This window comes from Topomyia yanbarensis, chromosome 2, assembly GCF_030247195.1.
Source record: "Topomyia yanbarensis strain Yona2022 chromosome 2, ASM3024719v1, whole genome shotgun sequence".
Taxonomy (NCBI): domain Eukaryota; kingdom Metazoa; phylum Arthropoda; class Insecta; order Diptera; family Culicidae; genus Topomyia; species Topomyia yanbarensis.
In genome coordinates this window covers 116,850,366-116,922,454 of record NC_080671.1, presented here as the reverse complement: position 1 = coordinate 116,922,454, position 72,089 = coordinate 116,850,366, and the positions used below count along the sequence as shown (strand labels likewise).

At 37.9% G+C, this 72,089-nt stretch overlaps 2 protein-coding genes across 5 annotated transcripts in view; one reads left to right on the top strand and one right to left on the bottom strand.

The window, feature by feature from the left end:
- The window catches only part of LOC131679293 (MLX-interacting protein), a 178,574-nt gene extending 147,358 nt beyond the window's left edge, over window positions 1-31,216 (top strand). For 2 of the 4 annotated variants that reach the window (XM_058959996.1, XM_058959997.1), the window contains 10 exons: window positions 24,689-24,818; window positions 24,888-25,061; window positions 25,117-25,606; window positions 25,661-26,682; window positions 26,757-27,361; window positions 27,433-27,560; window positions 29,741-29,864; window positions 29,924-30,053; window positions 30,113-30,302; window positions 30,693-31,216. In XM_058959996.1, the coding sequence (XP_058815979.1) occupies window positions 24,689-24,818; window positions 24,888-25,061; window positions 25,117-25,606; window positions 25,661-26,682; window positions 26,757-27,361; window positions 27,433-27,560; window positions 29,741-29,864; window positions 29,924-30,053; window positions 30,113-30,302; window positions 30,693-30,753 (3,054 nt within the window). In that variant the 3' untranslated portion in view covers window positions 30,754-31,216. Of the gene's footprint in view, window positions 1-24,688; window positions 24,819-24,887; window positions 25,062-25,116; window positions 25,607-25,660; window positions 26,683-26,756; window positions 27,362-27,432; window positions 27,561-29,740; window positions 29,865-29,923; window positions 30,054-30,112; window positions 30,554-30,619 lie in introns of all 4 variants that reach the window. The other 2 variants (XR_009303825.1, XR_009303824.1) reach the window with 2 other exon arrangements.
- Window positions 31,217-36,770: 5,554 nt separating this feature from the next.
- LOC131679689 (uncharacterized) lies at window positions 36,771-65,339 on the bottom strand. Its single transcript, XM_058960426.1, has 4 exons — window positions 64,997-65,339; window positions 64,606-64,741; window positions 38,213-38,394; window positions 36,771-36,808 (listed from the first exon to the last, which is right to left on the bottom strand). The coding sequence occupies exons 1-4, from the start codon at window positions 65,337-65,339 to the stop codon at window positions 36,771-36,773; spliced, it is 699 nt and encodes a 232-aa protein (XP_058816409.1).
- Between the last annotated feature and the right edge of the window lie 6,750 nt (window positions 65,340-72,089).

The window sequence follows — 72,089 nt, the reverse complement described above, 5'->3', positions numbered from 1 at the left end:
CGACACTTGCTTTTACTAGAGGCCGTATTTATTACTGCGCACTCCACGAGTGTTACGGAACGATGAAGATTGTTAGTAAAAATACGGATTCGAAATTGTTCTGGAATTCGCACGCGATTCAAGATTTTAGGCGTCTATGGGCGCCCGGCCACCAGAAGACTGATTAGGTGCATAAAATACCTAATGACGAGACAATGTTTAAATTATATCGTATTTAAATATTAGTTTTACACAAGACAAACTAGCAAAAGAAAAAGCATCAAAAAATTTCGAACAGAAAAAATAAGAGCAGAAAGCAAACTGGGCCTACAACTAAAAATATCGATTATTTTCGCCACAAGGGTATGAAAAAAATTGAACGATGCAAAATTAGCTAAACTGAAAACCTTACTTTATTATTATCCCAACTACTAGAAAGTGAACCACTTAGTTTTATCCCTTCCCTAGGTTTATGGGTTTGACGGTATTGCAAACATCAACAAGCATATTTCGTGCTTCAGTTTCAATAAACCTCTGATATACAATTGCTTTAAGATGGTTATTGCATAACGCCTCGATAGTAGTGCATCAAGGAGACCGAGAGGACTTATGGGCCTTTTTATGCTTTGCACCAGTCCAAACTAACGATCAACCATTAAAGAAATGTAAAAGAAAAAGCCTATCAGTGTTAGTGTGGTAATAATTGTAGCTTTTCGTACTAATGTACAATTGTACTGTGCTAATCATATGTTTACCTGAGTCTGAGTATTTGTGACAGCTGGGTCAGGGAATGGATGCACTACTGACGTATATGATAGAATAGTGGGTAATTTTTTGTTTCTTGTGCAATTTTTGCCTTTTTTCTAATTCGTTGGTCAATTTTTCCGTGTTCAAATTGAATCATCCACTCCTGGTCAGCTTAGTATTACAAAATCCTAATAGAATGCAATGGTCAATGGTAAATAAATCTAGAGAAAATTTTCAATAGGACGTAACTAACATTGAGAGCCTCTCTTTGTTTACTTTCTCGTTTGTTTATTACGACGTCATTACAACACTTTGCACTAATTTTCCAGTACATATCGAAAGCCGACGGGTTTTACTAGGATATTATGCAACGAGTAGAGTAGTAAATGTTGAAATGGCCAAGTAATGAACAGAAGAGAAAGACCCCAAAGAGAATCTCTCATTGTTACTTACGTCCTATTAAAAATTTTCTCTAGAAATATCATTTGCTGGAATTTAGGCAATTTCAAGTAGTTTGACTGTATGTTATATGCATTCTTTTCTTTAGTTTACTTTTGTTGTACATCTGTTGCATTTCGACCACTCATGTATACCAAAAATAATATCGGTCGATTTATACGGTTCTACTTAATATTTTTGCATCTTTTTATCTTAGTTCGGCATGTTATTTTTCCTTTTTTACTATATATTAAGTTAGATTCATACTACCACTCGCCAGTACAATCAATTGCATATTCTCTCATACACGCTCACAATCTCTTTCATTCCAACCGTACAAATGCTCATGTCCTTCGCGATCATACTAACCTGGTTAAAAGCGTGAACATACAATTGCAATCATCTACAAATATTTACGCCCGCAATCTCGCAAGCATAAAAATACCTCGGTAATTAAGTGAACGTTTAGCACTTATAAATTTACAAGCGCAGTCTCATCGTTCGCTGGATCATGAATTGGTCACCTCCGGAACTCCCTACCCAGCAACCTAGTAGTCTAGACGCATGCCATCAGTGCACAGTGGTAATAAATAAAATAATGCTCATATCCGTTAGACAACACGCTCCATGATAATATGACCGGAAATTCTAGTGATATTGGGGGAATCTCTTCTAGTATCTAAACCGTAAACTGAAAATTAAGCATGCACGGTCTGTGCGATCATTCATGAACACAAACAAATATGCGAATGGTTATAAAATCAAAATTTTCCCACGCGAAGTAACATACACGCTAGCAGATGCGACAAACATGTTAACATACGAACGCTTGAGCTTCGCCCGCAATCTTACAAACATGAAAACATCCCGGTGATTGAGTGAAGGTTTTAGCACTCATAAGCGCGATCCCAAGCGCGGACCTACAAACACATGTGTTCACGCGATCATAAGTCGGTCACGTCCGAAAGTTCCTCACCCTCGGTCCTAGTAGCAGATGCCTTCCGTTGGACCAATCGAAAATGTTGACGCTCGTACTCACTAAACAACACGTTCCATGGTGACAGGACCGGAAACTTTAGTTATATGGGGAATCTCATTTTCTTCTTGCACTCAGCACGTTAACATGCAAACGCTCAAGGCCTTTGCGATCGCCCACGCACACCAAAACCCGCTGTCTCGCAAACATGAAAACACCCCGGTGATTAAGTGAATGTTTCAGCACTAACCTTACTACTTTCGGTCTTAGCCTTCAGTTATACTACACTAAAAATTAAGTATAATATTCACGGTCCGCGCGCGATCATTCAAGAACGCGAATGGCCGCTCGGTTAAAAAATCGCATTTATGCACATAAAGTTACTTTCGCAATCATCGACGCACACCTGCACACGCAAGATAACACCCCGCGAACTAAGTGAACGTTTACAGCACTTATAAATTTACGAACGCGGTCTCAAGAGTAAACCTACAAACGCCCGTTATCGCGCGATCATGAATCGGTTACGTCCGGAAGTCCCTACTCTCGGACCTAGCAGTAATTTTTTGTTGGCCCAGCCTACTGCTGGACCAATAAAAAATAACGCTCATATCCACTAGACAACACCATGGTGACATGACCGGGAACTCTAATGTTATGGAAGAACTGATTCTCTTCTAGCATCTGAACCATACACCGAGAATAAAGTATCAGATTTACGGTCCGCGCGCAATCATCCTAGACCACACGCGAATATGCGAATGGAATTTATACACGCGAAGTTACATACATGCTAGCACATGCGACATACAAACACCCACGCGATCGACCACGTTAACGTACAAACGCTCGAGCTGTTCGCAATGATACACGCGATCGCGAAGTCCCGCACATTTCTGAACCTTACAATAGATATCACATTCAGAATTGGCGATTGGCACTAAGCAAGAGACCTTAGCTCTACAGCTCCAGTAGAACAACTCTCGAAAGTATATACTTTCAGTAGTAAGACAAAAGCTGATTTGATTACCACATCGTCGATCTTCATATTAGTTCCTTGGTTGAAGTTATTAACGATAACTCGTACCTTATTTGATCGAACCCGTGTTAACTGAGTCACGGCCGAATGCTAGGCTGTCATGTTTCGCAAAATTTATAATACATTATTTTTATCTAGTTCTGGAAATACACCAACCAAGGCCCAGCTGAAATAAGGCGATATATTTTTATTCCAGGTGTGTTATGAGTATCAAGAGCTTTTCCTTTCATTTATTTTGGAACTTTCGTAATTTCAAATTATTATGAGGGTAGGACGTTATGCAATCGAAAATATGTACTTATCTTAAGAGAACTTGCAGACTAACATTAACATCGAAAGAAAACTAAACTGTAACTAAAACACCACAAGATTTGGGAAACTATTCAAAATCAAGTAGTTAGAAAATAAATAATACAGTAAAGTGATGATAATTAGTAGTGTTGTTTAAAAAAAGTATTATTATAAAGGATGTCCCACATCAAATGGCATCACGGAAAAAACACTGTTAAAAATAGCCCACTGAGTATTTTCCTTCGAAAATTTTGGTAGAAGAAGTTTAGAGTGTATTGTTTACACTGTATTTTTATCAGTTTTTTCGAAAGTTGGAAAAATTGCGTTACCTGAAAAGCAACGTCGCGAATTGATTTTGCGCAAGCAGCTGGAAAATCCTCAACTCTCTCATCGGGACATCGGAAAACATCTCGGAATAGTGAGTCAACACAAACTCTGAGCATCGAATGGAAGGAATGAAGTAATGCGGTCAGAATGGATGTTCTATTAGTCATCAGGATCACAAGCGTGTGGTGAAAGCGTTTAAGCAGAATCCAAGGATCAGGGATATGGCCAAAAAGTTGAATTTCTCCAAGTCTTTTATTCAGAGAGCCAAGGACCAGGAGGATCTGCATACGTACAAAGAGCAGACGGCTCCAAACGTAACGAACGGCAAAAGACGGTGGGAAAGTCACGGGCCCGGAAACTGTACACCCAGATGCTGATGAAGCCTCATTGTCTCATCATGGACGATGAGACTAACGTCAAGGCGAACTTTCTGCGCCATACGTGACTACGCAAATGAGGACCTACCTCAAGAAGTTTCTACCGATGCGTCTGCTTTCTCTGTTGAAGCAAACGAGGGCCCTCGATTTTCTGGTGATGCAAATTGATGTCCGTCACCCTTTAACGTGCTTGTACTAATATTTTTAATATGCTATGTTTTTACATATTCCGACGTAAAATCTTTTGGAAAATGCCGTGTCAAATAAAGGATCTGGAGAAAAAGTTTCCAACTCATGCAAAACTCCTTCAAAATAAAGCATTATCACAGACTAACAAACATAACATTATGAGTATATTCCTTAAACAATATCGATCCGCCAATTTTTCCAAAACACTCGTTCTGCCTTTTATTCACAGTCCCAAACACTCATTTGCAAGGGGAGCGAGCCATTTGGCATAAGCTCATTCGGCATACTAAACATTTAACATAACAGACATCTGGCAATTTTGAAATGTGACTACAGTACAGGTCATTTGGCATAACGGACGTTTGGCATAACGGTCATTTGGCATAACGGACATTTAACACACTTTTGAAAATGATCTTACTGAAGGTAATTTGGCATAGTTATTTGTATCTTCAGGGAATGGTCATACGACTCGTTCCCGTCGTACGCAAATTCTCCAGAACATAAAAAATCCTGCCCTTTGAAATTTTTCCATACCTTTCCGCCAGTGAATTGTCGCTTTTTAAACAGCGATTCAATAACTAAAATCATTGGATTATTATCCTTCTTTATACCATAAGCTGTTCTTTTGAAATTATGTAAGTAAAATTACTAGCCATCATTTACTCTCCTTATCTAACCATACCATACGTTGCTTTCATACTGTTAGTGAAAGATCCCTGAGCTCTGATAAACAGTTTACGAACCTTGTGTGTCATTCTTCCCAGAATAAAAACAATGGTCGTTAAGCCAAGCAGTGGTGCCAATAACCAAGCGGCATTTGTGGTCGCATACAGGAAACCTAACAATCCTCTTCCAAAGTATCCTTGAACTAGTAAACTTTCGTGTAGATGAAATCCTTGCATTGTTCCCTCCGATAAAACCGTTATCGACTGTACAAGCATATGTGCTCCGATGTAGTTACTAAATGACGTCGAAATACTACGTATTTCATCCTGGCACATAAAAATGATCGTTATATCTCGATAATCTTTTTCCTCTTTGTCAGTTTTGTCTGTAGATTTGTTGAAAGTTTTCAATTTAGAAACTAGGCACTCACTTTTATCTTTCATCACTATAGCAACGGTAGCTAATAGTACCAAATATATTCCACTGGAAATGGCAATAAAAGTAAACACACACATAGTTCGAACAAGATTCCAATTCCCAACAGAGAAGCTTATGAACAACACTAAACCTACGTTGATGCACCCATAGTAGGTCAAGAGGATACACAGCATCCGTTTGCGTAAATCGTTTACCAATTTCACATTGGATCAGCAAAGTAACTGTAACCGCATCGTTTCGTCCAACCGAATAATCTGATTCAAAAGTTTAGCGAGCTTGCTAGAATTCATTGCATTTGCCCATATTGTAACGAAATTTTGCAAAGGATAGGCACAACAATCGATTAAATAAAATATAAGCGCTGTTTTACTACGGTCACCAATGAGCGATAGTCCATCGTCCGCAGCACATCTTACAAGCCAAAAGTTAAGCGCAATCAATAATATTAAATTAAGTAACACGACATAAATCTGTCTGGTCGAACGAAATAGACCACTCTGGGGCTCGAACTTGATCGTGGTCAGGGCAAACATATTTGTTTTTGTAATCATACAAGAAAACAGTTGTCGTAGTTCCATCTCACACAATTCCGCAACTTCAAATAACTGCATTAAAAATTGTGGGTGTGTCGTTGTGAAATTATGAAGTCGACAATTTGACAGATGCACATAAAACTTAAAGTTGCTAGATAGATAAATAATTATTAAGTCGGTACTCAGGATAATTGATTTTTATTGTTAGGTGAAGTCTTATTCGAAAATGTCGCGGATATTTATCACTGTCATCCTCCTATACATAACTAATGCCAATCAAGCGCTATAAAATCCATTTTTTATCCGTTCGTAGCCCATTTTATGAATGGTACAAGACCTAGCAAGATAGTAATCGGAATTTTATGTTAAACTAACCTGGTGAGCATTAGAATTCACGATTAGTGGTTAGATTTCCGTGTAGGCAGCTCACCTGGGTTCGATTCCGAACCCCGCACGTAGAATCAGAAATTTTTCCAAAATAAAAAGAGAGAATTCACAATTCCAGAAATACCACGAAAGTGACATAGGATCTCTGTTCGTGAAGTGGCAGAAAAGTTGTAAATTTTGAATTATAATGTCGAAATTGTCGAAAGAATAGTTATTAGCACGGCAAACAAGAACAAGCGAGATGATACAATAAATACATACAACAACTTGCTAGAGACGATACTTAGCTATCATTACGGTATATCTTTCACTAGCTGATACCAAAGAAAAGGTTAGAAAACGACTGCGCAAAAGTATCTAAACACATTACGAACAACAATGTAGTACTAAACAATGTGAAGAGTATCAATAAAAATGTCGAGAACAGGCAGGTAATATAGATTTCCGCGAAAAAACTTTTTTTTATTGTAAAGGTTTTAGTCTCTTTTCGGGTTAGAGAAATCTCTTTTTGAGAAAATCTCTAACCCTATGTGCGGGGTTGGGAATAGAACCCAGGTGAGCTGCGTACAAGGCAATCGATTTGCCAACTACGCTATGCCGGCCTTCTTTCCATAAGCTTGTTAACCTTTACAGTACCAAGTTAAAATTTTTCTGAAAATTTTGTTTAAATTTTGCTCTCATTTCGTCAATTTTTGACCGAATTGGATGGAACCGGCTTTAAAAGATCTGGAATTTAGTTCAGTTTCTATATACCGAGTAGCGTTCTAATCCGTGGACCGGTTCCGGAGTTAATCCGAATTCCCTTGGGGTATATCCGGCATCCCAGTGGGGTGACGGACGAGTTTTGAAGAAACATTCCATAAATTTAAGTAATTGTGTTTTGAAATGTGCTACATATGACTATTTTCCATTGATCCTTCACAATAGACATGAATTGGACCAATCTTGGCCACCGGAGAACTGTTCCGGGAGAACCTAAGAAAATGTATATATTTTTCTATCATTCCAGCGATTTGGGTTCATAGCTTTATACGAAATGCGAAGTTCTTCCAATCATACGGTTCTACAGCTCCCTCAAGGCCATTCCGGCACCGATTCCGTACGGATGTACATTTGGCGCCATTTTGAAAACCAAGATGGCGGCTTCCGGTTGCCACAAAACAGTGAAAACCACAATCAATATGGGTGTTATTTGAAAGAGAACGGTCAGCAAAAGCCGGAAATTGATAATTGACGCCATTTTGAAAAGCAAAATGGCGATTTCCGGTTACCACAAAACAGTGAAAAGCATCATCAATATGGGTGTCATTCGAAAGGGAGTGGTCAATAGAAGACAGATATTGATTTTTGACGCCATTTTCAAAACCAAGATGGCGGTTTCCGGTTACCACAACAGCAAAAAGTATTGTCAATATGAGTGTCATTCGAAAGGGGGGGGGGGTATCAATAGAAGACAGAAATTGATTTTTTCGCCATTTTCTAAGCAAAGATAGCGACTTCCGGTTTCCACAAAGCAGTGAAAACCACCGTCAATAATGGTGTCATTGTAAAGCGGGTGGTCAGCAAAAGACGAAAATTTGTTGTCCCTAGCGACGATGGCGAATTATCGCCGGATCTATTCGCTCCCCGCGAGAGATCCCAGAAGTCGCCGCAGTGTACTTCCCAGGGAGCACCTTTGGCTACCCTGCTTCGCTCTCCTTGACGTTTAGATGTGAAGGAGAGCTAGGCTCATTCGGCTGATCCCTCACAGCGAGAGCGGAAAGGCGTCTTCTGGGTCCTTTATACTTAGCCTGGGAAGCGAGGTGCTCCTTGGCGCTTAGCTTCCTTTTCCGGCGACCCGACACCAAAACACTTGAGTACCCAAACCACGGGTCGGCACTTTTCGAACGGGATTGTCACCGTCGCAAACTGTCCCGAAAAAAACAAAAAAAACTCGGGGCGTCTGTTCGATGCCGTGGTCCGTCACTATCTAAAAACCTCGATGGCCGCCTTCTCCACGACACGAAAAAACAAACACCAACACCAAAAAAAACCGTACCGCCGCATAGCTATGTGTAGCATATCCAGCACACTTATTGCAGGAAGAGGAGAGCGGTTGCCTGTCCAAGCCCTATGTTTCTTGTATACAAACATAAAACAAAAATTAGTACACCTATCTGATTACACAAAACCGTTCGACGATTGTAAGGACGTGACCCCTATCGGCCTACCCCTGAGTCGATTCCTAGTCCCACCAGGAGTACTTGCTCTAAATTTGAAGCAAATCGGACAAGTCTAGCTACCGGACCAACGTACCTGAAGTTTGTATGGGATTTTTCGACAATTTATATGGAGAAAACCCACTAGCTCGCATTTTCACCGCTAGGTGGCACAGTATGCATCGAATTATCACTGTAAGTGAAAATAAGAAATATAATTTAATTGTGTACAATTTTGTCGAAAACTGCTAGTCAATTCGGCTTTGTTAAAAGAAGTTATTAAACTTTTAGCGAAGTGGTGTCTGAGTCAGTTTTGCATGGGGCCTAGCAGTGCATCAGAATATATTGGCTCAAATGGCACGTTTCCCGTACATAGTCGGGGATTTGTGCCTTAGTGTATCGGTACTAGGTTCTAACAAACTAAACATTTTTGTGGAATAATGAATAGTATGTTCGGAAGAATTGAAATACATAATACGAGTTATGTCTTGGTTAGAAAATTTTAGTGCCACCTGTGACCGCATAGATGGCGCCAACACTAACTTTTCAACGGAGAGAGATAGAAATTAGGTGTCTTCTACAAATATTTACTATAGAATCCATTCGAAAAATGGTTTTTGAAGAAAATTGTTCAAGGAGCTTAACTTTTCGCGGCAGTGATGCCAACTATGCGATTTTTTCAGTTAAATATTAAAAGTTATTTTTCTCTTATTACAAATATTTTAATTTTGAAGATTCTAATGCCATCATGTTCTGTAGATATTTTTACATAAAAAACACTTATAATCTCAATATAATTTGAGCGCATCCTGAGATGCACTGTTTTGAAGAGAAGAACTCGAATTCTCTCATATAAAAATCCATTTTTATTGGCCAAAATTGAGAAAATCTTCAAACACTCATAAAAATTGACCCAGATCTGCTAAAAAGAAACCAAAAACGTAGTTTTTCATAATTTCTCGTCTACTTCACGATAAATTATGTGTGAACTCAGAATACTCAAGTTGGTTTTTTATTGTTGTAAGCCTGCGATTTTATATGGGAAATAGCGTTTTTTTTTTTGCTTCAAAATATCGCTGATTTGCTATTTTGCTGAAAAAATCGGATAGTTGGCAGCACTGCCGCCTATAACTAATATTTTTTCTAAACTCCTTGAACAATTTTCTTCAAAACCCATCTTACGGTTTGGTTCTAGAGTAAATAGAACCGGAAATATGTTCAAAAGGAAATCAAGGTTTTTGACGATTTGCCAAAACGGGGGGGAGGTGCTCCCATGGCCCAAGGGGTGATTGAATAGACACAAAAATTTGGGTTTTTATATATTGGCCCTAGATGAACAATTCCTCCAAATTTGATTCAAATCCGTGAAGGTCGATTACACGTGCCTTGATTACTGCGCGTGGAATGACCCTTACTAGAATACATGGGAATTGAGAGGGACCATCAAGCCATCTGATTGAAACGATTTGGACAGGAAGAGTGGAGTAGCCAGATTCTTGTTGCTAACATTTCGCAGGATTTTCTCCCCACCTATTGAGGCTACTTTTTATAACAATGGCTTGCATTGTAATTGGCTTATATGGCCTTGTTATTGGAAGCAAAAGCTTCCGTAGTACATGTAAGCGTAGTCACTTTCCGACCACGCAATTCCTTTTGGGCCCTTCGTACAGTAGCATGCTGAGTATGGTCAGAGAGTAATGCTTGAACACGTCATGCTTGTCGTGTAAAGATTGCTCAGTGCTATGGAGAGTGTTCCTGTTACAAAGGTGGTAGTACCACCGCCACCACTACATCTACTGACCACCCCCTTTCAAATGACACCCATACTTCGTATGGTTTTCACTGTTGTTTGTAGTAACCGGAAGCCACCATATTGGTTTTCGAAAATGGCGTCAAAAATCACTTTATGACTACCCCTTTCTGATACCTATACTTATGATAGTTTTCGCTGTTTTGCAGTAACAGGAAACCGCAAACTTGGTTTTCAAAACTGCATAAATAATCAATTTCGTACTTCTTCTCACCAATCCCTTTCAAATGACACCTATAATGATGGTAGTTTTCACTGTTTTTTGGAAACCGGCAGCCGCCGTCTTGGTTTTCAAAATGGCGTCAATCATAAATTTCTGTCTCGTGCTGACACACCCCTTTCAATTGACACCATATTGATGACGGTTTTCACTTTTTCTTTGGAACAGGAACCCGCCATTATGGTTTTCGAATTGGCGTCAAAAACCAATTACTGGCTTTTGCTGATCGCTGGCGCTTTACAATGACTCTATTATTGGTGGTGGTTTGCACTGCACTGTGATAACCGGAAACCGCCATCTTGGTTTTGAAAATGGCGTCAAAAATCAATTTCTGTCTTCGATTAACCACTCCCTTTCGAATCACTCCCATATTGATCATGCTTTTCACTGTTTTGTGGTAATCGGAAATCGCCATTTTGCTTTTCAAAATGGCGTCAATTATCAATTTCCGGCTTTTGCTGACCGTTCTCTTTCAAATAACACCCATATTTATTGTGGTTTTCATTGTTTTGTGGTAACCGGAAGCCGCCATCTTGGTTTTCAAAATGGCGCCAAATGTCCATCCGTACGGAATCGGTGCCGGAATGGCCTTGAGGGAGCTGTAGAACCGTATGATTGGAAGAACTTCGCATTTCGTATAAAGCTATGAACCCAAATCGCTGGAATGATAGAAAAATATATACATTTTCTTAGGTTCTCCCGGAACAGTTCTCCGGTGGCCAAGATTGGTCCAATTCATGTCTATTGTGAAGGATCAATGGAAAATAGTCATATGTAGCACATTTCAAAACACAATTACTTAAATTTATGGAATGTTTCTTCAAAACTCGTCCGTCACCCCACTTGGATGCCGGATATACCCCAAGGGAATTCGGATTCACTCCGGAACCGGTCCACGGATTAGAACGCTACTCGGTATATAGAAACTGAACTAAATTCCAGATCTTTTAAAGCCGGTTCCATCCAATTCGGTCAAAAATTGACGAAATGAGAGCAAAATTTAAACAAAATTTTCAGAAAAATTTTAACTTGGTACTGTAAAGGTTAAAACCCTTTAACAAAAGCACTGTTTTGAGCGACTTAGTGGAAACCGTTTAGAGAAACATTTATTGTGCAATCCATCTTTTGAATATAACAATAAACATATATTTTTTCAAACTCGATGTTGGCTACTACTTTCTGTGACACGCACGGGGATTAGGATAATAAGTAACAAAAAAGCAGCAACATTACGAACCTGATCGGATACTCTTCCTACAATCAAGATTGTAATCACCAGCCTAACCAGCTGGGCTATCAGCCACACCACGTTTGAAGTCGCGTAAAGTACTCCCACCATTCCGATGAAAAAATGTTGCACTACCAAGCTTTCGTGTAGATAAAATCCTTGCAAAGTAGTTTCAGTGATAACGGTTATCGTCATAACGACGACATAAATTCCGCAAAAATTGCTGAACTCCTTCAGTATATATCGTACTTGATCTTGACACATAAATATGTTTGTTGTAACTTGATAGCAGTCATGATCGGATGAACATTTGACACAGTTTTTCAGCATCGCGAAAAGGAAGTTACTTTTCTGTCGTACTACTAATGCAACGGTTGTTGTTAGTATCATATAGAAACCATTTGCAATGCCAATAACAGAGTAGACTGGCATATATTGACACAGGAACCAATTGTTAGTATAGTAACTAAGCCAGAGCGCGAATCCAACATGAATACATCCATAATAGACAAACAGGATTCGCACCATTCGTTTACATGAGTCATTTATCCTTTTCACGTTAGGTCAGTAAAATAACTGTAGCTGCATCTTTTCGTCCAACAGAAGTATTTCGTTTAACAGTTTCGAAAGTTTGTGCGAGTTCGTTACATTAGCCATTACTGTGATAAAATTGTGCAACGGATACAAACTCGCATCGAAAATGTAAAATATTAACACTGTGTTACTACGGGCTCCTAAAAGTGACATCCCATCAATAAAGGATTGTCTAATCATCCAAGCGGAAAATGCCAGAAGCAGAGTCATGTTGAGTAAGGCGTAACATATGTCACAGGTTCTTCGTGAGGAATTGAACAGTCCGCTTGTAGAATCAAACTTAGCCGAAGTTAAAGCAAAGTAGTTAGTTTTCCTAGTAATAAACGTGAACAGATGACGCAGGTCCATTGCACGGTGCTTGGAAACTTCAATTGCAGAAATCTGTTTGAAGACTTGTATAACATTACCGAATAGCATTGATCCACTTATAATAATTGATCTCGATTGTGATCTGAAAACGATGTGAATGCAGTGAATCCTGTCATGTTCTGATGTTTCGATAACACTAATACAAATACAAAAATGCATCAATCGAATTGGATCGACGGGGTGATCGATATTATGGCGTTTTGGTTTTTTTCATGGTGCTACGCCAGTTTAGTGCAGAAAAGAGATAAAGTTTGAATGAGTGTAGTACCGACTACACCGGTGTAGTGCACTGTCAAAAACGAAAATGCCATTAGTTGCTCTACAAACCTGGTGCATCAGAGTTCCGAAAACCAAAACAACGGCTATCAATCCCATCAGCTGTACAGTGCACCAAAGCCAGTTTTGTATCAACAATAATGCACTTCCCACAATATAGTGTCCTTTTACAAACACACTTTCGTACAAATCAAATCCTTCTGTTGTTGCTTCAGTAACCACGGTAATCACAAGCACAATAAAACACAACCCAAAAACGTTCAAATATTCTGAAACAATCCTGCACACGTGATTGTAACAGATGAAACCATTGATTAGAGTGTTACAGGTTCTTTCATCTGATAGTGTACTGGGTTCACTGTTCACATAAAACCTGAAATGTTGTTCCAGAAATTGAAACATACACTTCAAAACTAGAGCTACGGTCATTGCGAACAGAAGATATAGGGCATTTGTTGTTATAATTATAGTATAGATGGCGTTGTACAAAAACGGCATCAGGGTTTTAGCATCGATCGAAATACAAAGTGCCAGCATATTAGAAATACCATAGTAATAGATACTTGAAATCCAAAATATGCACTTACTGGTTGCGTATATTTTTTCTATGTTTGGTCTGTAATGCAAGTGCCGTTGCATATGTTTATTGATTCTTAGTAATGAGTTCAGTAACTTTAAAGACACTTTCGAATTCATCAAGTTTGATAACACGATGATTATGTTTAGCAAGGGATATGTTATCGAATCAATCACATAAACTGCATCCACAGTACTGCTTCGATCGCTCGGATTCGCCAACCCATCGTCAGGGCCATGAAAAGCCATTCTTCCAAGGAATGTTATCAACAGTATGACGTACGTTATTGCACCAATAAAGTAGCTTGTGCTTCTAGACACACAGAACAGTTCAATTTTATGATCGTACGTTACGGAAGTAAATGCGAAGAAACGTGTTTTGGTAGTTATGAAGGAAAACACATGATGCAGCTCCATCATAGATGCTCAACTATGACTTTGCCAATATCATACCTGGTCTTGGTGAATAGCTTAGTTATTCCAATGGGATAATGACAGTAATTAATATCGAAGTGGCATGATATCAGTCATCGTTATCCCTGTAACACGTCTGTTAATGTGAAAGATATATCGATCCAGTTATACAAGTTTAAAAACAGATTTTTCTCTCTTCCATACCTTACCACTAATTCGTAATGGGGTTTAACCCAATGATTACCAAAAACAAAACGCAATATTTTGTATGAAAGCGTTTAGTGTATTTTATTTTGATTTTCAACTTTGTTCATGAGTTTTTGAGTATAGCTGGAGAAAAATTCCAATAAAGTGAAATTAAGCACCTTTTCTTTGTTTGCTTTCTTTTTCGATTATTACTAACTCAAAAAAGATACTGATTATCCCAAAAAGTTTTGAGCAGCTTATCGTATAAAGAGCTTATTGGTAAATGTAAAAGAAACCGGATTAGTAATTGGAAAGAAAGTAAGCAACGCGAATCTCTTATTTTTACATACGTCCTAACAAACATTTTTCTCCATTATCTCGACTTGTGATTGACCGACCTCGTCCTTCCAGTACACCGTTTGAAGGTTTTTCAGTTTTCTTAATCTTTTAATAGACTCTTTCAATAGTTCAGAAAATCAAGGCCAAAAATTCTCGTATTATGAGGAAAACATAAAAATATTTAAATACTGCATTTGAAAAAAAATTAAGAAGAAGGTCTTCCGTGTTCGCGCGATCATGAATCGGTCACGTTCGGAAATTATTTCCCTCCTAGCAACTTAGGTCCATACATCAGTTAGACCAATCAAAAAATAAATCCACTAGACAACACGTTCCATGGCGACATGACCGGGAACTCTAGTGATACAGAAGATCTTACTTTCTTCTTGCATCGAAACCGTACACCGAAAATTATGATTCATGGTTTCATGGTTCGAGCGTGATCTTCCAAGAGCACACGCGAATATGCGAAAGGCACACGGTTATAAAATCGAATTTACACACGCTAAGTTACATACAGATTAGCACACACAATATACAAACACACACGCTATTAAACACGTTAACGTACAAATGCTCGAGCCCTTCGCGATGATACATGTGATCGCAAAATCTCTGCGCCCGCACATATCTGAACCGTACAATGAATATCACATTCAGAATCACGGCCCGCTGCAATTAGCCTTAACAGTTATGTGCCCAACAAAAAAAACACCTTTAACAGGCCAACGAGGGTACCCGGGTACCCACAAATTGAAATGCTCATAACTATGGCTTCCTTTAACCGATTTGGACACTTTTACATATTTTGGATTCAGGAACTCGTCCACTTTTTGATTATGTACAATAGAACCGGAATAATGGATCTGGTTTTTGGTAATCCGGATTTTCCGGAGTAATGTTCCAGTACTTGGATATGATTTGTAAATTTTAATAATGTACTAGCAATATGAGTATCAAAACTCTTCAAATTGTCTCGGAAGTCTATTTTTTATTGTTAGGGTCCCTATGGCAATTTGAAAAATGGAATTGGAATGGAATGGCCACTCACGGCCCCACGGGAACCTGCTCCGGAATATCCGTTCCGGAGTCAAATCACCAAATGGTTCCAAAACCACGAGATACAGCCTACTGATGCAATTCCAAGAATTTTGATGCCCATATTGCTAGTATTCCATTGAAGTTCGCAAATAGTACTCCTGCACAGGAACCTGCTTCCGGAAACCCGGATTCCCGGGAACCGAATGAAGTAACCCGATTCATTTTTACCAAGTCCAAAAGTAGATGAGTTCCTGAATCCAAAACGGCCAAAAGTATCGAAATCGGTTGGATATTACCTTAGTTATGAGCATTTTAGTTTTGTGGGTACCCGGGTACCCACGTCGGCCTGTTACGTAGTAAAAAATTTCAGGAGCCCCTCCTCACTCCCACCCTTACTATATCAACAATATTATTAACCCAAAAGCTTGACTTAGTGAAGTTCTAAGTTGTCACAAAGTTTCAATTTCCAGCTATGGATAAAACATAGGAATTTCATTAATTGAAACTTAAAAAGGTACCCGGGTACCGCGTCGGACACACAACGGTTAAGCAGTGTTTTAGTGGATGACTTTACCTGTCTCGTCTGCAATTGTAGTGTGTGATAATGACAGGGAGCCCTTCCAAGAACCTAGCTCAACAGCTCCAGTAGGACAACTCGCGAAAAAAAAATTTAAGCATTTCAGTTCCACAAATTGTTACCATCATAGAAATACAAGATTTTATTGAACCGAATAATTTGATATAGAGAACTATTCTTGAGTTTTTCTCATTTTTTGTTTCACCTACACACCAAAAAATAATGAAATTTAAACGACATGTAAATCAATATAAATGTAAACATACAAAGATTGAATCAAAAATTTGATTGGAAATTACGTTAAAATCAATGCACTCAATTGGAGCATCAAAAAGCATACAATTTTACATTTTCGTTCATGTAATATTACATGTCATTTATTTTACAGCAATGTTGTTTTAATAATATCTTAAAGTGCATTGGTATCCCGTTTAATGAAACTATAATCTTCAATCAACGTGTAAAATCATAATTAAATTGGTTGAAGAAAGCACGACAAGTTGTGTGTATTTGTGGTGGAACTTAATTTTACATTTATATTCATGCTCCAAGTATGTGCATGAAAATAAACTTAAAATTACAAAATATTTCTTTCTGTGTTGTATTCCTCCCTATTGGTTGACGGTATTCCAAACATCATCAAGAATATGGCGTGCATCAGTGCTAAAGAACCTCTATCAGACATTTTTGCCTTTCTCAATAGAAAGGTATTGCAAGTGCTCTGAAAACCGACTCTTTAACGGAGTCTCGGAAGGCCGAGTTACATATACCATTCGATTCAGTTCGTCGAGTTCGGCAAATGTCTGTGTGTATGTATGTGTGTGTATGCGCGTATGTGTGTGTATGTGACCAAAAATGTCACTCATTTTTCTCAAAGATGGCTGAGCCGCTTTTGACAAATTTAGTCTCAAATGAAAGGTACAACCAACGACGTACAACGTTCCCATAGGCTGCGATTGAATTTCTAATGGATCCGACTTCCGGTTCGGGAATTACAGGGTGATGAGCACGATCACGCTGAAAATATCGTTTTTATAAATTCTGCAATGAATGTATAAAGGTGAAAATTTTTCCAAAATGTGACCACAACTGCTTCGATTTGTAGTATTAGGTCACTAACAGCCATTCAAAGTCTCTTTGGCCACATTGGTCACCATCATCGGTTCCGGAAGCCCCGGCGGAAGTATCTAAATTCAGAATAACAGTCACATCGATTTCTTGGAGATGGGTAGACCGATTCAACCAACCAACTTAGTCTCAAATGAAAGATGTGTACGCCCCCCTTAAATGGCTATTAAATTGCATCCCGATCCGACTTCCGGTTCCGGAGTTACGGCTTATGGCGTGCGATCACATAGCAAATTGCGATTCAAACCGATACTCCGATGAAAGCAAAAAAGGTAAAATTTTTGCTAAAATATCTCTCAAACAACTTAAATTTGCAGTTCTAGGTCACCGACGGCCAACCAAACTTTCGTTGACTACATTGACTACCATAGACGGTTCCGGAAGTGCCCGGGAAATGCGGCCATTTTATAAAATTAACGAACTCACATCAGTTTCCCGGAAATGGTTGGGCCGATTTCCACAAACTTAGTCCCAAATGATAGCTATAATATCCCCACAGATGTCTATAAAATTTCGTACGGATGGCTTGTATGGTTCCGGAAATATAGACTAAACCGTCCGGTTACATATGGAATTCCCATATAAGCCGGAATCCAAATTTTTTTCAAAGGAAAGAAATTCAGAAATCGAATTCGTATTTTTCATGCCAAACATCTTTAAAATGCATGAAACGTCGAGATTTGATGCTATCTCGAATTTTTTTTTAGAAAAATCGACTTTTTAGGATTTTCGCACCTTTTTGCCTTTCTCGTATAGAAAGGTTATGCAATCACTCTGAACATCGTCAACTTAATCCCGGTCCGGAGGGCCGTCTGTCATATACCATTCGAGTTCATCGAATTCGGCAAATGCCTGTGCGTGTGTGCGTATGTGTGTGTGCGTGTGTATGTATGTATGTGACCCAAAATATGCATATCGCTTACTCGGAGATGGCTGAACCGAGTTCATCAAACTTAGTCTCAAATGAAAGGTACAACGTTACCATAGGCTGCTATTGAATTTCATTAAATTTCGAGTTCCGGTTCCGGAGTTACGGGTTTAAGAATGCGGACACACAGCAAATTCACATGTTTGCCTTTCTCCTATAGAAAGGTTATGCAATCACTCTGAACATCGTCAACTTAATCCCGGCCAATTTTTTTTTAACAGGGTCGTAGTTACTCCCCACATCACTTACCACCCTTCCTTAAACCGCCCTTCCCTCATCAAGTACCCCTCTACGTGGATAAAATTTTCTAATTCCTCTAGAATAAATTTTCCTGGTGGGTCTGAAAAACCAGTGAAAAATTTGGTTTGAAATGATTTTGAGTTGAAAAACTAATTTAAAATTTCTCAACAAGTTGAAATTTTTTGGCGGGGTCCAAACTCCCGAACCCTCCTCCTGGATCTGCCGCTGGTTTAAAGTGTTTCAGCGTCTCTATCTAATAGACATTCCCACCATTATATTAAACATAACCATAAGATGCGGGAAAAAAGGGAAAAGCTTGAATTTTTATAAAGGTATGTAGCCATATTTTATGAAATACTTGTTATACGTTTAGCGTAGTACAATGTCCAATTTGCAAAATCCACTTGAGAAAATAAAAAAAAATATTAATAATTGTCGAAGCTATAGAAATTTCCGCAAAACGCGTTTTTTTTCAAAGAGTTTAGCCGTGACTACGATTCCAGTCCAACAGCTCAACAGAAACCATCAAACTAAAAAAATCATTAGTATATGTACCTGTGGTGTCCTTGAACGATCGATTAAAGAAAAAAAAATCCTTGAAAGTGCCCAACTTGAATTTTTGACGGTAGGTAGAGAACATAATTACATATCTTGGAATAAAATTTCATCCAAATCAAAGAAGAGGTTTTTTTTATAAATCAACTTTTACAAATCGATTTTTTTCAGTGTTGGAGTCGATGAAGAATTTTTTCAATATTTTTATTCAAAAATTTGACTAATTTTGTAAAAATCATTCCTACAACATTTTTTCGCAGGGTTTGTCATTTTTAGACTATAGCCATTTGAAAAAAATGGTAAAAAAAATTTGACCCTTTTCAAAAGACAGTCTAGATTATTTTTGGAAAAACAAAGTATGCAAAGTGGCTTTGTGACAAAGTTCTCATGTACAGAAGGTTTCATTAAAATCTGAGAGACCCACTCAACTTCACACTCCACGTCCTTACAAGCGTTTTTATTTCATAATAGTCCTATCATCCACTTGCGGAAAACGCTCGGAACCGAAACAGTATTCATAGATGACGGAGATATCAAAGAGCGAAAAAAATTTGGGCTGTGTATTATACAATTCTGCATATATTTAGTAGTGTTATTTAAAAAGAAAACGCAAAGAAGATATTAGAAACGATCTCACCGGTATCCAAAATGTAAAAATTCGTCCCTGCTTAAAAGTAATTTTCCCTGCCGCAATTTTATCAGTCTTCACAAATTAGCACTTTTTGAGTACATGTAACTTACATTCTAATTTTGGAAAAAGGCTCACGGAAGCGAAAAAAGTTCGTCTCCATTATGTATGGTGGTCTACGATCCCAACTCTTCTTGGTGCTACACCGGTGTAGTGCAAAAAAGTGATAGACTGATTACACCCAAGTCATGAGATAGTCAAAAACACAGCAAAGCGATTGTAGAGTAGACTACCCAGAAAAATAATGACTTTTTGAAAACTCAATCGGCCCACCCCTGAGTCGATTCCTAGTCCCACCAGGAGTATTTTCTCCAAATTTGAAGCAAATCGGACAAGTCTAGCTACCGGACCAACGTGCCTGAAGTTTGTATGGGATTTTTTGACAATTTACGTGGAGAAAACCCACTAGCTCGCATTTTCGCCGCTAGGTGGCACTATATGCATCGTATTATCACTGTAAGAGAAAACAAGAAAGATAATTTAATTTTCTACAACTTTGTCGAAAACTGCTCGTCAATCCGGCTTTGTTGAAAGAAGTTAATAAACTTTTAACGAAGTGATGTCTGAGTCAGTTTTGCATGGGGCGTAGCAGTGCATGGTTGTCTATTAGTACTCGATTTCCACGAACTATACATTTTTGTAAAATAATGGTTAGATTTAGCTGAATAGTAATTAGTAAGTAAGTTGGGCTTAACGTTTCGATTTTATTTCTTTGGGGTAGAAGCATCCGTGCCAAAAATAAATATTACTGTTAGTCGTTTGTTTTCGATAGATTGAAATTTGGTAAGTTAAAAAGGCATTCGTATAAAATTTAAAACAAAATATCTTTCTTTTCTTGTAATCGTTTGCTTAAGCATTTAAAAGTAAGTTGCAAGTTAGGGTCAATTCATGAACTACGTAGTACTTTTAGGGGGGGTGCTGACAAAATGTAGCATGTTGTGTCATATGGGGGAGTAAACTAGAATGTTAGGTAACATGTTTTCACTGAATAAAAAATATTTCTTCAAGGAACTTGGTACGTAATAGAAGATTCGGATATAGAAATATGTTACATTTTGTTACATGGGTGAGGATGAGCAAATTTGGGGCAATTTTTACGTTACGTAATTTATTAATGGTCCCTTGTTTCAGTTCTACAACTTTATCCACATATATAATCGCAATTCATGAGAGATAGATTGCCATCCATTTTATCAGGTGTTTAGTTGTTTTTATTTTATTTTTACCATTACCTTTCACATAAAACCTTTTAAATCGATTCTAATTTATTAAACTATATAAAACCTCATACAACCACCAGGAATCCAATTAATTTGAATAAATCAAGACCTTTCAATAATCTATGAACATCAAATTAATCGCATTCAATAGGCTGACAAAATCGAAGAAGAAACTGATTAACCCGGGGGTATGTCTAATCGAGAACAAACAAAACCGGGTCTTCACTGTATTTGCATTTCTTTTCTGTCGTCTTATGCAATCGAACCAAGTTCCTTCGATGAAATATCACAATCAGCATGCGCCTGATTTACGATTCTGAAAGGACGCCTCAATTTTTTTTAAAATTCCTTGCCGTTGCCTTATTGAGAACACCGATTTGCGTCTGGCGAAAAATCTGGTCTCAATATTTTCTAAATTAAATCTAAACAATGCCTGTTGTACCAATCTTGGTAATCTTTGCAGCCGAATATTCCTGGAACACTAATTTGCGTTCACCTCCGCTTAAATCGCGTTAAAAGTGATAAATGGAAGTATGATTTTGGGACCGTAGAACTGTCCGGATTGAAGAAAAAATATTTTACACTGTCCTTTGAACAATAAAACCTTGATGTAACACCCAATTTTTCTCATTCGAAATAGAATTGAGAAATCACCGAGCACTCAATAACAAATGACGCTGCGTTTCCCATTAGCCTCTGTAATTGCATAAATTTTCCGTTACTTGTAAAGTTTGGATCACATACCAAAATAATCTGATTCTTTTCCTGGACATCGCTAGATCCTGGGATGCTTTATTTGGTTGACGACAATGATTCTATCGAATCATCTCTCGTACTTCTCCCTCCCTCTTCTTCTTAATGTCCGGTCGATCTCTTTGCGATTTATTCCTTCGTTTCTGGTTCTAATGGCGTTTGACTTGGAAATGCAACTTCAAACTCATATTTCATTTCAAATCCATCGTTCTAGAAGACACTTGATGTACAAATGTGAAAAATTGGTTGTTCACATTTTACAAGTTCCACGTTCAAGTGCTTGCAATCAGACGGCAGTCATAACAACCAGGGAAATATCGACATTTAAAACCATCCCTGTACATACTACAAATATCAAATAGCCCAGGGATGCCAACGGTACCGATAAACTATATATTTTTCGGTATATTTACATTTGCACAAGCCGTACAGCCCGCTACAGTTCTTGCCAGAACGGTAGCCAAACCGAGTACATTTTCCCGTAGAGCAGTAGAATACTTTTTTGTTTTGCTGCTGTACTCCGACTGCTCGGTGAGAGTGTGGCGTAGTAAAGTTTGTTCTCTCGCTTTGTACATTTTTCTCTGCATAGTCAAAGGGAGAGGGCCGCACACGAAAGCGTTGAAGCCGGCCGTGGCGTAAATGAGCCGCATTCATTGTCGTCATTTTCGAATAAAAATATTAAAAAGATTGAAAATATTAAAAAATGTAAAATAAGGAAAGAGAAGCTGTACCGCTCGCGTCTGGTGGCTGTACTGGGGACAGTAGTTTTTTGTCATGTTACTGCTTTGCACACAGGCAGCCGTACAGCGCTGGGCGTCCTGCACTAGCGAATGACAGCAGCATCGAGAGAGAAATGAGAATGTCGGCAGAAAAATTACAGCCGCAGAAAAGGTAGGCATTTTGCATCCTTGAAATAGCCACAAAAAATTACCTATTCTCCTATCGCTTTCAAGGTAACAAAAGCATACATAAAATGGATTCTACCTACGGAGCTCAGAACAAATAGTTTTGAAAACATACAACAATTGTACTTACCTCATACGCGAAGCTCGTGGACTTTGTTATCACAGAAACCCAAAGAACAAGCTTCGGACTCAGAAAAACAACTGATATCGTAGATACCAAACAACTTTGTAGCAGCATATTCAAAGGCCAAACTTCAATTATGTTGAAGTACAGACCGCTTGTCGTTAAAAACAATATCTCCAACGACAGAATCAACATAAACACTCCAAAGCAGCGATTGAAAAGGTACAAACAGCGCATCACTTGACTATATATCCGCAACGTAGGTGCAAATGAATGTACAGTTCCCAAACGAACAGCAAAATTAAGCCGAAAATTCAGTGACTGTAGCAGTTTTTCCAATAACCATATGAGAAATAAAATATAAGCCAGATATAAATCGAAGCTGAGGGCATTGATTGTGTAAAGAAGTGCAATAAAACAGGATAAAAAACTGATTGAGTCGTTATTGATTAATAAAAGCACAAGACCCACAAACCCTATTAGATAAAACGACGCAATCATAAAAATTGTATGGCCAGATATACGATGTAACACGCGGCAGTCTGTCGGGATGGTGCATTGTAACAAATCAACTAGGATTGATAACTTTTTCAGCGAATGCTTCCACATTAGATTGTTTAAAACTAGTATCGTCAGACAAATTGAGCAGTGCAGACTGTCGATCAGCTCAACGAAATAAGATGTGGTAATTTTAAACCGGGAGGGCAAATACCAGTGATGCACGACAACCACAGTCAGCGATACCGCTCGAACTATCACGGCATAGTTTCGATAAAACTGGCTTTTCAGGTGGCCATCCAGAATTGTAAATCCCAGAATTCGTAAAATCGTCATCAACAATTTTTGAGACTCGCTGAAATTCATTGCTCGAACTAGAAAAGGTGACAAGCTAATTATTTGATTATTTCCTTTAGAGGAACGAGTACACAAATGTTGTTACTATTGAACTATTTACTTGCTAATGTCGGAGCTTAGGTGATTACACGCTGTAGCCATTTTTTACCTTTACCATTACTGTAGATGAATTGCCCTGGATAAGACTGTCATAATTGCATTATCAACTGTTTCAAGTATGTGGCTTACCAGTTTATCTGTGGAAACCAAACTAGCGGCACCAAAAGGTGCAGTCATCTTTTTATGATGTGAAGCCACCAACCGAAGATGCATAGTATAATTACTTGAGCTTTATCCAAATTGTATCTCCGTTTTTTTGGAGCTAGTGTCAATCCGGCGCTAGCTCAGTCCTGTAGTGTCGGATTCTGACAAGACAAAGTCGAAACGCAAATTCCATAACTACTACTACTATTCACCTATGTGTGCTCTTCACGCGCAAAGATTGTTTTAAACAATTTTCTCCTTAATGGAGAAAAAATAGTTTTTATTAAAATTGTTCTTCACTAAGAAGAAATATAGCAAAGGGTATAAAATATTTAAACTGTCCGTTTTCGCTTAATTGCAAATGTTTCACTCAAGGCCTCTCGCTATGCTGGATCGTTCTTGAAATTGAATACTTTGGGAAAAACAAATCATTGTTGCATTGGTCACTTATTTCACATTTTCAATAATTTTAGTTTCAGTGAAAAAGGCAGATTTGAAAAAAGTGGTCTGGAAAGAGACGGCTGGAATTGAAAAACGTAAGGGTAAGCACATTTCAGGAGATACAGCTCATTTCAGCTTATTGGCACTAACAAATCTTACCAATTTTATTGTTCATCCAATTTTCATAAATTCTCTCACACACCATTCTACATGTTTAACGAAACCAGATCATGTTTGATATGTTAGCTTTTCAGTGATATAAGAAAAGTTCAATTTCACTGATAATTAGTTAAAATCTGTTTTATTAGAATTGCACAGAAATATGTATTTCTTCCTTTCAACAATCATATGCGTGTCAACCAAACTAACGAAATTTCTTTCATATTTCAGGCTAGTGAGTTAGATTTTTTAGAATGGTCCCCAAGCAGTGAACCACTGTTTATGATAACCGATAATATGCCCACGGATACATTATTCTCAACACTATCACAGTACCCATTTCCAGACTCAAGGGAAATAGGTAACTACCATATTCAAATTACAACCAACATTCGAACTGTTTCGTCAAAATCAATTTGTTAATCCATAGCACGCGGAGCGGGTAGAGCCGACTTCATCCAGCCAAGCCTTGGGCCGTTGCAGCCTAATTTTGACGATTTAATGGACCTAGATTTAGATTTTCTCAACTTTTCACGGTTAGCCCCAGTACCGGAGGAAGGATCGGAAGATATCCTAAAGGCAATTGATTATAACTATCCCTTAGGTAAGTCCCAACAATTGAAGTACTTTACAACCTCAGTACAGCTTTGTTTCTATAGCTACCAGTCAAGCCACCAGCGGTAGCAGCATTCAAGAGATTACAGACGCACCTACAGCTACGGCTCATCAGGCCTCTGCACAACAAGCATCCTGCCGAACCGGTGGTAACACTAGTTCTGTGATTACGGGTCCTAGCACTCTAGTGAACCTAGGACAACCGCAGCAGCAGCAAACAATCTCAAATTCTTCTGCTACACCAACCACAATCCACTATTCGGCAAAAATTTTTACTCAAAACCTTAACATAAGTGGTGATTCTACATCGGCCTCAGCGTCAACCGTATCGCCGCAACAGCGTCAACAGTTGGGTAATGCAATAGGATCATACATTTCTTCTCAGCTCCAACAACCAATCGTAACAGCCAACGTGCCTTCAGCATCCAGTACCAGTGAACACACAGCATCCGCCATTCCAGGGGTAACTTCCAGTGAGGAGTCAAGCAAAGACCCAAAGGGGAAATATTCCCGTAATTTTTTGAAGCATCTGGGGTAAGATCGTTCTTTTTAGCATTGCATGTTTGTCTAAAATACTCTAATTTCTAGTCGTGAGCCCCACAATTACGACAAGTGTCCACCGACAACGCATCAAACTATGGCTTACAATCTTGTACAGCAACCACATTTGAGCCAAAACATTCTCAACAGCACGTACCCTTCCTCTTCCTATCAAATTCAACCAGGCGGAATCATTCAAATGTCTGGTACACCATCCAATCAGAACGTGCTTAACTACAACAATCTGCCAATGCACCCTACAGCATCTCCATCGAACCCGATGAATCTGTCCAATAACTCCGTTTCTGGGAGCAACTATTTACTGCAGAGTATGAACTCTAAATTACTAACGCATAGTCAATCGCTGCCGGTGCAAAACAACCAACAGAAGTCACAACCACGCTCAAATTCGATGCCAACAGCCCAAAACTACCCGCACGCCCTAGCATCACAGAGCTCCCCACCCGGAAACCTCCACCAACAACACCAGCAGGATGCATTCAAAGGGTCCTTGCATCCTACGCAAAGCTCCAGCTATAAATTCTACCACACTCACCAACAGCAGCCGTACAAAATTCCCTCTCAAAACGTTGGCAGTTATGGCAGTGGCGGTCGTAGCATGAGGCATTCCTCGCCTCCCCATGGACATCAGTCCCAGGTAGCCACATTGGCTCAACAGTCAACGATAGAGCAAACACAGCAGCAATTACAAGATCTCCAGCAGCAGCAGCAGCAACAGCTATCTCCACAGACGCAGTCTCAACAGTCGCAGCAGAAGCGACACCCGCCGCATCCAACCAAAGAAATGTTCCGCTCTAACAGTCTACCCATCAATGCTACCTTCCCGTTGCCACCTAAGGAGGAAAACTTTGCCGTGCCTCAGTATCAAGCCAAATCGACCCCAAAGCTCAAAACTCGAAGCAATTCGATGATCATGAAAGCACCTGGCAACAAAACAATGGTGACTATCAGTGGTGCGAATCTGCTACCGGCGCTACATGCGACCTCCAGCGAACCAATGCTGAACGTTGGCAGCAGTGCATTGCTGGCTCAGCTTTTGACCAACAACAGTAAGTTGGTTTTTTTGGTTTGGCATCTCCATTCTTGTATGGTTTAAACAAATCTTTTTTTTTCTTTTCAACAGATACTAGTACCTTACTAAACGTTAAGCAGACGAATTCGTCAGCAAGTGCCATAGGAAGTCTTTCGCCACAGCAGCAACAATCTCATCAACACATTGTCCAACACCAGCAGCAGCAACAACAGCAATCCCAGTCACATCAACCGATATATCAGCAACTATCACTGGGTAGTCCGATATCCCCGACATCCTCACAGTTGCAGCTGAATCAGTCCCAGCACAGTCCACAGCTGCACTCGCAGACACATTTGACCCCGGTTTTAAACTCGTCTGGAGCTCAATCCGTGCTCAGTTTTGCTTCCTCGTCTTCCACCACTGGCATTTCTCTGTCATCGCCGGATTCCGTGCTCGATCATGATGCACCGATGTCGCCCGTTTGCATTGGTGGCATAACGTGCGAAGGCACCGGAAGCTGTAGTAGTGGCGGTAATGGCGGAAGTGGGGGTGGCGTTGGTAACAAGTTTCATCAGCAACAATGTGCTCGCAATGACAGTCAGCGCCGTACGGGGCATATTCACGCAGAACAAAAGCGTCGCTATAACATCAAGAGTGGTTTCGATATGCTGCACTCGCTCATTCCCCAGCTGCAGCAGAATCCGAATGCCAAGGTTGGCGCTGGAAATATATGTCGTTGGCGAAATAACAATTTCATGTTTGCTTTTTTATAACCTAATCACAGTTGAGCAAAGCCGCTATGCTGCAGAAGGGGGCGGACTATATCAAACAACTGCGCTCGGAGCGATCTGCTACTAGCGAACAGATGGATGCACTGCGCAGGGAGATCGATGCACTCAACAATTCTCTGAGGTGAGTTAACCATTCCGGGGTAGGAATACTCTAGCTAAACATTTATGTCGACAGAAATGATTCAAAGATTTAAAGACTTAAAAGTTTTAAAGATTTCAAGATTTAAGGATTCAGAGATTGAAAGCTTCAAAGGTGCAAAGATTCAAAAATTAAAGATTCCAAAATTTAAAAATGTAAAAATTTGAAGTTTCAAAGATTTCCAAAGTTCCACAGATTCAACGTTTCACAGACTCGAAAGATTCAAAGGTTTTCAAAGATTCTAAAATTCGAAGATTCAAAAGTTTCATAGATTCAAAGTTTCACAGATTTAAAGATTAAATTTTTTGAATCTTTCAAAGATTCAAAATTTCAAAGATTCCAAGATTCAAAAATTTAAAAATTCAAAGTTTTACAGATTAAAAGATTTTTAAGATTCAAAGATTAAGAAATTCAAGAATTCAAAGATCCAAAGTTTCAATGATTGAATGATTCAAAAATTTAAAGTTCAAAGAATCGAAGATTCAAAAATTTAAAGATTCCATGATCCTAAAATTAACAAAATCGAGGATTCAAAGATTCAAAAGCTTCACAGATTTAAACTTGCACAGATTCAAAGATTCAAAAATTCAAAGATTCATAGATTCAAAAATTCAAAGATACAAAAATTTAAAAATTTAAAAAAAGATCGAAGATTCAAAAGATTTACATTCAAACATTTTCAAGGATTCAAAGATTTACAGATTCACAGATTCAAAAAGTCATAGATTCAAAGATTGAATGATTCAAGGATTCAAAGATACACAGATTCAAAGATTTGAAGATATAAAGATTAAAAATCAAAGATTCAAATATGCAAAAATTAAAAAAATCGAAGATTCAAAAGATTTACAAATTCACAGTTTCACAGATTCAAAGATTTTCAAAGAATCAAAGTTTCACAGATTCAAAGATTCGAAGATTCAAAGATTCAAAGATTCAAAGATTCAAAGATTCAAAGATTCAAAGATTCAAAGATTCAAAGATTCAAAGATTCAAAGATTCAAAGATTCAAAGATTCAAAGATTCAAAGATTCAAAGATTCAAAGATTCAAAGATTCAAAGATTCAAAGATTCAAAGATTCAAAGATTCAAAGATTCAAAGATTCAAAGATTCAAAGATTCAAAGATTCAAAGATTCAAAGATTCAAAGATTCAAAGATTCAAAGATTCAAAGATTCAAAGATTCAAAGATTCAAAGATTCAAAGATTCAAAGATTCAAAGATTCAAAGATTCAAAGATTCAAAGATTCAAAGATTCAAAGATTCAAAGATTCAAAGATTCAAAGATTCAAAGATTCAAAGATTCAAAGATTCAAAGATTCAAAGATTCAAAGATTCAAAGATTCAAAGATTCAAAGATTCAAAGATTCAAAGATTCAAAGATTCAAAGATTCAAAGATTCAAAGATTCAAAGATTCAAAGATTCAAAGATTCAAAGATTCAAAGATTCAAAGATTCAAAGATTCAAAGATTCAAAGATTCAAAGATTCAAAGATTCAAAGATTCAAAGATTCAAAGATTCAAAGATTCAAAGATTCAAAGATTCAAAGATTCAAAGATTCAAAGATTCAAAGATTCAAAGATTCAAAGATTCAAAGATTCAAAGATTCAAAGATTCAAAGATTCAAAGATTCAAAGATTCAAAGATTCAAAGATTCAAAGGTTCAAAGGTTCAAATATTCAAAGATTCAGAGATTCCAAGATTTCAAGATTCAAAAAGTTAAACATTTAAAGATTCGAAGATCCAAAGCTTCAAACATTAAAAAATTTAAATAAAAATCGACGATTCAAAAGATTTACAGATTCACAAGTTCAAATATTTTAAAAGATTAAAAGATTCAAAGCTCCAAAGATTGAAATATTTTACAATTCACGGATTCGAATATCCAAAGTTTGAATGATTCGAAAATTCTAAGATTCAGAGGTTCAAGGATTCAAATATTCAAAGATTCAGAGATTAAAAGGTTCGAAGATCCCAAGACCCAACGATTCGAAGAGCTACAACATCATAAAACTGATCGTCTTTACGTCGTAGACGATCATGTAAATCATTTTCAGGCAATTCTCCTTCTTAGCTACAATATATCCAAGATGATTGCATGTTTTTTCGTTTGTTCATTGCTTCTCAATCAAGTAAAGGAAAAAAATACTGCTCTTTTCAGTAACCTACAAACGGCACTACCAGCTAGTGGTGCCCCTGTGTCACGTCAGCGAACCGGTCGTGTCAAGGAACTATACCACCAGTACGTCCGACAGCGTACCCTGGACAACTGGAAGTTTTGGATCGTAAGCGTTTTCTTACACTTGCTTCAATTTTTACTACAGTTGTTTGCTTTGTTTTGCAGTTTGGTCTAATCTTTGAGCCACTGATGAATACCTTCAACCAAACCGTGTCGGTTGCCAGCTTGGACGAAATGTGCCGCACCTCGCAGCTATGGGTCGATCAACACTGCTCACTGGTCGAATTGAGGCCAGGTAGGTGCTCAAATATTAGAAATATTATTCTTATATATTGTTACCGTTCTGATTTGCAGCGGTTTCCAACAAACTACGACAGCTGTCGACCACGACAGACATACTGTCAGACCCACCCACTTCCCTGCAGGAAGAAGTACTGAAAGCGATTTCCACTTCACTGCCGTTGCCTGGTTCCAATGGCGGAAGCAATAGTAGCCGTTGTGGAAGTAATGGCAGCAGCCCTAACCGAAGCTCTGGTGGATTACAGTAAGTGCTGATATTTTCATTTGATGCAACAGAACAAGCGAGAATGTCTAATGTTCCAATTGTGGAACTAATATTAGGTGAATCCATATGAGATGTAATGGGTAGGCTAGATACTGTAGTGCCTTAGTAAAAGCACGACACTCCGTCAGAGCAGTTTGTGCTTCACCTCATTAGTGAAGAATGCGATAGCCACTACCTGAAAAATAGATACGACCGTATATGTCCACTGTAACGTCACTTTATTACAATTGGTAAGCAATCAATTAATAGTCTTGTGTTGCGCTGATTATTACCGGTTAGCCTTTTTCCCCCCTCAGCTAACTTTGACTTGATGTAATTATGAGGACAGATCCTGATGCTGTATTTCAAAAATATCTTCCTGTTTCATAGATCAGCACTGGGCTCAACAGCATGCTTCCCGTTTTTTCGACCATGCCTAAAGTATAATTAGGGGGTCACCGATCGAAACAACTACCGTTCCGCACTAAGGAATCGCTTGATCATGGGTCCCTGCGGCATAGCATTTTTACTTGATTGAATAAGCATGTTCTCAAAGCGCCGAAGTTGTTGCCGGTAAACTTTCCTAATAATCCTTGTTGTTTCATCACAATGATGGTTTTTATAGAAAAAACCATACATATAAGATATGACTATTACAACTATCCGTTTTATCATCACCTTTTAGTGTGTTTGTTGTACGTTTCGCTAGAGATGCGCTGTGTATGAGTGTGAGTTAAGGAAGCGAGAGCGAATTTAGTACCCATTAGATAAATTAGTACAACCACTACTAAGTGGACATTATGAGTTTAATAGTTGTTACTTCTTTGCTTAGTTTTAATGAATGGTATTACAGAATGCCATTTTAGGAATAAGACAAACAAAAAAGGAAAAAAATATATTTTTGAGAAATTAAATCCGTTGATGGTTGCGTATATCCGAATATCCTTTCAGTGTTATGTTAATCCATTGCCAATTGCTTGAATTGGATCAGAATTACTAGATAGGTTATACCAGAGCAAAAAATCTAAAATGCGTAATTACTATTATTCTTAAAAATACATACTAGCTATTAGATATTACCATGTGCATCACTTTCTTCTCAATGTTGAAAAACCCGTAGGCGGAGAATGCTTTTTTCTGATGCCGACTTTTTAACAAAAATCGATTTATAAGTTTGGTCGTCTTGCCATTCGCCATGTTGCATTCTTGAAAGTGTCGCGTGCACAACACTATTTCATTTATCTAAAACAAGATAATAAATTAGTAAATACAATATTCAATCGTTATTACAAGTACATTTATTACAACGATCGTTTTAACGCTATAAATCTAAAATCTAATAGTTGGGATAGGATTGGTTTGGGCCCACAAGGGAAATCATATTCCTTTCAATAAAAGATTCTAGCTATTCCCTCTGTTATTAATTTTTTCTTCGAAACAAGGTTGAACAGTTATAATTAAGTCAGTACTGGTACGGTCAGCTGGATAGTTTGGGTAATGGCTGAGCTGGTCCATGCGGACGACATGCACTTAATTGGAAAAGAAGGTCGATGGGAGGGTTTGAAAGGTTATTCGATCGCAGTGTCATCTAGTATGGTGAATCATCCGTATGGTAACATGTTTGTCACGGGTGCTAGCGCGTGTGACTTCGCGTGTATAAACTCGATTTTGTAACCGTGTAGCCAAAAGAAGATGGCGCGTCCCGTGAATATGATACTTAATTTTCGGTGTGCTCAGATGCTAGAAGAGAGTCCCCCGTTATCACTAGAGTTCCCAGTCATGTCGCCATGGAACGTGTTGTCCAGTGGATAGGAGTGTCATCTGAAGACACGAGTCTAGGCTGCTAAGACCGAGGGTAGAGACTGCTGGACGCCACCTTTACATGATCGCGCAAGCGGTGGGTTAATGCTTGAGACCGCGTTTGTAAATTTATAAATGCTAAAACGTTCATTCAATTACCACGGTGTATTAATGTTAGCGAGATTGTGGGTGTAAGTATGTGTGGATGATTACAATTGCATGTTCGCTTTTGTGACCCGGTTTGTGTTATCGCGAAGGCCAGGAGCGTTTGTACGTTTGGAATGAGAGAGTTTGTGTGTATATGAGAGAAAATGCAATTAATTGTGTTAGTAAGTGTTAATATGAATCTAATTTAACAAATAGTAACAAGAGGAAAAATAACATGCCGAATAAAGCAAGAAATGCAAATTTAGATTAAGTATAAATGATCCGGTATTATTTATGGTATATATGAGCAGCTAAAAAGTAGGGCTAGACTAACAGTACAATAAAACCAGACTAATGAAGTAGAAGAAAAAACACATGTAACACGCAGTCCAACTACTTGGGCTCGTCTAAATGCCAGCAAACGATAGTTATTTATCATTAACAACAATTCTGTTAGAGTGTTATAAAGCCAAACTGATCGGGAATGGACGATGCTCGTGCGTCGGTACATTAATGGTACCTTAATGCTCGAGACTACCGAAAAAAGTGACCAATGAAACCTAGGCAGGATTACCCACTATTCTATCATATACGCCAGTTCTGCATCCATTCCCTGAATAAGCTGTCACAAATACTCAGACGAATACATACGCAGATAAACATACGACTAGGACATAACAATTGTACACTGATACTTAAAACTACATTTTTACTTAGACCCGCAGCGCGCGGTTGGCCAAGGACGCCAACATTGGGGGGCACTGAAATCTTGATATGTTTTATAAAATAAGGATATGTCATGATAGAAGTGCCACCTCCAAGTACACACTATCGAAAGTCAAACTGAAAAAGAAAACCAATGAGAATTGAAGGAAAGGAGTACTGCAATATCACAAGGCTTTATGTGCCTGATCAGTGAGGTTCAGCCAGTCCTGTACTAAATAGAATTCCTGTTTGAAATGTCATATGGGACTTTTGGTGTTCGTAGAATCGTCGGAAATTACTTATTTTATTTCAAAGTTCTTAGACACTGTTTCTTCGACTTTGTGTCAGAGCTTCCTACAGCTGGTATATTTGGTACCCTTTCTAGAGAAAAATTGAGCCTTTCACAAGGAATCCGATCTGCTTATAGTTTTGTGGTGCAGTGAATGTGCCGCTATATGGGGACCCAGAGTCACACTCTTCTATAGCCAATGATATGTCGCGCAGCTTTTTGAGTATTTTGAGTAATTTGAAATTTCATCAGTCGAATGGTCTGCACAGTCGAAATATAGCTGGACATCGTCGGCAAAAAGGTGAATACGACATTGCTTGACTATATTTGGGAGATCGTTGATGTAAAGTGAAGATAGTATGAGGCCTAGTATGAATCCTTGAGGGACCCCGGATTTTACGGAAAGGGAAGTTGAAAATAATTCATTGAAAAAAAAACTGTTTGTATTCGTTCCCCCAAATAGGATTCGGTAAAGTTTCTTGCATGAATGGAAAAACTAGAATAGATGAGAAGTTTGGAGCACATTATAAACAGCGCTACAATTGTTTAAAATTATGCCATATTTTCGTGGAGTGGGTCGAATTTCAAATTTTAGTTTTACACCTAGCTTCAGCCCCACATAGTTGAGTAAAGCATTTTTCAATGCTAAAATGTTATACATACCTCAACAATCGTGATGTGACAAACGTTGAAAAGATTGAGTATTACTCCATTGTGCCATCCCGCGTAAAAAAACAACTGTACTGACAATATTATTAGGATCGAAAAGTTGTCGGACATTATGAAAATAAAGTACACCACAAAATTGCCCCTTAAGAAAGCCATCATACACATTAGAATCATGAACAGTCCATAGTAGTTATTGAACGCTTGCAACATTGCGTACAACAGATCGGAATCATTGAGGGCGTCGATTATCTGGTTGTACGTTCCTATTCGCAATGCATCACTAAACCGTCGATTCAGACAGCGGCAATGCTTTTTAGAGCCCAAACTAGGTTAAACACTTGCAGGCTGTATAAGTCAAAAATTACCGCTTGAACGGTTTCCTTTAACCGAAATATCATTGCCATTGGAGATTTTGACGGAAACACTATCAGGTAGACTATGCGCAATGTGATTGAGAAGAAAATTGCAAGATTAACGGTAAAAGAAGAAATAGCTGAATATACGTCACACCGACGCTCAATTGTTGTGATAATCGCATACAATTTAGCAAGTTTTTCGGAGTACACTGAGCTATGGAATGAAATTAGTGCTAGCATGATATGCCAATGACAGTATCCGGTAATTAATACGAATCGTGATGTTTTATCCAGCTTGGGAAGATCTTCCAGTGGTGAGGGTAAACATATTTCCAATAAGCCTATTACAGTGCAAACGATCTGCACTGTTAAAACGTAACTTGGGTAGCGCCATGAACAATCTCTCCGCACTTCAACGTTGGTCAAGAGGGCACGGAAAGGAAGAACCCCAAATATGTTTAGCAGCAAAAAAAGATGTTTCTGTTGCTCAAACAATCTCACCATAACTGCTAAACCTATAGAATGTATTCATATGCGATCTGAAAAAACGAGTTTGTGAGTATTTTAATGGATTGGATTAAGTGATTAACGATTTAATTGCAGATGTACGTTATACGTTATTATATGATAGCTCATACCCTAAATTAATGTATGTAATTTGCGGCTTAGATTAATACAAATTTATATTATGAACATGATTGATGCTCTGTCGCGAGAAATCGGTCGTACGCTTTCCGTGGGTATACGTCATGTCCAGTATATTTTACAGGTAGATACAGTGGTACTTTCACTCTCGTAGAGCACCCATTAGTTTGATATCTATATATATATATATATATATATATACCTAATGTTCCGGCCAGCGACAAAAGCGATAATATTCGTGTTTTAAGTCTATTTTATTTTATTTTACTTTATTTTATTTTGTTTTATTTTATTTTATTCTTTTTTAATTTATTTTATTTTATTCTAATTTAATTTATTTTATTTAATTTTATTGAAATTTATTTCATTTTGTTTTTCTTTTGATTATAGAGCTTTTAACCTTAGGGTTATTCGTCTCTTTCATCTAGTTACAAAAATCTCTTTAGAAAAACCTCTAACGCTACGTGCGGGTTTGGGAATCCAGGAACCCAGGTGAGGCATACAAGGCAATCGATTTACCAAATCGTCGCTGTTGTGCTATCTTATGACAAACGCCATTTTGGGGTGAACTGAGTTAGATATGCCACATCACTTGTCAAAAAAATTTCTACAAAGTGGCGTTTTCAGAATTTTGACATTCGGCTTCGTTACTGAGATATAGCGAGAAAAGTGCTGAGAAGTTTTTAATTTTTTGCTTCAAATGACTGTGTCTGGGGATTGGCTCAAGTTATCTTGATGTATAAGATGTTTTTAAAACTATCTGAGAAACACAGTGGCATAATCATTTTCAAAAAAAAAATTGTGAGAAAAATCCAGTTTTAGTTTTAAACTGGAAATATAACATATTAGGCAACACTGTACCCAAAAATTACTATTTTTTCTAGATTCCTTGAATCATTTCCTTCAAAATGCATCTCACCGATTGTTTATAGACCAAATGAAGCCAAAGATCATTGCCATCAATACACACCTATGACACGTGTGAGTGCGACTTTTGTTTACATTCATAGTAAAAACTCACAACATAGCAGTGGCGGCGCTAAGGGGGGCGAAGGGGGCAGTCGCCCCGAGCGGCAAAATTTGGAAGCGGCATATGCTGCTCAACATAATTTAATTATTTATTAGTGATTATCATTGTAGAAAATTAAGAGTGTTAACGATCAGAAGTACGACGCATCTGACGGAACAAAACAATATATCTGAACCTGAACCTCAAACGTAACGATCTTAGCAAATGCAAACGGAAATTGTTTTAAAATTCCTTTATTAAAACTTAACTATTTTTGAGAATAAAAAAAACTCTGTAATGACCTGAAATTAACAAAAGGAAGAATAAAGGTAAAAGTGCAGATTATGTCTCAGAAATAAGGAACCAGAAAAATTGGATTTTTTCAATAACCTTTTCAAACTTTTGGGAATTTCCAACACTATGGCAAATCTTTGCACTAACCCCTTTAAATCTTTTGTTAACCGTACCAATCAGTCTAATGCCACCATGCCCTTTCCTGTATCAATATGTCGTCTCTAGCTCACTCCTTTCATTGCCGTTTGTCGCCAGCTTCGCAGAGCACGAGGACTCCTCAGGTTCCCTTCATCTTGGTCGACCCACCTTGCTCGTTGTGGCTGCTTGTGCAAGTCGGATTAGTTTTGGGAACCATTTTACCGGGTTGTCGTCCGCCAATTTAACGACGTGCCCGACTCATCACAGCCTCGCATATTTTGCTGTTGCAATTCGTGGTTCATACGTCATCTCTACATGCTGTTTTCCAACTGTATTGGACCATGGATCGTTCGCAACACCTTTCGTTCGAAAACACCAAGGGTACGTTGTGTTCTTCTGGCGCCCTTGGCGGAGCCTCAGTTTTGTGCCCTGAATACCACTTTGGCTTCCTTTTCTGTTCGAATTTCGAACAATAATTGAGTGTGTAATTGGAAATGGCACACTTATCGTGATTTACTTTATGACTTATCTGCACTTAGTTTATAAAGTAAATTAAGATATCGAAGTATGTAGACTTTTAAAAAAAAGACGATAACAATTTTTTAGAAAATCCTTCGAAAGTGACGCGGAAAATCGAAATTATCAATATAGAGTACTATAGATATAGATTTAGATCACTAAAGTTTGAAGACATTTTAAAAATAATTTCACTGCAGATTTGTTTTTCGAGGTTAGGTGCTTGATGTCGAGTGCTTGAGCATTTTTTCAGGAGACTTTATGACGGACTGACAGAATCTAAATGGCGGTTTACATAGTTGAGATCGGTGGTGTTGTTACGGTTTCGATTAGGTGATGCGTGTGGTGAAGTGGTTGGTTGTTTCAAGAACCGCTTTTACCAGTGAGTGAAGATTTTGAATGGCAATCGCACAGGACGACACAAACTTGTATGACCCCTCAAACTCACATCGGGTGAACTTTAGCAGTATTGATGTGTCGGACTTGTACCGCGTGTCATGTTTTGTGCAAAATAAAAGCAAATAGGCCATTGTAGTAATAAAACCGCGAGTGGCAAGTGCGCAAAGAATCAAGATCAAGCCGCTCTAAGCACTTTTTACCGAAATACCAAGGAGAACTACTCCTCACCACGACAAATCGTTATGCTCTCTTGGCTCAAGAAGAGTATGACTCTGACAATCCCCATCGTGAGACATCTGTTACTTTTCCTAAAAACTGTAATCGAATCAGCTGGTCTTGGAACTTTGAGATCAAACAAGAAGCTTCCAGCGTTTCAAGAAACACCAAAAATTGGGTTAGCTTCTCGCTGATAAAGAATCTAACTTTCTTCATGATCTTTGCTACAATTTTAGGAGATGGCTTGCTTACTGCCCATGATCAAATATTTGTTCCATTTTTGTTGCTATGCAACTATGAAAACGAGCTGATAAGGCCGCAGCGTACTCTTTTGATAATTTTGGAACAAAATCAGTTTAGTGCCTATTTTTCACCAACCATAAATTAGCGTGCAAAGCGCATTTACCCTACTTATTTTAAGGTTTATTCTTACTTATTTTATACAGCAGATTTCTGTGTCCCTCTAAGTTCGGCGCCCTTGGCAGGGGTCAACCTGGCCAACCGCAAACTACAGGTCTGCATAGCCCATTGGCCAACCGGTTCAATGAACATTTTGCTTACCGTACCGTATCGTACTTTGTCCGACCGAAAACCCGAGCCCAAAGTACTTGCCGGATTACATCTCTGAAGTTTTCTGCTGGTGTGGTCATCGGCGGTCACCATGCTCACCATACAATCCTCCGGTAAAATCTGCTAAATCACCCAGTGGAGTGATCTACCCAATTACCTGCTCTGTCACATGGCAGTTGATCTTTATTATTCTTCAACCATATGATTTCCTTCTGATCCTCAACTAGATTCGGTGTTGGGAATCTGTTGTCAGCTGCTCGCGTCCACGATTTGATTAGCGCACTACTATCATCGTCTACTGATTCGCCATTTAGATGTTTGTCATAATACTGCTTCCACCTATCGATCATTTCAAACATATCTCCCGTGACACATAGAACGCTTCGCGAGAACGATACGCCATCTCGTAAAACTTCCTTGTCTTATTATCGTCGTATAGCTCGATCTGGATCGTTATCTGGATCTATCGTTTTTTTCTGATCCCTGCTTGTCTCTATTGTTTCTCGTTCACCCTCTTACGGTGCTGTATTATTTTCGCCTCTGCCCTATTCTCCTCTTCATCTCAGTAGTGCTACCGGTGGTGCTTCATAAGTTGCTCCAGCCATCGAGAGTAGTCACGCCGTCCTATTCTTCCGTTGTTAGTTCCGTCTCCAGCTTCTGTACGTATTTTCGCAGCACGAACGTAGCTGCTAGATGTGCCTCGGCGTTCATGCTCACGAGTGTTGTACTAACATATCTGTGCCTGTGAAGATCTCGTATCGTTGGAAGTTTTCGTTCGTTACAGAGTGCAGATTATCCGGTTTGTACCTGCTGCCCTATCTGCGCGTTCATATCGCCATAAATCAGCTTAACGTCCCATCGTGAGCAGCTGTCGTAGAAACGCTCCAGCTCCGCCTAAAATGCATCTTTTTCGTTCACTGGTCTCGCTTTGTATGGGCAGTGAACGTTGATGATACAGTAGTTGAAGAAAGGGGCTTTTGCTTGTCACTATATACACATTATCTCGCTGTTACTTGATCAAGCGTGGGCGAATCTTGTTCAGCACTATAAAACCCAGCTCGTTGCTCAGGTAGAATGTGGCTGCTCAATGTTCGCTTTTTCACACATTCTGTCCGTTCCGAGTTTGCAGCTCGTCGTGCAGAATTCGGTCGATCCTCTGGAAGCCAAGCGACCTAACCCCTAAATAGCTAACCCCTACGTTGAGTTTTTGTGAAAAATTTTCAATTTACTGTGCTTTTTACTCATTTGAAATAAAAATTGCTACTTTCACGAAAAAATCCGCCATTTTATGAGTAAAATAACCACTTAATCAAATCATACTATGTTGCGTTTCGGCTTCGCCTCATCAGAAACCGGCACTAACACATTGTCGGAATAGATTAGCGCCGGCTTGACGCAAATCCCTTAAAACTAAAACACACTATGTGTTTCAATCAAACGACTGATCAGACGTGATGTCCCGTTCGAGCAGAAGTTCTGTTTATGCCGATGAGACACAAGTGAAGCCGAAACTTGTCTTGGCTTAGCAGGCCTATGCGAAAGCACTATGCTATATTTCACCCTAAGGAGGAAAATTTGGTAAAAACCAAAATTTCTCACTAGGGTGAATTGCGTCAAGCCGGCGCTAATCTATTCCGACAATGTGTTAGTGTCGGTTTCTGATGAGGCGAAGCCGAAACGCAACATAGTATGGAATAAGGCTTTGTGCCCTCCTGTACAAAGACTGGTTTTTACCAACAAATTTTCACCCTAGTGAGAAATTTTGGTTTTTACCAAATTTTCCTCCTTAGGGTGAAATATAGCATAGCACTTAATCAAAAAAAATCACAAAAACTCAACGTAGGGGTTAGGTATTTTTTACATACAATGTGTATGTAAAATTTGAAAAGAATCGGTTGAGTACTTTTTGAATGGCAGTTAACACCGCAAATCGTGTTTTTTGCAGAGATGTCCTACAAAAAGCTTCGTCACTGAGTCGCTCGTCGATATTTTTGCATGAAAAAATCACAGAATCTTATTGAAATAATGAATTATAATACACAAAAGTTTTGATTAATTCGCTTCACCCGAATTTGTAAAAAAAATCACAAAAAAGTATTTTTTTCCTTGATGAAACCCTTTAACCCCCCTTAAATGCGATCTTATGAACAGAGTTGTAGCCTCACTTTACTCACCGTGATTAGTACGTAACGCTGATGCAAGGCTTCTTGTTCAAGTTTGAATGCGATTTATTCTGCTTGGTAAAAAAACAAAGGGAATTCCGCCATTTTAATTTGGTCCAGGCTTGTGTAAATATCCATTTTTTATTGAAAGTTGAATAAAAAAAACCAATAAATTATTTTTAGGTGCAATATATGTTTTATCGAGAAAATGACTGAAAAGGGTTTCATTCCGCAAGATTATAAATTGTTTATGAAAAATCTGCCAAAAAATGAAATTCGTGGCAACACGTCCAAGTTTCAAAGAATCTTAACATCAAGTAATGTTTCGAGTAAATCTCATTTTTGTTTATTTTAATTCAAACGAGTACATCCAGTGTAAAAAAAGCTAGATAAATTTCAAAGTAATCCTTGTTGTTAACTATTTTGTATTTTTTCATCAACATATGCGGAAAAATTGATGAGATAGTTTGGTTAGTCCGAAATATGTAAGAGGCGGCAAATTTAACCTTTTGCCCCGAGCGGCAAAAAGCCTAGCGCCGCCACTGCAACATAGTCAACCGATCTTCGTAATATTTGACAGATTAACACGGAATAGATAGAAGCATCAATTGTATTCTTTGAATTGCTTGTACCATTTATATGTTTCAAGATATTCAATCTCAAACTTTAAAAATCGTTTTTATCGAAATGTGCAAAATGGCGCTTGTCATAAGATAGCACAACAGCGACGAAATACGCTTCCTACTATCTTATTGTCCAACTCTTAAAAATGTCGTTGGACGCGGAATTAAATGCTTCTTCGAATTATCATTGGAATCATGACGTACCTGTTAAAAAATCGACAATCGGCTGAAAAATGACAGAGTAGCTAACTTTTTAGTGCCGAAAGACGCCAAAAATGTTTTTTTGCGATGCATCGAGATTTAGGGGGTAGGTATATTAAACTGGCAAAACGTGGTTTTGTATTGCATTTGAGAAAACCTACAATCAATACTAAGCCACTCACTTCATTCAATGTTTGTTTGTTTTTTGTTGTAGCGTGTTACCCGACTTTCATCAGCATATCCTGACGGAACGATAACACGAACGTTGATGTTCTTTTCCGTTAACGGAAGCTAATGTATCGTCTGAAACAGGTTTTAGTAGATGGTAAAATTGGAACGATTTTAAAGGAGCCGTTTTTTGAATACTTCATATCTGTAGCTACATTGATGGCCTTAAAAAAGACACGGTTACAAGTATAGGATTTCAACGGTATAGAAAACTAAAGAGTATAGGCGACCAGAGTTGTTTTTTTGTTTTTTTATTAAGGTTTTAACCTCAAGAATTTTTCGCCTTTCTTGGATATAATATACGATTCAGGAAATAATAAAATACAATTCATGAGAAATAGGAAAAAGTCATACATTATTGCTGCCGTCTACTTTGGGCACACTGCCTTCCGCTTTTTGAATCAATCTTCTTTCTTGGTTGTTGAGCAATAATCAGGTTTACTATCTGTCGCTTGTTGATCATTCCGTCTGCCTTCTTCTTCGCCCATGTTTGCGTCCATGTCGTCGTCGCTGGAGCTTTGCTTTTCGCTGTTAGATTTTTGGTGGTTTTTGTGTGGTCGAAAGATTGGTGGTGTTGGTTGTAGATGAGTTTTCTTTTGTTGTTTTGACGCGCTTCTTACCGTGGTGTGAATTTCCGTCAAATCAAGGTCCATATACACGGAGATTTTGGCTTGACATTTTTATATTCGACGTGTTTATGTTGTTCCTCGCTTCGAATTTCTGCCTCGGCTAAGGAGTGGAACGTTGTTGGTACTACATGTCTCGTATGATGTAGTTGTATGTGAGACACTTCTGTAAGGAAAAGCTCCATTAGGTCAAAGGTAGAACCGCGAAGAGGAAATCGCGATTGCGTTCTACCGTAATGGATGAAATCTATTTTGTGATTCCCTCATTTCACTGGCACTTGTGGGCAATGGAACTTTGCTGTGTCTATAAATGTTACACGTAAACGTTAGAGCGACGTGGCATGGGTAGTATATTTTTATGATATGTGGCCATACACTAATTACGTAAGGACCTATATGGGGAGGGGGAGTTTAAAAATATCTTACAAATTCTTATCTGAGGGGGATGGAGGGTTTGTCCTTTCTTACGTAAACAAGTTTAAAAAATTAAATCTATAAGAAAAATATTCTTTTTAATAAGAAAAGGGAACTATTTTCATTAGTACCATGAAATCTTTGTATATCAAACAATATGCCTTACAAGTTAAGAAGTGCTGATACCCTTTGTGTTGTTAGGCCAACTTCGTTCTTTTCAAACATTCGATTCAAACCTGCAAGGTATCCGGAAAATGTTCTGACATGCGATTGTCAAAGATCTTGAATGTCGAATATTTCCAGAGTGTGAAATGTATTTTAATTCAAGAAAATTCTAAGACGACCAACTCGGAGCTATGCGTACGATAAGCGTCACAGCTGGAACTCAGAATAAATTCATGAAATTAGATTCAAAGGAAGTGGAATATAGCAAACAGTTTTTCTTTCTACTGGGCGAGATTTTTTCGGTTCCGACAGCATGAAGTAACAAGTTACTTTACGCTTGTCCGGACATGCCGTAGACTCAGGTGATTCGCATTTCTAATGTCAAAAGATCTCAACTCCTACGGTAGCAGACAAAAAGTTAAGTCGCCGGTAAGCTCTAAGCTTGCATATATGATCCTTCCACGCTTTTCTAAACTTTCTCCCTTCAACTCCTTGCTTGAGTACTATGGCTCTTATTATTGAAAAATATACTTCACCTTCTAGTCCCTTGCTAATTAAATGCCGTAACAACTGTTGGGCGAGATTAGCATACAATTAAAATTCTGCAGATGATTACAGTTAAATTTTGAGTGTTTTCGTTATCTTATTATTTGATGAATTAACAATTCGATTTTTTAATTACGATGATCATGAGAAGATCTTATGTAGGGGGAGGGGGAATTCACCAAAATCTTACGAACTCTTATCTGTGGGTGGGGGAGGGGGATGTTGAAAAGCTCTAAAAAAGCCTTACGTAATTAGTGCACGGCGCCTATGCTGTTCGCGAACGGTGCGCTTTTTGGTTTCTGATCTGTACGAAATGAAGAAGAAGACCTCGGAATTTAGACATGAAAACTGCGCCGTGTTCATAAGAAACAGTACAGTGTAGGGCCACTCTACGTAACTAACTTTCAACGCCGATAAAAAATTATATTAAAAGAAATATGACTCGTTCTTCGTTTTTAACTAGAACATTTAATTGCTAAGAAAAACTCAAATATGCAAAAGAAGTAGTGCAAAATTAAAATAGGCGAAATGCCCAAATACTTTAAAGTGTCATTTACCGATCATAACAAATACAATAATAGGTATCCGTTCATCGAAAATTCTTGGTTTATAATTTTTATTCGCAAAAATAAGGTCAAAACATGTGCTGCATGCTTTGTTCTTTCTGGTTGTGGAGCTTTCGAGAATTTTTGAGGAATCCACTCTGGCAGTCAGTAAGTCCGAAACGAATAGGGTTCAAAAGTCGTCACTCCAGATGCTGAGAGTATCGTGGTGTATTAACTGACAACTGCTCTCGTAGCTGTACAGTTGGAGTCTCTTTCGCCATGGGAGATGTCGAAGAGCAAAGTGTCTGAGCCCGCGTTGGATGATTCTGTCAGCTCCGTTCTGGTGGTACGGATTCCAAACAGCAGAATATTGTAAAGCTAATGTTATTTTTTATTATCCAGAAAATGAACCATTATCCACAATGTATGAAGTATGTGCTTTGACCATTAGTTCCGAATCGAACATGACACCGAGATACTTGCCGTGAGAGTGTCTTGGAATGCTCGAGTCGAATAAACTGGAATAGTTGAACTGGATCGCATGACATTTTCGAGCAATCCTCACGATTGCGCATTTGCTTAAGCTTAGGCCATTTCGTTTAAAACACACCACCTACTGAAGTTGTCCAGTTCACTTTGAAGAAATTCGGCATCGTATAGAATTCCGTACCCGTCGAGATATCTTCATGCCGTCGGAAAAGACGAGATCCTTGTAGGTTGATATTGACATCATTAAAAAAAGAAGAAACATTACTGGGTTGAGGTAGCTTCCATGCGGAATACCGGATATAGCGAGAAATGGTGCGGATAGATAATTCGTGATGCTGATTTGGAGTTGTCTTCCATCGAAATAGGAACGAAACCAACAAAGAAGTTACCCGCGGATATTCGCATCAGAGTCAGATCAGCGTGAAGAGTACTCGTCGCTGTTGTGCTATCTTATGACAAGCGCCATTTTGCACATTTCGAGAAAAACGATTTTTAAAGTTTGAGATTGAATATCTTGATTCAAATTCAAAGAGGACAAATGATGATCTGTCAAATATTACTATTGACTTGTTGACTATGTTGCAAGTTTTAACTATAAATGTAAACAAAAGTCGTACTCACACGTGTCATAGGTGTGTATTGATGACAAAATTTGTATATATGACATGCCATAGTGCAATCGCGCATGGAAAATTTTCCGGAGAAAAAAATCATCAATTCTTAACTTTTATTCATATCTTTAGCTTCATTTGGTCTATAAACAATCGGTGAGATACATTTTGAAGGAAATGAGTCAGGGAATCTAGAAAAATAGTTATTTTTGGTTTCAGTGTTGCCAAATATGCTATATTTCCAGTTTAAACCTTAAATTATATTTTTCTCAAATTCCTGCATTTTTATTTTGAAAATGATTATGTCATGTCTGTGTATCTCAGATAGTTTAACATATAAAATCATCTTATACATCGAGATAATTTGAGCCAATCCCCAGACACAGTCATTTGAAGCAAAAAATTAAAAATTTCTCAGCACGTTTCTCGCTATATCTCAGTAATCAAGCAGAATGTAAAAATTCTGTAAACGCAACTTTGTAGAGATTATTTAGACGAGTAATGTGGCATATCTAACTCAGTTTACCCCAAAATGGCGTTTGTCATAAGATAGCACAACAGCGACGTACTGTGTTCGCGGTTATGAGAAAAAAAATAACGCGGCCACGACGACGAGTAACGGCGAGTATTTTCGAGATCGCGAATTTCGCGAGGCTTTTTTTTGCGTTTGTGCCGTCTGGAGAAGCTTCGAGCAGGAGGAACGAAGGTCGCGAGGTGGTGAGGGTTTGAGACGAAATGCTACGGTGGGGAAGGGGGTGTTAAAAATCACCCAAAAATGCAACGTCAATTATGGATGGTCCCTAAATACAAAAAGAATTTTTACTCTAACAGGACGACAGCCATTAGCAGCCGTTTTTTGCTTTGTTGGATTTGACGTCTGCATAGCGGTCACGACGGCTGTCATGTGCAGAAGAGCGGAACGCGAAACGTTAAAATCAATTACAAAAAGAAATCCAGTTTGGCAACATTTGTAGCTTGTAGTTCAGTTTATTTAAGTTATTGTTGAGTTTTTAGGTCGTCAAACGGTGAGATAACATAGTCTTCACTAAAGGGATTGGAATGGCAAGGAGACGCCATGTTCCGTTTGGAGTTTCAATTCAGCTGTAGAAGCTTATAGCTGAGCGGATTCAGGACGGTGCATGTCGTATCTTTGTTTTTTTAATCTCTTTAGTTCTCACAAGTCTCCTATCTAATGCCTCCACGTGAGTCTAAGTCTATTGATGACATTTGGTCCTTAGACCGGCGACGACTGGGTGCTATCAGCCTTCTGCCGATAGGAGCAGAATAAGAGGGTGCGAACAGATCTAATCAAGGAAACACTACTGTAAAAATGAATATCTGATCGGAAATCAGCCGCAACATGACTTTCATCTGACTAGTGTCGATGATCGCGGTTCAACACATACTGAAAATTCGCTGCGTTTTTTAATCTAATTTCAAGTTCCGTTATTGCTAAACAGCCCGTGTATCAGGTTAACAATTCTTTGTATTTCTCTTCAATGGTCGTTATTACCGCTCGTATACGTGTATTTTACAAATCATCCGCTACGTCAAATAGGAAATACATACCTTGATTTATAACATCTCGCGCTATCATAACTTTTTGTCTGTACAACGTGTTATCACTCGGTAGTTTTCAACCAAATAAATATATCGTAGAGTAGCGAATTCTGTCTAAATACCGTTACAATAGATAGTGATCCGGCCCATTACGCATATAAGATTAACTTTTCTAGGCAATACTCCCACGGTCGGCTGTGTGGGGTTAAAGTTGCTTTTGTTTAGGAAACATAGGATACTCTCGGTAGCCGGCTGCCCAGAGTTTAAAAAGAACCAAACACTAAACAAGATCTTTTCTTTTTCGAGTGTACTCGAAGACTAACTAAACAACTACATAATAAAATATTCTTTACAGGTTGCATCGCTTGCTTGGAGCGAATCCTAGACCTTATACCCTTCCAAACCACCAACACCGCGACACCTATGGAAGAGTCTGATGAATCGTCGTCCTTCCGTTAAGTAGATGGAGCATCAACACTTCCCGTCTACCTTATCCTTTATCCTTCCCCGTGAACGATGGAGATGGGGGCGGCCGGCAATGATGGCTATCATGTGTTGAGGTTTTAATATGGGTCGGATTTGTATGAATTGCTACTAACCACTTCCTAAGCAACTCTTATTAGATAATCAGCAGTCATACATGATGAAGTCAGCGTGCAATCCGCCAAAATATCGTCACAACGAAACGCAACGTAGTTGTTGAGTTTTTATATAATATTTTGTCTCTTTGAAGACCTTATTATCCATTGTGATGTGTATTAAATTTTGTTTAAGTTTAAATAGAATTAATGAGTAGTCTAGCTATGTCGGTAGGTTTTATCTTGCAAGCCAACTACTTCCCCACCTTGACAACTAGCGATAAGTCCAGCCACGCAGAAGCCGGAGGAAAAGGCTAACTAGCGCCAACGATTGCTCACCGTTTTTGGAACGTGAGAAAGCGATCCTCGACCGTGTGAGCGGATTAGCGTGAAAAGCAGGAAACCGTAGAGCAGGGATTAAGCTCTCGAAGGGAGCCTTGGGAAAATCTTGAGCCATTGTACAGGCGCACTTCGAGAAAGTCATCTGTGTTTCCCACACACAACTAAAGCAAGTCTCAAAGTCAAACCACTGCAGGGAGACACATTCCTGTCAAAAAAAATGCGGACGATCACGGTTAGGCGATTTAAAAAGTTTGACGTTTGACTCAACTCGCCTGGGCTAATTGCCCCTCGGAACAAATGCAATTTGCGAATGCGATTTAAAGGCAATTTCAACACTTAGACAAATTTTCTGGCGGCTGAAATGGACTTGGTTGTTTTTCGCGTTTTTCAAATATGGCGGTTCATGTTTGGCTTAAGCTTAAAATTGTTTTTTGAACAATTGGTGTTTTTTCACTTGTACTTTGTTTGTCTAGTGAACTTCATTTAGCCAACGAATGTGGGAAATTGTGGAATCGTGTAAATGTATAGTAGAACAAGATCTCTGACCTAAAGTCTTATTGAGCGTCAGAATGTGATAAGTTTTGGTGTGCAATACCAATTTCACCTTTGATTCTTCCTATAAGTTGGTGGTGATTACCTAGTATATTGGTAAGTATATGTGAGTAGATAATGAATCCGAAAATAAGCATTATTTTTAATTTTCGTATTAGGCAATTAAGGGCGATTAAATGGCGCGTTCCCCGGGCGATTTGGGGGCGATTTAAGGGCGGGTTGGGCGGCAAAAAAATGACGGCGGCAAATCGCCCAAAGGTTGCATTTGAAATAGCCCCCTAATTGCCAGCAATTTGGCAATTAGCGCATCCGAGTTGGCAAACAGCCCCCCGTTAGCCAGCAACTTGTCCTTTTTGACTGGGATCGAGCAATGTACAAGAATTGACACATTGGCAGGGTGTAAACGCGCCAGCCGTTTTCGTAGCGTGAGAAACCGACAAGCTAGTGCAGCCGCGTGTCTCCACGATACGCGTTGAATCGCACCCTACAGTGTAGAGATGGTCGGGTTCGGGTTTTTGGACCCGAAACCCGGACCCGACCCGTACCCGACGGGTTTCGGGTCGGGTTCGGGTTCTGTAAATTTAAGCTTCTCGGGTTCCGGGTTTTCAAATTTGAAATTCGGGTTTTTCTAATTACAAATTATCGGGGTCGGGTCGGGTTCGGGTTTTGAACAAAACCACCCAAACATTTCACGACACTGTTTGCGTCTATACACAAACGCAGTCTTTTTTGTAGTAGTGAATTATACTTCGTGATACGAATGGATGACACATATAACCGTACCAAATGTTAGCACTTCTGAATCGCTAGAATTCGTCGTATTTTCTGGTGCTCAAATATTGTATTTTTTCATTCTTGCATAAAATTCCGTCTCTTCAGATTCGCAAGATGCCTGAATTATTTAATTTTTTAAACGAACATTCATGAGAGAGCATTCAACAATACATGTTTCACATCTAAAATCTCTTTGCGATTTTTTTCTTCATGTTGCTATAACTCCGGTAGTTTCAAATCGATTTTGACCATTTATACGTCGTTGTAAAGCTTATTAAATTTTAATTCCAAACAATTTTTTTTTTCAAAAGCCTGTCAAAGAGTATATTTATTCCGATGCTTTTTTGAATACCAAACGCCAATACAAACGCCAAAAATACAGCAATATGCAGTAACGGAGATCAAACAGGAAGGCGTCGAAGGAACAGGTAGAGTCGGTACATTGAACGTGTGTATATAAAGTAAGTATGTTCCAGAGCCTGGGCTGCAGAAGATAACGAATCGAATGATGCGTCTTGCATACTACATACAAATCATATTCACGAATGTTTTTTTTATTTTTATTTCAATTATAGAGGTTCTATTCGCCTCTTCGGGTTAGAAAAATTTCTTATGCAAAATTTCTAACCCTACGTGCGGGGTCGGCACTCGAACCCAGGTGCGCAGCGTACAAAGCAACGATTTACCAACTACGCTACGCCACCCCTATTCACGAATGTGTTTTGACTCTTTCATCCGCAAAAGCAAAAATTACGATACCGATCCAAACGCATTTTCTAGTTACTTTGCTATAGTGCTTTGTTATATCAAATAACAGATACTCTTATTCGGCAGAGTTGATACTAATATAATTTTACACATGTTTCGCGCTTACTATGTATCGATATTTTGCTTTTAAAAAAAGATATAATTTTTTTTTTTAATTATGTGCACATGATAAAACACTTACTTAAACAGTTTTTGGGGTACATTTATACCCCAAACAAACTTTAAGCGAGCACTGTTAAGTTGGTCAAATGAAACAAATAGGTTGTGCCTGCCTTAACGGAAGTTTTATAATCAACTTGGTTTATGATAAAGATTGCTTGCAATTAAAATAAACTGTAACGGAAAAATAAGTATTTGAACTCACAAATTTGGTGGTACTTTGGTGTCATTATGGCGGCTCAAATTTGAAAAAGGTGCATTATTTTTTTAAAAGCAGATAGTTTAGGCCAAATTTATTTTCTATAGACTGTCTTTGTTCCATCAGACCTAAACCTAGCTTCACTTCCGCCAGGTTTCGTTGTTCATGACACTCATATGGTGATGGTATAATAGTACCACTATCAAATCAGAGGTACATATATGAAATAAGCACTTTCAGTCAGATTGTTCCCGGGCTGAGATGTTGCATGAGTCGGATTCCATCATGAAAATACATGAATTTCCACGAACGGAATTGATTGCAAAAATTTTGTGTCTCTGAAGCATAAAATAATTTAGATACCCAATCATAGATCGTGCTAACGCTTATGATGGAACATCAAGAACACGTCAGAAAATCTTGATTGACAAGTTTGATGTAAACTGTCGAATACGAATTGCCATAGCTTAATTTAATAATGTAACAAATTATATGAAACTGCCTTTCAGGAATGGTTTCTGGTAAAAAATTAGAAATTTTGGTTAAGTACGACGGGCAAGGTTGTTGGAGACTGTGATCATTCAACTTTCTGTTTCCCCATGAGTTAGCCGCGGATTTAACTTAATTTCCGGTTAAGATATCGACGATTTATAAGTTTCTCAGAACATTACAAATTCAACGTTCAATAATAGTAAATATAAATGCGGATTCTACTCGGCAGTGATTTGTTTTGCCATATGTAGATATAACTCAATGTGTATGGTGCTACTTCAGATTCGAGTGATTTTACTATTCTTAGATGAGCCTAGGGTCATCTTCGAGATCTTTGGTTGATTCTCCGTATTAGCAAGTTGGATTGGGATCGGGCTTCTCAAATTTTAAATTTTCGGGTTCGGCTATTCAAATTTTAAAATTCTCGGGTCGGGTCGGGGTCGGGTTTTACAAAATTTTCATTCTCGGGTACGGGTCGGGTTCGGGTTTTTAAGTTTTAAAATGTTCGGGCTCGGGTTCGGGTTTTTCAAATTTCATAATTTCGGGCTCGGGTCGGGTTCGAGTTTTTAAATTTTCATGCTCTCGGGTTCGGGTCGGGTTCGTGTTCGACAAAATTGAAACCCGACCATCTCTACTACAGAGTGGAGACGAATTGTGGAGTGTTAAAACTCACGGCTTTCAGCAAACGCTGATAGATCGTATCTTGTGTGAAACAAACAAAGGTGGAACAGCTTAGCCGTACAGGCTTAGCGTTACCGCAAGGAGAAAAGTCTGCTGGGTACATGATTTGGAGGACTGTGTTTTGGGCCAAGAGCGAAACTTGTGCTTTATCCTCCTAATCGACTAAACTGGTAAAACTGGTTCTTGAACAACGAAATCGGTCGCTGCGCCTGCTCTAGTCAATTCGTTCGCCAATTGATTTTTAGCAATACCGGAATGACCCGGTAGAATGCATTTCAAGTTCTTTGAACTTAAACAGCGTTGGACAATTTTCTCGTTTGGGTGTAATATAGCGCTTTGGCTCATTAGTCGAACCATGTTTCGATTTCGCTGTTCAGTTCTAAGTCTATATTGTGCCAAGTTAATGGCACATACTGATGAAACGTAATCGAAAAGCAATCCATAACTTATTTAAAACATATTATACGTACCTCAACAATTGTGTTATGACAAACGTTGAATAGATTGTGTATTACTCCGTTGTGCCATCCCGCATAGAGAAACAACATTACTGACATATTTATTAACGTCCACAAATCCGCGGAAACTATGAATATGAAATACATCACAAAGCTACTTCTTAAAAATGCCATCATGCACATTACAATCATGAACAGTCCATAGTAATTGTTGAATGCTTGCAAAATTGTGTATAGCAGGTCACATTCCTGAAGGGCGTCAATTATCTGGTTGTATGTTCCTACACGCAACGCCTCGCTAAATCTTCGGACCAGATAACGGCAACATCTTTTGATGGTCCAAACCACGCAAAACACTTGCAGGTTGTACAAATCGAAAATTAACGCTTGAATAACATCCTTAAACAAAAATATCACTTCAAATGAAAGTTCTGACGAAGCCAGCATTACCATACAAGTTATTCGAAATATAATTAAGATACAAATAGCTAAATTGATAGTGAGTGAAGTGTTTGCTGAATTCACGTCGAACCGACGCTCAATGGTTGCAATAATCGAATACAACTTGGCTAACTTCTCAGAGTGCATCGCACTGTGGAATGAAATTAGCAGAAGGATGACATGCCAGTGACAGAATGCTGTTATTGCAACGAACCGTGATGTTTTGTCCAGGCTTGGAAGATCTTCCAGTCTCGAGGGTAGAAAAATTTCCAAGATGCCGAGAAAAATGAAAACAGTCTGTACGGTTAAAACGTAACTTGCGTAGCGCCATGAACAGTCCCTCTGTACTTCAACGTCGTTCAAGCGGTCACGGTAAGAAACAACTCCAAATATGTTCAGCAGTAAAAGAAGATGTTTGTGTTGCTCAAACAATCCCATCATAACTGCAAAAAATAGAACGTGTTCATCTGCGATCGGAAAACATAAGTTTATTACTAATTCAATGGATTGGGCTAAGTGATTAACGATTAAATGGTATATCTGCTGTATATAACGGAATGTGCGTGGCTTTTTTGCAGGTTGGAATTTTTAATTTTTATGACCACTCATTTGTGTCTAGTGGTAATTGTCTTAAATATTTGTATAATTTAAATACATTTAGTTCACACTCTAAATTCACACAAAACACCCACGGTATATTAGCAGTTTCATAGTATTCAAAATTCGGAGAAGAGAAAAAACGTGAAAAAATGTTGCAAATTTTCAAGTGGTGCGTTGGAATTTAGCTTCTAGATAGACTTTTCTCAACAAACCTATCACCTGCTTTTTCTATTTTTTTGAAATAGAATACTTCTAACGTTTCAATATGGGGTCCCGTTTCAAAAATTTAAGTTGAGAAATTTTCCCAGGTTTGAAATGCGAATATCCGTTCTTCCGTTCTACTGATCGAAATCGCAATATTTTTGCACTATCTGATCGGAAATTCGTGCACGTATTTCGTATTAAATTTCGGAATTAGTGCGACTTTGTTGGCCGATTTAGAATTAACGATAGTTTGCAGCTAACACTACTGTAAATCCACTGTACTATTTAGATGTACGGTAGACTGTTCTTTCAAAAACGTTTACAAATCCAATAGAATTGCTATGACATTCGGTATTATCACACTCAATGACTATTTCTCAGTTGATTTTACCATAAGAGATTGAGCGATGAAAACGTGACCTCTTAAAATCACTATTTTTCATCTGTCACTTCATACATTGATTTATCGTAAATACTTTGTTTGCAGCACTTTTAGAACTTTGTATGGCGAAGATTTTTGCTGAAGTAACAAAGTTATTATCTCGTCTATTTGAAAAGTTATGAACGATTTTTGTTGAAAAATATACCATTTTCAAAAATTAATTATTTATTTTACAGAAATAACGCTCCCGCAGTTTTTTCACCAAAAACTACAAAAGTTCTGATCTTTCAAATGAAATTAAAATATTGAAAATCCATTTGCAATGTTAGAAGATATATAGCTTTGAAAAAAACCATTTTTGTTTTGAAAATCGCCTGTAACTATGCAAACAAAAGAGATAGAAACTTCATTGCTTCGGCAAAAATGTGTATTTACAAAAGTTCTAAAAGCCTCTAGAACAAAGTATTAGCGAGAAATTAACACATAAAAAGATATTAATAAAAAAAACCAATTTTTAAAGATCCACTCCACCTTAAATATAACAAAAATCATAGCACATGAACCATTAGAGATAGCCACATAGTTTCTTAAGAAAAGTTGCTTCAATTTGATTGGTTTATAACTTTGTAGAACATTATGTAGCTGAATTTTACATATCTAAGAAGTTAATACTTTGAACACCCTAACCACAAGGACCACCCTAATTCAACTAATATAAAAAAAAGCGGCAAGAAAGTACTAACAAAGTTTGCCGAAAATACAATATATCTAAAACCAACGGTTTTGGCGCAAACAGTTTTGTTTTCCTAAATACAGCTTTGGGACCATAGTGCATTGTGCTGTAGTGAGATATAAAAACTCAGCATGCTGTTGCTCACGCTCAGTTCGTTTCCAGCATCAGCATGCAGCAGTTCGTTCGCAGCATCTCCCGCGAAATTCAAACCGCCGTCCGTTTGCTGCTGTCACAGAAGAGTTGGCCAAGCACGCCGTCTCAGATGGCACCAAAACTGTTTCCATATACACCAGCTCCAAGTAAATTTCGAACACTGCCCAAACAAAAGGCCCTTTTCAGGGCCATCAATTTATCGACAAAGAATGAAATTGAAGTTTTGTTATTACAAGCATCAGAAAGTGGCTTGCGTTGGATGGTAAGTGAGCCACTTGTGAACAATATCGTCGCTTGCAAGTAGAATGGCACAAAATCAAAAGTTATTTGTGATTTGTAGACAGTTTAGTGTAATGATTCAATTTTCAAAAATCGAACGTTTTCTAACGTTTCGATATAGGTGCTCCGTTTCAAAAAATTTTGGCCAGAATGCTGCCTGTTTTTTCAAACATCTCTGACAATAGAAATAAACTATTTTATTTTGAATTCATCTACAACTTCCTTGAAAACAGCACAGCTAAAAAACTTTTGGGAAAACGCGCAAACCTAAATTTTGAAGTAGAATACTTCTAACGTTTCAATATGGGGTCCCGTTTCAAAAATTTCAGTTGAGAAATTTTCCCAGGTTTGAAATGCGAATATCTTCCGTTCTACTGGACGAAATCGCAATATTTTTGCACTATCTGATCGGAAATTTGTGCACGTATTTCGTATTAAATTTCGGAATTACTGCGACTACTATAAATAAACCAAAACAAGGATTTTCAGAAAATCCTTCGGAAACAGCGAGGAAAATGCGCAATTTGCCAGCATATCCCACGCAGAGCCGTCAAAAAGGAGCATGTAAGCGTTTCATTACATACGGGAATGTTATATATACAGGACACGCGAGCTTGTTTTGTATCAGTGGGTGCTCGCTTACCACACGAGCAACATGCTCGTCCAGACGGTACAATGAGCGGTATCATATTTGCGTTCCCGTACCAAGCGTCATCGCAAGGTTCTTCGTGATAAAATCCAGGGAATCACCAAATTTGGCGTCTGATTCGTCGTGGTGGTGTAAAATGCATCTCCAATTTAATCTACGAATGCTGATGGTGTGCAGAAAAATGTCATCCGAGATGCCTTGACCTACACTGAACACGCCAAGCGCAAAACCGCAATGAATGTCGTCTATACTCTGAAGCGGCAGGGACGCACTTTGTATGGATTTGGAAGTTGAAAAGGTAGAACTCACTTGTATCATTTAAAAAAGGCCCTTTTCATGGCCACCAAAACCATTTCAAAGAATAAGTTTGCATTTTCTGTTTCATGGACTGTTTCTCCCTGGAGAGCAATTTGGGTTTAACCCTAAATTATGATTTATTTCAGTACGTAAATTGCAAATATGGTCAGAAACAAACTGGAGTGAAGTGGAAAACATTTTTACTAGGCGCATTCAAAAAAGGTTCCAATTCTCAAACATTTTACCAAGGTGCCGTATTACATTACTCTCTTTACCCTGAGTGTTCGATAATCTCCGTAGTGGAAACACAATTTCAATTTTGTTCTTTATCAAAAATATGTCGTCGACCAACAAAGGGGTGGAGCTACGACGAACACATATTGAGGACAACACAAAAAAGGACGAGCTTACATTGTGCTGTAGTCAGGTATAAAAACTCAGCATGCTGTTGCTCACGATCAGTTCGTTTCCAGCATCAGCATACAGCAGTTCGTTTGCAGCATCTCCCGCAAAATTCAAACCGCAGTCCGCGTGCTGCTGTCAGAAGAGTTGGCCAAGCACGCCGTCTTCGATGGCACCAAAACTGTTACCATATACACCAGCACCAAGTAAATTTCGAACACTGCCCAAAGAAAAGGCCCTTTTCAGGGCCATCAATTTATCGACAAAGAATGAAATTGAAGTTTTGTTATTACAAGCATCAGCTTGTCAAGAGCGTTGGATGGTAAGTGAGCCACTTGTGAACAATACCGTCGCTTTCACGAGAATGGCACAAAATCAAAAGTTATTTGTGATTTATAGACATTTTAGTGTAATGATTCAATTTACAAAAATCGAATGTTTTCTAACGTTTCGATATAGGTGCTCCGTTTCAAAATTTTCGGCCAGAATGCTGCCTGTTTTTTCAAACGTGAAAATCTGCTGTTGTATTGAATGAAAACCTTCGATTTTTGCGCTGATTGGAAATAGTTGTGACTAATTCTGTAGAATGTAGAATTACTGAAATAACGGATTTTGTGAAAGCAGTGGTTGGTCCGTACAATTCGATTCCAAGCGAGCCAGACTAGTTTTCGTTGGAAGGTCCACCTCTGACAATAGAAGTAAACTATTTTATATTGAATTCAACTACAACTTCCTTGAAAACAGCACAGCTAAAAAACTTGAGAAAAACGCGCAAACCTAAATTTTCTACTATAATGGAAACTGCCTGTGCCCAGCCGCACTGCATCATCAAGATTGATAGTAATTCAAGCCGGGAGGAAAGAGGTTGTAAGGCAATGGAAAACGAAAATTTCATTTATATCTTTCTGGAATATAATTGGCTGGTCCTGAAAAGAACTTGTTGGTTTGTGGTGTATATTGGGTCACAATTTAGGCCTGCTCGATTGCTGATAGCTGTGAATTTCTCGCAGGGCGACAGTTTCTGTTCAGTAGTGATGAGGCTTCCTAACGCCAACCGTGACTGGGGCACTTTTACGCGGCCTTCGTTGCTTACTGCTTGCGGGGAGGCTTTCCTCCGGTGGACTTACGAGCGGTATGTTTGGTACGGGCCATTTATCAACAAAGAATCGAATTGAAATTTTGTTATTACAAGCATCCGAAAGTAGCTTGCCAAGAGCGTTCGATGGCAAGTGAGCTACTTGTGAACAATATCGTAGATTTCACGTAGAATGACACAAAATAAAAAGTTATCATTTGTTTGTTTGTTTACAGTTTCGTGTTTACTAGGCGCATTCAAAAACGGTTTCAATTCTCAAACATTTTACCAAAGTGCCGTATTACATTACTCTTTTTACCCTGAGTGTTCGATAACTTCCGTATTGGAAACACAATTTCAATTTTGTTCTTTATCAAAAATATGTGGTCGACCAACAAAGAGGTGGAGCTACGAAGAACACATATTGAGGACAACACAAAAAAGGACGAGCTTACATTGTGCTGTAGTCATGTATAAAAACTCAGCATGCTGTTGTTCACGATCAGTTCGTTTGCAGCATCTCCCGCAAAATTCAAAGTCCGTTTGCTGCTGTCAGAAGAGTTGGCCAAGCACGCCGTCTTCGATGGCACCAAAACTGTTACCATATACACCAGCACCAAGTAAATTTCGAACACTGCCCAAAGAAAAGGCCCTTTTCAGGGCCATCAATTTATCGACAAAGAATCGAATTGAAATTTTATTACAAGCATCAGAAAGTGGCTTGCCAAGAGCGTTGGATGGTAAGTGAGCCACTTGTGAACAATATCGTCGCTTTCAAGTAGAATGGCACAAAATAAAAAAGTTATTTGTGTGATTTGTAGACAGGTTAGTGTAATGATTCAATTTACAAAAATGTAGAATGTTCAATTACTGAAAATAACAGATTTTGTGAAAGCAGTGGTTGGTCCATACAATTCGATTCCAAGCGAGCCAGACTAGTTTTCGTTGGAAGGTCCATCTCTGACAATAGAAATAAACTATTTTATTTTGAATTCAACTACAACTTCTTTGAAAACAGCACAGCTAAAAAACTTTTGGGAAAAACGAGCAAACCTAAATTTTCCACCATAATAAAAACTAGTGCCCCCGCCGCACAGCATCATCAAGATTGATAGTTATTCAAGCCGGTAGGAAAGGGAGAGGGACGTTGTAAGGCAATGGAAAATTTCATTTATAATAATAATACTTTATAATTGGCTGGTCCTGAAAACAACTTGTTGGTTTGTGGTTTATTTTGGGTCACACGCTCGATTTCTGATAGTTGTGAATTTTTCGCAGGGCGACAGTTTCTGTTCGGTAGCAATGAGGCTTCTTAAGGCCAACCGTGACTGGGGCACTTTTACACGGCCTTCGTTGCCAAACAGCCCCCTGTCAAGGACGACGTCTCTGTACAGCCAGCATCACTGCCATGAAAGGCAAAACATTGATTTTGAACCGAATGATTAGAAGCTGTATTTAGTTACAAAATGTCGATTTTCTGAATGATATGATATTGAATCATCCCACAAGATGCAAAACGTCGTGTGGAATGCTTGAATATAGAGCATAGTGCCGAACATAATTCTTTGTTTGGGGCTTTATAGCTATAACGCCCCATATATGTCGGTCGCTGTCAAACTCCATATGATGGTATAGGGTTGCCAGGAGGCTGTTGCCAACTGCTTGCGGGGAGTTTTTCCTCCGGTGGACTTACGAGCGGTTTGTTTGGTACAGGCCATGTAGCGAAAAATGCTGATCTGCTACTTCTCTGATGCTGGTAGTAGGACGACGGTCAAACGCTCGTTTGCGTGCCTTCATTCATAAAAGTTCAACAATATTTTCAAAGAATGTTGCAAATTGTCAACTTGATAATTCTAAAAATACTCCAAATAAACTATGAATATGCTAAAGTCGACAAAATCGCATAGAAATTGCTTATTCCAGATCAGAATTTACCGGTCTAAAGTGTATTCTACTTCACTCCGGTTATGTCTCTGACATTACCCACCCATCTTTTTCCTTTTCGTCCTTTTTTTTGTTTATAACGACTAGTGATTATTAAGAAAACAAAGTTAACATATCTCGTGGCAAAAGGAGAATAATGAGAACCGACAGATTTTACATCTTCATGAATATTTTCGTTGAATCGAACTTTTTCGGCTGATTCTTATCATTTTAAGATTGTCATGAATTTAAAAAATGTAAAAAAGTTAAATCTTTTTCACTGAATCACTAGAAATAAAAATGCACGTTCATTCACACTTCCCAAACCAACCTTCGTGCCTTTCTCATATAGAAAGGTTATGCAATCGCTCCAAACATCGACTTTTTAACCTGAAGCCCGGAGAGCCGAGTCTCAGATACCACTCGACTCAGGTCGTCGAGTTCGGAAAATATCTGTATGGGTATCCCATCGGCTGCTATTGAATTTTTTATTGATCGGGCTCCCGGTACCGGAGTTACGGTTCACTAATGACGAATTGAAATAGATTTGACCCATTGGCCGCATATGACGGTTTTTAATGCCCACGGGAACTTGCCAAAACCCTAAGTTACTGTTAATATCGACCGATTTTTACAACCTTGACTTCAAATGAAAGATACGAAACCCCCATTGACTGAATTATTCTGATCTGACTTTTGATTCCGGAGTTATAGGTTGGTTAGTCAGGTTACACAGGAATTTCCCATGTAACCCGTTACAATCGTAAAATGTCCCTCTGAGATTAAAAATATATTGAAATGGCCATTAGATGACTTCGATTTGCAGATCTAGAACGCTGATGGTCAATCAAAGATTCTTTGAATTTATTGTCAACTTTCGACTATTGCGGAAATCCTGGGTTTCGGGCATATTCCAGAATTAAAGCCCGATGTGGCTATCCTGTGATGACTGAACCGATTCCAACAAATCAAGTATTAAATGAAAGGTATAAAATGCAGATAAGTTGCACCCTTCATCAATCCTACTCGCCCCCCCCCCCTTCCGAAGTCTCGAAGTCTTCCGACATTGACCACCATATAAGGATCCAGCAGCCTGGGAAAAACAGCCACCATTTAGAAAAAACAAACTCACATCGGTTTCTCGGCCAGATTTCCACAAAATTAGTTTCAAATGAAAGAGACCCCCATAGGCAGCGAAAAAATTTCGTACGGATCGGTTATATGGTTCCGGAAATATAGAAAGAATCGTACGATTACATATGAAATTCTCATTCAGGCATAAATTTTTTTCAAGGGAACTTTCAGAAATCGAATTCATATTTTTCGTGCCAAATGTCGTGCGTGACACGTCGAGTTTTTATGTTCAGCCTTATTCTGCATTACGGCGGATCACATTTTCGAACGAATGTGATTCGATCAAAGCAGGCTCCCGTTTGGTTTTTTCTGTCGTTATTATGGGAATGCAAATCACATTCGTTCGAAAAAGCGATCCGTCGTAATGCAGAATACGGCTGGTTATCTTGAACACATTTTTTTTTCGCTAAAATCGGCTTTTTGAAACTGTTTTGGGCTAATTTCGCACCATTTGCCTTTCTTCTATAGAAAGGTTATGCAATCACTCGGTTTCTCGGAGATGACCGAATCGACTTTATTGAACATAGTCTTAAATGAACGTTTCCATAAGCTGCTATTGAATTTCATTGGATTTCGATTTCCGATTCCGAAGTTACGCACAGTGTCGCCTAGCTGTACAAAACCTCAAAATTTTATTTTGAATTTGAATTTTTCGTAATTTAACATTTTTCTTCGTTTGTAAACAGGTTGAATAAAGTCTTCTCGAAATAATAAGCGTTTGGGACAAAAGTTCGATTTTTTTACAGAGATTCAAACTTAAATAAATGATGAATTCTGAAAAAAACTGTATTCAAACATATGTTATTCAAATTAATATATCTTTTTAATTAAGAATCTAATTATGGTCGAGCTAGTTTCATTTGAAGGGTTATTATCTGGACTTATACTTGCCATTCGATTTAGTCGATACAAGCCTCTCTTCTTGCTCTGACACGAGGAACAAATAATAAATTAAATTAAAGTTATATTGTTCAATGTAGTTGTACTTTTTTGAAACAGTTCGGAAAGATCGAATTGTAGTGTTTGATTACCCAGGGCTCATAATATAATTTATAAATCTCTGTCAACAAATAAAAAATGTGTATTCTGCTAAAAATTCACAAGGCCTAATTTTTGAAAATGTATTTTCAGACACTGCACTTTTTATTTGTACCTATATGTTGAAAACAAAACACCACAAAATTACCCAAGTGTGAAGTTTCATCAATTTCGGACCACTTTTGAGATTTTGTCCGGCATTTGTATGGAAGGCGCAGAACTTAAAAAATGTGTTCTTAATTGCTTGGATGTATAGTTTCAGCTCAATGATACCCTATCAAACCAAAGAATCCGACCACACGTGGATTTCCTATATAAACCTTTTTACCTTTCTCCTTTAGAAAGGTTATGCAATCGTTTTGAAAATCAGCAGCCTGATCCCAAGATCAAAATTTTTTTGGACTAAGATGCGTTTTCTGATGCTTAAACAGGAGTGTAACTAGAGACTGGTTAAGAGTTAACCACCCCCCCCCCCTTCCTTCACATAACACCTCTCTTACGTCATCCACTCCATTCTCATACCACCCACAGACATAGACAAAACCAACCATAGACATAGACAGTTAACAGACATTTAGGCTAGAACAAAACTTCCTTAAGGGGGGACTCTAAAGATTTCTGCGTAAAAAAACACTTTTTTGCGATTTTTTTGGAGCTTTGCGTGAAGCAAATTTATTAAAACTTATGTACATTAGGGGGGGGGGGTGGGGGGTAATGTCAGGCTACGTAGCTTTTTTAAAGGGGAATAACTAATATCGCTTTTTATTTAAAAAAAAAATTACGTGGACAGGGGGGGGGGGGGGGGAGTTACCGTCAAGCTACGTAATTACCATGGGGTATTTAGAGATTTGTGACGAAATGCTACGGTGGGGGAGGGGGGTGTTAAAAATTACCCAAAAAATGCTACGTTATTTATGGATGGTCCCTTATAGCACTGAGAACTGACATACAAGTAAACTTTTCAACTTGTGTAAGAAAAATAACTGTCGCTTTGAAATGACAACAGCAAGTAGCAACGTTGAGTTTTTGAGATAATTTTTCATTTAAGGGGGTGTTTACTCATAAAAAGGAGGAATTTTTCGTGAAAAATAGTAATTTTTATTTAAAGTGAGAAAAAACTTCCTTAATTGAAAATTTATCTCAAAAACTCAACGTAGGGGTTAGGCATTTTTTTAACATAGAATGTGTATGTGAAGTTTGAAAGAAATCGGTTAAGCAGTTTTGGAATGACAGGTAACACCACGTTCTACAAAATCTGTGTAAGCGACTCGAGGTCCAATGACTTTTGAAGGATTCCCCGCGGGTCCGAAGAATACCATCCGCCAATCCGATACTCGACGACTTACTAAACTGAGGCGCAAATTTGTTTCGCTGATCCCCCACCCCCCACCTCCTCCCCCCCCCCGTTCGAGCGAAAGTTGCAAGTTTTGCTCTTCTTTCCCTGTCTCTCCCCTGTCCTTGATACAACTGCTGCTACACTGATGCGGAAATAAGCCACCCTCTGAATATCTAGACCCAGCATAAGTTTTAGTTAAAAAATTCAAATTAGTATTCTGTATTCCTAGTTTTAAGATAGCTATAATTTTTACTCTTTATTGAAACTCTTGTCCTCCATCTTGTAAATAGAATTGAATCCCTAGTTTTAAGATTTCTGTGAAATTTCTCATAAATATTTGTTCCTCCTTTTGTGTACTAAACTATATTGTTAGTTTTAAGATAACCGTAAAATATTTCGTAAAATACTATTACTCCCCCTCTTGTATATCAAAGTGAATCCCTTGTTTTAAATTTTTTCATAAAAAAATCTTTTGGCCCTCTCTTGTATATTGAATCTTATTTCTAGTCTTAAGATAGCTGTAAACTTTCTTTTCCTTTGTAAAAAAAAAAATATTTCAACATTGTAACCTCCTAGTTTTAAGATATCCAAAATGTAAAAACAAAAGTATTTGGCACCGCCAAGCTAACGCATTTGTGCCTATCAAATAAACGAAATGAATAAAAAAAAATCTGTGTAAACTTTCAAATTGATAAACGCTGGAAATCAGTGTTTCACCACGGCCATCTACGCATCTGTTTGCTACGCGTGTTTGACAGCTTCACTCCAACTGCATTGCCACCTACAATCGTTTGCCAAACGTGTTTCAACCGTCCGATTTATTCGGAATTTCAGTAGCGGGTATTTACACAAATTTCGAATCGAGCCTTAACGGTTATTATCTATTTAAACGGATTTTGCAAGGGATGTGGATTTTCAAGATTATGCATTTTATGCGATGTGTATCTCTCGCATAAGATATACTCCAGTGCACTATGGCCCCAAAGCTGTATTTAGGAAGACAAAACTGTTTGCGCCTAAACCGTTGGTTTTAGATATATAGTATCTTCGGCAAACTTTCTTAGTACTTTCTTGCCAAATTTTTTATATTAGTTCAATTAGGGTGGTCCTTGTGGTTAGGGTGTTCAAAGTATCAACTTTTTAGATATGTAAAATTCAGCTACATAATATTCTATAAAGTTATAAATTAATCAAATTGAAGCAACTTTTGTGAAGAAACTATGTGGCTATCTTTAATGGTTTATGTGCTATGATTTTTGCAATATTTAAGGTAGGGTGGTTCTTTAAAAATTAGTTTTTTCTTAATATCTTTTTATGTGTTAATTTCTCGCTAATACTTTGTTCTAGAGGTTTTTAGAACTTTTGTAAATACACATTTTTGCCGAAGCAATGAAGTTTCTATCTCTTTTGTTTGCATAGTTACAGGCGATTTTCAAAACAAAAATGGGTTTTTTGAAAGCTATATATCAAAGTTATTATCTCGTCTATTTGAAAAGTTATGAACGATTTTTGTTGAAAAATACACCATTTTCAAAAATTAATTACTTTTTTTACAGAAATAACGCTCCCCCAGTTTTTTCACCAAAAACTAAAAAAGTTCCGATCTTTCAAATGAAACTAAAAGATTAAAAATTCATTTGCAATGTTGGACTTTCAAAAACCCATTTTTGTTTTGAAAATCGCCTGTAACTATGCAAACAAAAGAGATAGAAACTTCATTGCTTCGGCAAAAACCACCCTACCTTAAGTATTGAAAAAATCATATCAGATAAATCATTAGAGATAGCTACATAGTTTCTTCACAAAAGTTGCTTCAATTTGATTGTTTTATAACTTTGTGGAACATTATGTAGCTGAATTTTATATATCTAAAAAGTTGATACTTTGAACACCCTAACCGCAAGAACGACCCTAATTGAACTAATACAAAAAATTGGCAAAAAAGTGCTAAGAAAGTTTGCCGAAGATACTATATATCTAAAACCAACGGTTTAGGCGCAAACAGTTTTGTCTTCCTAAATACAGCTTTGGGACCATAGTGCAGTCTACATAACATATTGGGATTCAATGTGTAATTATTTATTTATCAAAGCAAAACTCAATTCAACCACAGACTAACAGACATAACACTCACAAAACAATGCTTCGCCCGATTTAACGGTCATTTTAAATATATTTGTAGTTGGGACTGTGGCCACATTTGAAATCATGGCGCCACTGACATATGAAGAAGCATATGGGGGATATACCACTACTGAAACATTGTGTCCAAACCTGAGGGGTAACCCACCAGCAAATGAGTGTTTGGGACCGTGAATAAAAGGTGGAGCTAGTGTTCTGGGAAAATTGCTGGATCGATATTTTTTTCGGGAATTCCCTCATAGTGTTATGTCTGTTAGTCTGTGACTCAACTCTATACATAATAAGCTAGTAAAACCTTGGTCTTTCGAAACATACTGATAAATGTTTAAAAAGTTTTATGGTTTCGCAGTAATAAGCGAAAGCGAAAAAAGAGGGCTCTCATTTGCAGATTGGACCTAATGAAAAAAAGTCTTCATATCATAAAATTACCCGCTGTTTAAAGAAAAGTATACGTACCTCAACAATAGTCTTGTGACAAACGTTGAACAGATTGTGTATTAATGCATTGTGCCATCCCACGTAAATAATCAAAATTACTGTCATTTGAAAAACGATCGACAAGTCATCGGATGTTATAAATATGAAGTACAAAACAAAACTGCTCCTCAAAAATGCCGTCATGCACATTCCAATCATAAACAATCCATAATAATTGTTGAATGCTTGCAACATTCCAAACAGCAGGTCACTGTCCTGAAGAGCGTCGATTATCTGACTGTATGTCCCTATACGCAAGGCATCACTAAACCTTCTATTAAGATGACGACAGTGAGTTTTTAGGGTCCAAACCAGATAAAACACTTGCTGGTTGCACAAATCAAAAATTAGCGCTTGAATAACGTCCTTAAAAACAAATAACATTTTAGTTGAATGTTTTGACGGAACCAGTATAAAGAAGCCAGATATTCGAAATATAATTGCGATACATATTGTAAGATTAATAATGAGTGAAGAGTTGTCTGATTTTACACTACACCGACGTTCAATTGTGGCGATAATCGCATACAACTTGGCTAGTTTTTCGGAATAAATCGCACTGTGAAGTGAAATTAGAAATAGGATAACATGCCAGTGACAGTATCCTGTTATTGAAACGAATCGTGATGTTTTATCCATGTTTGGAAGATCTTCCAGTCCCGTAGGTAGAACAATTTCCAAAGTGCCTATAAGGGCTAAAACGGTCTGTACAGTTAAAACGTAACTAACATAACGCCACGACGAATCCCTATGCACTTTATCTTTGTTCAAGAGGGCATGTATAGGAACAACTCCAAATATGTTCAGCAACACAAGAAGACGTTTCTGTTGCTCCAGCAATCCCATCACAACTGCAGAAGCTAGAATGACGCAGAATGAGCGTTGATGTATTCATCGGTTTATATGCAATCGGTAAGCATAAAATTATAAATATTTCAATCGCTTGAACTAAGTGATTAACGATTTAATTGCATATATGCGAATTGACGCAGAATAAGTGATGATGCTTCTGCAAGTTCGCATTTTTGATAGTCATTGCTTGATTTTTTCACCGTGTCTACACTGAAACAAAGATCATCACGCAAAAGAATTGTGCATGTTTGATTCTATAAATTATTTCTTCATTTTTAATCGATTAAAATTCTTTATTGTGAACCAAGGAATTTATTAAACCAAACTTAATTTTTTGGTTAGATCAACCAAAATATCTTTTGAATCAATCTTACAAGTTTTGTTATCCGAAGATCGACAAAATTATTGTTTGTTCCAAACAAATCAGTGATTCTAACAAAAGCATGCAGCTAATTGATTCAAAAGGACTGAATGCATTACATCAACAGTCCTTGTTGAATTGAAACAAATAAAAAATAAAAGTTGCTACGAAGAAGAAAACTTTTTCCACGTGCGTCAATGCTGGAGAAATTCGCTATTTTTAAATCAGGGAATTCAGATTTCGGTAAATTCTTATAGTGCTCAGATTTTCCGGACTCGAAGGGCGAAAGTGCAGCTTGAAAATAATCATGATGTCGCACAAAGGTTAGTGAATAAATTAAGTCGAATGCACACAGTGCGTTTTATGGTGCCTTCCTCTATTCCAGGACGTATTCGTGCGTCTTCTGCAATCTTTTTGGAAAAGCCGAGACTCTGAAGCACTACATTATAGCGCATATCTGGAATAAACCACGCCCACGGCCAAAGGTACTACATAAAGGGACGGTGATTGGAATCGTATGCGCTGCATGTAATAAAATTTCATTTCATTCCAAGCAAACCTACTCCGGAACAGGTTTGGAATCCCTTATGGATTCTCGCTCAAATGCAACAAACGGTTGAGTCGGAATCGGTTGTTGCCTTTGAGCTGAAACTCATAATGAATCCATTCAGAATTCCTAACCTATCCCGGAATGGGTTTGACTGGGCCATACTGCATCCATTCAGGATTCCGAAGCGGTTCCAGAATGATTTGACTGCGTAAAATTAATGCGTTTGTAGCCTGTTTTTAGAGAAAGGCCAATAAGTCAATGGCAAGTATTTACTTTGTGAGGTTCATTTGTACTGATGTTATCTATCGTCAGCGAGTAATGGTTTGTTCTAAATTTGTCACCATGACAGTTGGCCTTTGGTTCCTATTAAAGAATAGGCATATTTTATATACAATAAAATTGGTTTTGCTTCAATATTTGCTATGCATTGATTCAAATCTTTGTTATGTTTAAAACAATAAAAGATATTATTTGATTAAACAAAAATGTTTTTTGTATTGAACATTTGACATGCATTGATCCAAATATTTTATTAGTTTTTTTCAACAAAACGAGCTCATTGATTCAACAAAGTTGTTTGTTGTTTCGATTGTTGTTATGATATAATCAATAAAAAATTTTGTTGGTCCAACTATTTTCCATGTTTGATCCAATAAATTCTTCAGAATTATTTCAACAATTATTTTATTTATATAAACATGTATTTTTTATTGAACACAGAACAACTTGGTAAATTTATTATTTCAACCCTCATATTATTTGACATTAAAAATTATTTTTCTGCGTGATGGTATAGACCTACCCGGATAGAATTTTACAATAGCATTTACCCTACAAACAATCATAAAACAATAAATATTATAGTTATTACTGTTTCAACATTGTTCGACGCCAAGTTCTCACAGTAGATTTACAATAAAATTTCATGTAACAATAAATTTCACTGTTCAGCAAAAAACTGATACAGTGCATTCACCTTAAATTTTACTGTTTTCGAGAAAAAAATGCATGGAGAAAAAATGATTTTTTTAATGTTAAGATACATAACCACCCCCCTTTTTCACGGTAAAAGTCTATTTTACATTGAAATTTACTGTAAAAATGTTAAAGTTTATTGTTTTTGTATTGTAGCATTACACTAAAACTTACTGTAAATTATTGTAAAATTACTGTACTGTCACAGTGAAAATCATGGTTTTGTTACTGTACATTTCTATTCGGGTAGGATTAGAGTTCCTATATATAGAGTTAGGCGGACACAAAAGCCGGAAAACTGGCAGCTCTTATTCCAGGAAGAAAACACTAGCAACCCATGCAAATGTTCAAGCTCTAGCTTAATGATTTCATTGTCGTCGTGAGTACGAACTTTACATGTACGAATAGAAAACCAATTCGAAGATCTGATGATATGATTTCATACTTGTGCGAATATCTCTTTGTGTTACAAAAAAATCTTGATCTTCTCGTTTCTCTACACTCGATAACACAAGAAAAGAGTAAAATAATTATGACCATAATTACTATACCTTTCCATATACATCCAAAGAGAACATGTTATGTGACGTCATGCTCGATTGGCTCCGCCATTTGACGTGTTCAATTGGTTCCGCTCAGTGTCTCCGCCTAACTATGAATATAGTAACTATACCTAGGATAGGATTCGCCAGCTGGCTTCTTCTTATATTTTACTAATCCCTGTTGAAAACGACATACCCCCACTCGACCAATGTTGCCAAAATATTTGTTTTGTTTCGGTCGTATATTTGTTCTGATTAAAATATTCTATATTATGTACCAATTTCATACTTCTGGAAAAATCAAAGATTTAGTCTTTATATCCGCCTTTAAACGATCATAACGTTTTTTTCCATCGGAATACAGCAAAACAAAATAATATAATCCTATTTACACCTATGATCGATTCAGTTGAAAACTGTAAAATTCAACTGTATCGATAATACCAATGGAAGAACAAGAAGCGACTTCCGGGATAACTTTCTCCCTGTTTGCTCAGTACTTCCAATTTACTCGGTACTGGAGCAAAGACAATTTTTACATAAAGTTCAGAATCTTTTCATACTTACGCTACACAGCCTGTTGATTTCGAAAAGAGGCTGGCTGGCAGATTTCCACTTTTTTCCGCACACAGAACAGAATCCACGATAACCGCGCTACCGGATCTCTCGGGAACTTCAGTTCTGGATAATATGTTTGATTTCGTCTGCCAAATAATGCCTGCACTTCATAATTACAGACGGATGTTATACAAAGAAAGCGGTATCTCGAGAAAACAAAAAAAATCAACACAGTTAACAATCGTCGTTTTATGTTTGATATTACAATATGACAACACTTCCAAGCAGCCCTTTAGTACTTCTAGTTTCCAAGCCGAAGGTTTGCCTATGTCACTTTCGTCCAATCACGAGCTGGTTCAGAATTGGTTCAAAAACAGTGGACAGAGCTGGCGGATCCTATCCTAGGTATAGACTACTACATTAGAGGTTTAAATTAAAAAAGATGTGCCAGTGAATTTTGGTAGACAATATATCATACTTGACTCGAATATGATTCCTATCATTTATACCATGCTCATTCTGACATAAAGACATGGTATTTCTTACTATTTTGTGATACTATTTTTGGTATTTTGTACGATTCCTGCATTACCATCCAGTGGTCAGAATTACCATATATAATTGCTAGACTGTTAAAATTACCATTGGTGTTTACCACTTTATAGTAGTTAAAATATAATATAATTTCAAATGTTTTGTTTTATTTCGTTTATTATTTAATAGTTACAGATAACATTTCCGTGAAATATTATATTTCCATCCTTATATACATACTTTTTATGCTGTGTACAAAAATTTAGGGGAACCATATCATCACACTTGTGCCCCATCTAATCCCCTTCGAAAAATGCCATTAAGTGCGTTTTCATCCAATAACTTCAGTCAGATATGAAACCATCTGAAATCAAAATTTTGAAATATATAGTTCAATAGAAATCAAATCAGATCTGACCTCTAACGATTTTGTACGTCGCTGATTCCAGTTTGCAAATATCAGTAATGAGGTCATCAAATTTTTCGCCAGTTTCTAGAGGATGGAGAATGAAATAATAAAAAAAATGGAAACACTGTCTTAGAGACATAATCTTTGGGTCATAACTAAATATTTTACTTACCAGAAATTGCACTTCAGAATGATACTCTTTATTATTACCTCCTCATTCCATTTCATTTCAATAAAAAACTTTGATGAAACAAAGTGAGAAAAACTCGTTTATTTGCATGCACGCTAAGAGAAAAATATTTTCGCAACATGGTAAATATTTTTATTGCACATTCATGGTCAGAGAATATTACTACACACTAAGCCAGCCAAAAGTTGTTCGGTAATTTCTTTTGAAGACTACCACAGTAAAGTGATATTTTTACAGAGCTGTCAGCAAATTATTTAAAAAAAATGCTGTAAAGTTTTCATTTCTTAACGATTTTCAGTAATTTTTTGAATAATCTGCTGAAACCCGCAATATTTTTCACTGAATTTATCAGCACTATACTGTTTTTTTTCGGTACGTAAATATTATCCAGTAAAAACTGACTGATTGTTCGGCAAAATTGCACCAACATTACCGAACCTCGTCAAAAACTTACAAAACAAGTACAGCAAATCATCTGTCAAGTCGCCATTTTCAGAGGAAACTACTGACTGACCAATATTTTTTGACGTTTGGATAAAACGGATTGCGGAGAGTTCGGTAACCAAATTGTTTTACTGAATTGATTAACGAACGGTTTGCTCTTCAAAAACCCAGTAAAATTTTACTGTCCAGTAATTTAAGTTAAGTGTGTATGTTTATAGTAATTTCGTACGTAGATCGAGTTGTAAAACATAATAGCACTGAAAATTTTCGTAGTCATTTTCACCGTAGAAGTCTGTTTAAATCAAGTATGCAAAATAGTAAAATCTACCATGAATATTTACTTAAACCACGTTACAGATTCAAGCATTTTCTGGTAGTTTTGTAATAATGTATGGTACATTTTACTATTTATTGAAAATGGGTTCTTCTATAATCACTCTGTGGTCAGCATTGCCATGTCATTCGTTTCAGTTAAAGACGCTGAATCCCTCTGGATAAAGACTCGCCATCTCTATCTTATTCTTATTATTTATCAGTAAGTGTCATTCCAATCGTGCACGAGACCTGTCAAAAGCCCTCATTTCGAAGAAAATCGCTTCGAATCCTTTTGGAATGAGGGCCATTGACAGGTCTCGTGCTCGATTGGAATGACGCTGACAGATAAATGGTAAACAAACGATTGACGTGTCGAGTCTTTATACAGGGGGATTCAGCGTCGTTTGTTTCAGTGTACGCTTTCTGCGAAGGCTACATATTAAGAAGACTCTTTCCTTCCCCCACACAAACGAGAAGCGACAGAGGTTACAGTGCCTCTATTGGAGGATAGTAGGAAGTTTAATATGATATGTAGTCTTCGCCAGGGTGGCCAGACCTACCGATTAATCGGTAGTCCTACCGATTTTGGTCTTCCCTACCGATTCACAGACGACCAATGGAAAACTACCGATATTTTCATATCCCTACCGAAAACTACCGATTTTTATGGATTTTTGACACATCCTACTCAACATTCATTTTTGGGTTGGATTTGGTCTGAGATCTGTGTTTTCAGTATTTTACAATTCTATGTCAACACTACGTTTTTGACCCTAACGATATTAAGGAATTATATCTGGTCACCCTGGTCTTCGCTTTCTGTAAGGTGTGTGTCGATCCTATCTCCCACTAGCTGGTACACACAGACAAAAAATGTTGGTAAAAAGAGTTCTTCACTCTTAGCAAAAAAACAACCAACGCATACTCTTAGTTTGAAAATAAAACTTTTATTTTGATTACTATTCTTCATCAGCTTAAAAGGAAAACTTTTACTTTGATTATTATTGCGTTGCGTTGCGTTGCGTTGCGTAAGCACAGTATACTTCGTAGATTGCAGACTGATGACTCTCATTTCCAGCCAGACAACTTGAAGAGCATTGTTTAGGAATAAGAATTGATCCAGTTCAAGCAAGAATTTCGCCTGAGAGCCACCATTGCGGGCCACGAGCATCTTTACCGTAAATTGGGATGAAAAAGGAAGTGTTGATGTGGTACTTATTTAACGGAAGGCCCCGACTCAGTGACACTCCCATAAGTACCACGGATTGGGTAGTGGGTGGGTTGTTAGTGAGGATTCGCTTCAAGCAGGCGATGCGACTGAGAATATACTTTCGTGCATAAGAAGTTTGAATAGTTTATTGACTATAGGATACGTAAATGTTCTAGGCGTTTAAACTCTGGGTAATCGTTTATCGAGATTGTTTCATAGAAAACAACTTGAACTCCGGACAGCCGGCTGTCGGGAGTGTTGTCGACAATGTAAAATGGACCGTAAACAATGAGTTTAAAAGTGGTATTGTGGAACATTCATAAATTATGTAACGCAAAGATTACCCAACACTAACTAACTCTCTGTCATATTACTACGTAATTTTACCCCTTGGTCTAATACGAATCAAATAATTTTAGTTTTTTCTTCATTTTGTAGAAGCACATTAATGCCGCTGCTCGCAAAAGTGTTCATGTTCTATGGAATTTCCTATATAGCTATCATTGTTACATGGGGAATGCAAAGAAATACTGATAAAATTCAGGAAAATATAGTTCAAATGTTGTTTTATTATATAGAAATTAATTGAATATATTAACACTTTCTATATCGTCTTAAAAATTCTTAAAAATGTTCCTAGTTTTCGCCGAATTACT

Bases quoted from the DNA above. Each gene is read 5' to 3' on its own strand.
- LOC131679689 (XM_058960426.1), bottom strand. From the start codon at position 65,339: ATGGGATTGCTGGAGCAACAGAAACGTCTTCTTGTGTTGCTGAACATA. The intron at 64,742-64,996 runs GTCGGTGTAGTG...CCTTGCGTATAG, and splicing joins GATTATCGCCACAATTGAAC to GGACATACAGTCAGATAATC. The intron at 36,809-38,212 runs GTAATTGGGTAG...AAATTCGAACAG, and splicing joins ACTGCCATGTGACAGAGCAG to AAAAGGAAGCCAAAGTGGTA.